The sequence below is a fragment of the Acomys russatus genome, chromosome 17, assembly GCF_903995435.1.
Source record: "Acomys russatus chromosome 17, mAcoRus1.1, whole genome shotgun sequence".
NCBI classification, from domain to species: Eukaryota; Metazoa; Chordata; class Mammalia; order Rodentia; family Muridae; genus Acomys; species Acomys russatus.
Window position 1 is genome coordinate 59,753,935 of NC_067153.1, and position 69,874 is coordinate 59,823,808.

The 69,874-nt window shown below is 52.9% G+C and overlaps 3 protein-coding genes across 3 annotated transcripts; 1 reads left to right on the forward strand and 2 right to left on the reverse strand.

The window, feature by feature from the left end:
* The first annotated feature begins 1,121 nt into the window (after positions 1 to 1,121).
* Slc48a1 (solute carrier family 48 member 1) lies at positions 1,122 to 8,610 on the forward strand. The gene is made up of 3 exons (XM_051160288.1): positions 1,122 to 1,376; positions 7,366 to 7,533; positions 8,317 to 8,610. The coding sequence occupies exons 1-3, from the start codon at positions 1,241 to 1,243 to the stop codon at positions 8,451 to 8,453; spliced, it is 441 nt and encodes a 146-aa protein (XP_051016245.1). The 5' UTR covers positions 1,122 to 1,240; the 3' UTR covers positions 8,454 to 8,610.
* A 3,052-nt stretch (positions 8,611 to 11,662) lies between these two features.
* Positions 11,663 to 28,164, reverse strand: LOC127201025 (histone deacetylase 7-like). The gene is given in 26 exon segments (XM_051159382.1): positions 11,663 to 11,813; positions 13,453 to 13,537; positions 13,757 to 13,890; positions 14,532 to 14,656; positions 16,222 to 16,313; positions 16,513 to 16,632; positions 17,830 to 17,917; positions 18,034 to 18,089; positions 19,377 to 19,484; positions 20,741 to 20,790; positions 21,046 to 21,166; positions 21,320 to 21,453; positions 23,931 to 24,132; positions 24,982 to 25,031; positions 25,034 to 25,175; positions 25,366 to 25,450; positions 25,452 to 25,560; positions 25,780 to 25,920; positions 25,923 to 25,959; positions 26,092 to 26,202; positions 26,402 to 26,493; positions 26,848 to 26,973; positions 27,291 to 27,341; positions 27,344 to 27,405; positions 27,882 to 28,078; positions 28,159 to 28,164. Coding segments are annotated over 26 exon segments (2,664 nt in total). The 3' UTR covers positions 11,663 to 11,673.
* A 12-nt stretch (positions 28,165 to 28,176) lies between these two features.
* On the reverse strand, positions 28,177 to 48,869 carry LOC127201026 (histone deacetylase 7-like). The gene is made up of 3 exons (XM_051159383.1): positions 48,668 to 48,869; positions 28,451 to 28,641; positions 28,177 to 28,347 (listed from the first exon to the last, which is right to left on the reverse strand). Exons 1-3 carry the CDS (start codon positions 48,684 to 48,686, stop codon positions 28,177 to 28,179), a joined length of 381 nt encoding a protein of 126 aa, XP_051015340.1. The 5' UTR covers positions 48,687 to 48,869.
* Positions 48,870 to 69,874: the final 21,005 nt, after the last annotated feature.

Here is a 69,874-nt window from a genome sequence, read left to right on the forward strand (position 1 = left end):
CTCTCTCAGAGATTCACCTGTCTGTGCCTAGTGATTGCTGGATCAAAGGCATGTACCACCACTGGCTGGCTGGTAGGAAAAATTTTAATATATTAATTGTATGTTGTATTATTTTTTATTTTACTTATTTAATTCTGGGGGAGTCAGGGAACCAAACCAGTTCCCCAGGTTTTGCTTTTGTGTGTGTGTATGTTTTTTTTTTCCTCAAAACAGTCTCCCTATGCCATCTTCCCTCGGTGGCGGCTTCTTCTTTTTCTGCTCCTTCTCCTTCTCCTCCTCCTCGTCCTTTTCCTCCTCCTCTTCCTTCTTCTTCTTCCTCCTCCTTGTCTTCTTCCTTTGGTTTTTCAAGACAGGGTTTCTCTGTGTAGCCCTGGAACTCACTCTGTAGATCAGGCTGGCCTCGAACTCACAGAGATCCACCTGCCTCTGCCTCCTAAGTGCTGGGATCAAAGGCGAGCGCCATCACTGCTTTGTACCTTGGCCACTTCCTAAGTGCCAGGATTACAGGTGGGGGCCATCATTTCTAGTTTATGTTTTTTTCCTTGTTTTTGTGACTGGGTCTCATAGTTTAGCTCTGGCTGGCCTTGAATTCCCAGAGATCAGCCTGCTTCTGCCCCTGTCTCTGCCAGTTTAAAGGCTTAAGCCACTGCACCTGGCTAGTTTCTAAAGTCTTAGCTAGAAATTTTAATCTTACACTTTATATGGGTTTGAGTTTCCCATTCAAAATTTAATCTCAGAATTCAGGAATCAGAGGCAGGAGGACCTCTATGAGTTCCAAGCCAGCCTGGTCTGCATATGGAATTCCAAGACAGCCAAGACTACATTGAGAGAATCGGTCTCTACAAATTCAAAAATATCTTAAAAATCAATAAGTAATCATTTGCATTTGGCTCAAGGTAAAGACATTTCCAGGGCTGCCAAGGACTCCCTAGACACATATATAGGGGTCTGGTGTATGGGGATGAGTCCAGAACCCTGCCCTTCCACCAGGGGTCGCCTGCCCTGGCAAAGCAGCCGTGGCTAGGTCAAGTTTGTGTCGGGAGCGGCCTCCGACCGGGGAGGGCGCTGTGCCGGCGGCACCAGGAGAGGAGGGGGGCGGGGGGGGGGGCGGGCTGGGGGCGGAGCGCCGGGAGCCAGCGGCTCTGGCTCCGGCTGGGGCTGGGGCTCCAGCTCGGGCCCTGCACCTGCGAGTCGGTGGCGCTGCTTCTCCGCTGCCCCTCCGCTACCCCTCCGCTGCCCCATGGCCCCGTCTCGGCGAAAGCTCGGCCTCCGCGCCGCCTACTCTGGCATCTGCTCGGTGTCCGGCTTCTTCATCTTCTTCGTCTGGACCATGGTCTACCAGCAGCCGGGGACTGCGGCAATGGGGGGTCTCGCAGGTATCCAGAGGGGCGATCGGGGCGCGGGAGAAGCGGGGGGGGGGCACTGTCAGCCGCTGCTCGCGGCGGCTGGGGCGGCGCTGCCCGGGGCGGGAGCGTTGTTTACTCCAAAGAGGCCAGTGGCAGCGAAGGCCGGGTTCCTGGGCATTGCCCGGGCCTCTGGGACCTGATGCCTTCAGAACGTGGCGCGACGTAGGGTGCAGACAGCTTGCCTCTGTGGTTCGCACAGTCCTGCCGCGCCGGGATTGTCGCGTCCCTCCACCCTGTCGCTATACCCTCCACCCAGTGGTCACTACTGCGTGCCCCCAGCCCCTGGCCACCCTCGCTCCTGCAAAACACACACACACACACACACACACACACACACACACACACACACACACACACTCTCTCTCTCTCTCTCTCTCTGTCTCTCTCTCTCTCTCTCTCTCTCTCTCTCTCTCTCTCTCTCTCTCTCTCTCTCTGCTTCTGAGGGATTCCCGCGTCTCTTATAAGTGGGGGTTCATGGGGAAACCCGTCAGCCAGCCCCCATAGCGAAAACCAGGACAGTGCTGTGGACCCATTACTGGACGTTTCTTTTGCACCTGGGTCTATCTGTTCTGTTTGGAACCAATGGGAATCTGCGAATCTCTGAGGGAAAAGGAGGTGGCGAAGGCTCAGTGTTCAGCAATGCTCTGCACTTGCTATGCAATTTTGGTTACGCCATTTAACCTCTCCGTGTGAACGCCAAATATATTACTTGCACTTACTAGCATGATTTAATACTCTATGCTCTGCTAAGCAATCCACTCCCCTTATTTCATTTACTCTTTATAGTAGTCCCCTGAAGTAGCCATTATTGTACCCATTTTACAGTTAGAATAATCGAGGTTTAGGGTAAATAATTTGTCCAGGCTTACAACAGCCACATGATGGGCCCCCCTAAGATGGCTCAGCCTTGAAAGCCTGGCCGACTTGATTTCCATCCCTAGAACTCAGAAGGATTCAGGTTAGTATACTAAAGGCATTAAGAGCCCTACTAAGAGCGGGGCATGGTGGCACATTCCTTTAATCCCAGCAGAGGCAGAGGCAGGTGGATCGCTGTGAGTTTGAGGCCAGCCTGGTCTACAAAGCGAGTCCAGAACAGCCAAGGCTACACAGAGAGACTGTCTCAAAAAAAGGGGGAAAAATAAAGTCCTACTAAGGAAATTAACTCAGTTGTACAGTAGCTACATGAAATAATATGTATAGGAAAAGTACATGTAAAGATAACATTTTAATATACAATGATCTTATTCCATGACCAAAATCGCCAAAAGATATATAAATGGACTAACTAAAAATAATTAATTTTTCCTGGGTGGCAGTGGTGCACGCCTTTACTCCCAGCACTTTTGGGAGGCAGAGACAGGTGGATCGCTGAGTTCGAGGCCAGCCTGATCTACAGATCAAGTTCGAGGGCAGCCAAGGCTACACAGAGACACCCTGTCTCAAAAAACTAAAACAATAGCAACGAAACTAATGCATTCATTGCCACTGAACTCACTGGTAGAAGGAGCCCTAGGTGGTGTTTCTGCCTTATCAGAGGGCATGCATGGCTTCTAAACGTAAGCCATGCCAAGCAAGGCACTGGGGCCGCTAAGACGGTTCAGTTTGATGGCTTGGCTGGGAGTTCTCATGCCTGCATGGGTGGACCACCTGTGGGCTCCTGACCCTCCTGGGACAGCCAACACTGGGTTTGGAAAGCGCTGCCAGGTCCCAAGGCTGGATTCTGAGGCTGGAGGTAAGCTCTCTGGTTGCAGGAAGGAGGAAGCACTTTCCTGGGATCAGCTTGCTGTGTTAACCCAGGCAGAGGCCTAGGCAGAGGCAGGCGGATCTCTGAGTTTGAGGCCAGCCTTGTCTACAGAGGGAGGGTTCCCGCCCCCACTCCAGGCCACCACGAGAGCTTCCTTCTGACCCATTCTCTGTTCTCCTTGCCAGCCTTGCCTGGCCTTAGGCAGGCTAGCTGTGAAGCTGCCTTCAGAAACAGACACTTAATTGGCAGCAGTTAGCTGTGCCAGGCCAGGGACACTAACCTCCCTGCTAGCCTGGGGTTTAACTACCAGAGGTGGTTGAGGAAGAGCCAAAACTGCTTGGTGGTAGTGGCTGGTGGGCAAAGAGTTATTAGACCAAGGTCACACACACACTCTTTCCCCAGCCAGCATGGGTTGCAACAAGGGGTCCATGGCCAGTTACCCGGCTTCCTCTTTTGGGGTGGAATGTCAGCAGGTTTCTGACTTGTGAGCCCTCCACTTCTGACTCAGCATTTTGCAGCCCAGAAATTGCTGAGTCACAGAGGTCCATCGGGTTTTGTCATGCTGGTCAGTTGTGGCAATGGGGGGCACGCTGGCTTTTGGAACAGGGTATGTATGAGCGTTTGGGGTGGGGACTCACTCTTATCCTGGCAGGAATCTGGGAGGAAGTGACTTTGCAAAAACCAAAGTGGCCTAAAAAAAAAAAAAAAATGGGCTCACCAGAGAGGCCTCATAGGACCCCCTACTCTGGCTCTACACTGGGAGCCCTAGCTAACACGCCTGCCCTGTGTCTAGAAAACCATGGAAAGTAGAGCACTTGCCCTCTCAGATCCAAACAACTATTTTCTTTAGAACTGAGCTTCGATCAGGAGGAACTCTGGCGCCCACCCCGGGTCTCCTTTGTCTGCAGGCCAGAGCCACTGGCCTGGGGTGTGTCCTCAAGAGTTATACCAAATGCCTGTATCTACTCCATAGGTTCCCTTGGGTGTCTCCTAGCCCCTCATCTAGCCTGGCAGCTGGAAGTGCTTCTCCTAACCAGGCCTATACCGCTCTGGAGCCAGGATGAGCCAGGAGTCTAGCTCACTCCTGTAGCCAGGTGGCGCCGGGGACTTGTCCATACTGCCCCATATTGTATAGACCAGGCATCCAGGATGCCTTGAGTATCCTAGGAACAGGATATAAGTGCTTCCTACAAGAGTATAGGAGGGGACCAGGGAGGGACACTCCCTCGCTGACCACTTGTGGATGAAGCATCACTCCAAGGAGGACCAGGGCGGGGGTAGGAGGCCTGAGTACAGGGCTGGAGCTGAGTTCAGGGGACATGTTTCTTTTTCTTTCTTTCTTTCTTTTTTTCTTTTTGGTTTTTCGAGACAGGGTTTTCTCTGTGTAGCCTTGGCTGTCCCGGACTCACTTTGTAGACCAGGCTGGCCTCGAACTCACAGAGCTCTCTGCCTCTGCCTCCCAAGTGCTGGGATTAAAGGCATGCGCTGCCGCCACCACCACCACCTGGCCCAGGGGAAGTATTTCTATCAACAGCCTGGAGCACCTTGAGCCGCCCTCTTCCTGCTCAGCAGTTGTGGGCATATGTGGGGGGGGGGGTGTGAGAGTTTGGGGGAACCCCTAGGCTGTGCTGGTCTATACACACTCCCTAATTCAGTGTTTCCTAACCCAGAAATTGCTTAGTCACAAACGAGCTGCTCTGAGCTTCTTTTTCCCTCCTGAGCTGGCGTCCTGAATCTTATGGTAGGGAAGGGTCTTAGGACTCCGGTTCTTGCACCCTCTGCATGAGAAGAGGAGAGAGGACCAGTCACAAGAAGGAACTGCACTGTCCCCAAAATACTCGGTGACCAAAGTCCCTTAAGAAACCACGTGCCAGCCGTTAGGGGTGGAGCTCACTAGTAAAGCCAGCCATGTGTGCAATGCCCTGGGCTGAATCTTCGGCACCCCCAAGAAGAGAAACCAATCTCCTTGCAGGTGAACACCCGAGGAGGGAGAGACTTTGCTGGAGGCTGCTGGGATGGAATCCAGATCATGAGGGGAAGAGTAAAGCAGGGATTATAGTATTTGGGCTTCCTCTGGCCTGCGCCGGCTTCCTGCCAAAACAGAGAGGGAGGCATGCTTGTTTTTGTCCACTCAGAGCTCAGGAGGAAGACTGAGGGCCAGCTCAGGCAGAACTGAAAGCATGGTAGTGGGGATCGGTGGGGGTCGGGAGAGCAGGGTAAAGGTAGGTGGGTTGGTGGGCTCTTGCTCACATGGAAGGAAGCCGGGGATTCCCTGCTTATCCAGACCGGCAGGACCTCAGGGCTCACTCTATTTTTTTTTTTTTTTTTTTTTTTTTTTGCATTTGGCAGCAGCAGCACTCCAGGACACAACAGTGCCTTGTCTTAACTTTTCCTGGTTTGCGTTATCTGTTTTATTTTTGCCCTAATGGTGATAATTAAGTTGGTCACCAGAGCCCCATGATAACTAGATTTCTCTGCTTGCCACCCGGACTCCATGTCTTATAATTAAAAAAAAAAAGTTTAAAACAGCCAGGTGCGGTGGCACACACCTGTTAATTCCAGCACTCTGGGAAGCCGAGTCAGGTGAATCTCTTGAGTTCGAGATGAGCCTGGTCTACAAAGAGAGGCCAGGACAGCCAAGGCTGCACAGAGAAACCCTGGCTGGGAGGAAAAACAAAAACAAAAAGCGTAAAATGTTTTAGGCATGTCAAGGGGAGAAAGAATTCAAATGATCTGTACTGTTTCCCAGTCTAAGAAATAAGGTGTCTGGTGTCTGTCAAAGGGTCTCTTTGCTTCCTTGTACCCCTGCTACAACTGCCTTCACAGACAGACAAGTGTCTGTCCCTCTGAGAGGTCACAGCACTTGTACTGCAACTGATGCTTTGAAAGGGCTCCCACCTCCTAGCTGCAGCAGCTTGAGAGGCCTGGCTGCAACCCATGGCTGTCCTGAGCTTACAGCTGGCCGCCTTTCTTCCCTTGTTTTTTGCCTGGCCCCACAGGTCCTTGCCAGCGGGATTGGTATTTGTCCCATCCTTTGAATTGTACTAGCAGGCAGTGCCTGGCACTGAGGGTTGTATTGTACTCTATTGTACTGGCTGAGAGCAGCTGGCACCCTAGGACAAGTGCCCACCAGGCCCAGAGAGCATGCCTAGAAGGGTCTGGGATTCTAGCCTGCCCTTTGCCACATACTGGATAAATGCAAATGGTAGCCGAAAGCAAGTAGTAGGCCCTGTGGGTGCCGGTGGCCCTGGGGCTCTTATGACAGGGTTTTCTTTTTCTGCAAGACCAGTGCAGAGTTGAGAAGAGCTCGGCTGCCCAAGTGTGCTAGCTGCAGGCTCCCAGACCCAGAGGACGTGGTCCCCGAGGACCAGGCAGAGGAGGAGTGTGGGAGGGGCATGCTTCTCCATCTCTGTGGCTTTAGATATAGGCACCAGGAAGTCTGTATGTAAAGTTCTCAGAGTGAAACTCCAAACAACTCCTGTTTAGGTGGATTCTATCTATGGACATGCCATATGAGAAACCGAAAAATGAGAACTTTTCAAGCATTTTAAAGAAATATTTCACATTGTTGGTTTTTGTTGTTGTTTGTTGTTTTGTTTTCAAGACAAGGGTTTCTCTGTGTAGCTCTGGCTGTCCTGGAACTTGCTCTGTAGACCAGGCTGGCCTCGAACTCACAGCGATCCTCCTGCCTCCGCCTCCCGAGTGCTGGGATTACAGGCGTGTGCCACCATTTCCAGGTTGAAAACACCATGTTAGCTAAGGGGTGGTGGCACACACTTTTAGTCCCAGCACTCGGGAGGCGGAGGCAGGAGGATCTCTGTGAGTTGGAGGCCAGCTTGGTCTACCAAAAGGAAAAAAAAAACCAAACCAAACAAACAAACAAAAAACCTTGTTTCTCTCAGAAGTAGAGGAGTAGGAGGAGAAGAGGAGAAGGAGGAAGAGAAAGAAAGATTACAATACCGGCATGGTTTTCTTTTCCACAGATCTCTTTAACGCCTGGCTTTCTGGAAGGCAGCTAGTTTCATGCTTCCTTGTTCAACTGGTGACATCCTCTCCCACATACATCACACCACTGTCACGAGGGCCAGTCTTAGTGTCACCGTGCAGGTAGATGTGGCCTCGTGGCTTTCAAGGGCCCCCGCGTATGAGGCCACTTGGCCTCATGACGTGACAGGCAGGTGCCTGGGTCCCGCTGACTGGAGTCTGTCCCCGCAGGTGTCCTGGCGCTGTGGGTCTTGGTGACGCACGTGATGTACATGCAGGATTACTGGAGGACCTGGCTCAAAGGGCTGCGTGGCTTCTTCTTCGTGGGTGTTCTCTTCTCAGTGGTGTCCATCTCCGCCTTCTGCACCTTCCTGACACTGGCCATCACGCAGCATCAGAGTGAGGACCATCCCGGGAAAGGAGGAAGGGGGAGGGCCTGGGGATAGGGAGCAGCTTGGGAGCTCATCCTCTGGGGCTCCTGTCCAGTTTCTACACGTGCTATTTTATTTTATTATTATTCTTAAAAAGATGTTTTTATTATGTATACAATGCTCTGCTGCATGTGTGCCTCCCTGCCAGAAGAGGGCACCAGATCTCATTATAGATGGCTGTGAGCCACCATGTGGTTGCTGGGAATTGAACTCAGGACCTCTGGAAGAACAGCCAGTGCTCTTAACCTCTGAGCCATCTCTCCAGCCCTACAAGTGCTGTTCTAGGGATTGATTGGGTCACTTGACCTCCCCAGTAAGGGGTTCCTGTTAAAATGGGAGAATGAGAGCCCCTACCTCCTCAGGGGTAGGATTCCAGACTGATGTGAAGTGTTGGGGTTCCTTTCATCTCTGTCTAGCTCCAGGAGGGCAGCACCCCCTGGTGGTTGTGGTAAGAAATAGCCAGAGCTGTCCTCTGATGTCAATTGGAAGTGGCCTGGTTGTGTGCCACAAATGCGGAGTGGAGGGTACAGACCTGCTAGCCAACTATGTCCTCCTTTCATGCCCCCAGCCTTGTGGCTGCGCACTGGGATACTCTAAACCTGTGCCACAAGACAGTATTTCAATAGCGTTGTTTCAGAGGCCAGGAGGCTGTAGGGACGTGGACGGGAGGGAAGAGGGTCCTAGCCTTATGGCTGGCCGCGGTGCCATGGGCAGATCTCTAGAGTTACTGTCTGGTTCCTCTTCCTCACAGGTTTCAAAGACCCGACTAGCTACTACCTCTCCTGCGTCTGGAGCTTCATCTCCTTCAAGTGGGCCTTCCTACTAAGCCTCTATGCCCACCGCTACCGCGCCGACTTTGCCGACATCAGCATCCTCAGTGACTTCTGACCTAGAGAATGAGGTCACTACAGCCTGGAGGGCCCTCGGGATCTGTCACGGCGGCATGAGCCTGTCCCAATCCCTGGGGACTCCAGAATCTTGGCAGAATATATACAGCAGGGCCAGTTCAGTTTCCTAGAAAGCTGTCTGGTCCCCTTTTGGGGGAGAACTGTTAACGAGGTACTGCCAATCTGCCCATTGGCCTGGCTAGAGGGCAGCTTAGAGCTTTCCAAATGGATCTATTTTCTTAGCACTCTGGGGGGAATATTTGTTAAGTAGGGTCACGACAATGAACTCGGGGCGCCGGTGGGTAGGATTTTGAGGTCTGCACCTATGGCTAGTGGCAGGGGCTAGGACAGGCTTCCTTGCTGCCCCAGACTTCATTGAAGCTTGGGGGGGGGCACGCACACATCTGGGAAGGTTTGGTCAAATAAGGATTTTTCTAGTAGGGATCCCCAAATCTCAGCTCCCCCATCCTGTTGCCCTCAAGGGTCAGGTAGCTGAATTCACCTGTCCCGAGGAAAGCAACAATTGTCTCTTTGCCCAGGCAGCATAGCTGAGGAGAATTCAGTGTGTCCTCCCTCCTTCCCATCCAGACTATTGTTTCCCATGAAGGTGCTAGAGCTAGCCAAGCATTCCTGTGTGTGACGCATGTACACATGACCACATACACCAGAGGCTAGACCTGAGGACCACAGGGAACACACCCCTGCACCTAGAAGGGCTTTGGGAGAGTAGGCAACCTTGTGGGGGCGAGAGGGAGCTCTACATCTATGCTCCTCGGTCTCCAGCCTTGCACTTTGCCTGCCCCTCACTGCACAAGACCACCCTGACCACGAGGACCTTCTCCCTGCACCAGACCCCGACTTTTGACTTTTCATCTCCTTTCTCTCCTGAGAGAACTCTTTTGAGTGGACATGGGCCCAAGGCCTTACCTAAGTAGAGAGGGAGGGCAGAGGTTGCTACATACAGCCTGTTATGTTAGGTTGCCAGTTTGCACGTCTACTTTTCCACCTGGGTCCTGCCTTACCAGTGTCACTGTCACTTTAGCAGAAATACAGCGGCCATTTTTTAAAATCAGCCTCAAGGTGTTTCTTTTGGGGTAGGGCGTCTTGAGAGGGGACAAGAATGGGCAAGGTGGGGGCTCTAGCTATCTGATTGTTTCCCTAGAGTAAGCTTGGTGCTACTGGGCAGCCCACCTCATCTCTGATTCTTCTTGGCATGGGGAGACCACTAGCTCAGATCTCCTTTGCTCTCTCAGCCTTGTCCCAGCCAAGGCTAGGATACCCACAGCCTCAGCATCCCCTATAGATTCCACCTCTACTCCTTAGGCCAAGGTGGATGGGAAAGGGAAGTTCTCCTGCCCCCTGCCCCTCCAGCCCCCTCAGCCAGACTGCTTGGGCTCCAAGACATATGGTGACCAGGATGGGCAGACTCAGGACCAGAAAGGCAGGAGGCGGCCCCTCCCTCTGCTTACACCTAGTCGTTCCCAGTCGTCTCACACATCATTTACAGTATATATACTTAAACACCAAGGTGCTTCCGAGCAGGAAGGGACCAGAAACTGTGCCTTACTGCTGGAGCTGTTTACCGACAGAAGCCCCTACTGACGAAGGAGACTACGACTTTACTGACCTCCCAGCTAGTGTTTAAGCTTCATGACCTTTTGAGGTATCCCGAGTCTGAGAACTTGTCCCCATATCCCATAGGACCTGGGGCCATCTCCTTTTTCACCTGGGTTGGTAAGCGTGTATTTGGAGTGGTTTCTTCCTGTTTGCAGTAGCCGTGGAGGGGCAAGGAACTGGATGGTCTGAGTGAGGCCCAAACTAGGGTGCCGGTGTATGCCCACCCCACTGATGATGTCCCATCGATACCCAGGAGGTGCTCTCACAAGGACTTTAAAGCAAATAAGACATATATTGTTCAGAAGTTTTTTTTTTTTCCATTTTTTCTTTTTTACAAAAACATGCATACATACACAAGGTATGGCAGGGTTTGGGAGAGACACACACGCACACACTCTTGCACGCACACACGCACACAAATACTCTTTCTTGGACCCAGGCTCATACCTCAAAAGCCTTGAAGACTTCTGGGGTGTCCTCCCCTTCTCTATGTCTGTCTACTCTCACACCTTACTTCCCTCTTAGTCAGGCTAGTCCTATTTGGGGCAGCAGTCAGAGCTGAGGGATGGGGGAACCCCAGACACAGAAGGCTCATACTGGGGGGTAGTGACCAGGCATCCCTGGGGTTGTGTTGTGCTTTTGAAGGGAGATGAAGGTTTGGCACCATTGGGACAGGAAGCACAGGACTCAGAGAGCATCTGTCTGCTGCACCAGGGCACTGAGATGGTCCACATAGGGTGGCCTCTGGCAGGACAGTGACCAGATGGGAGGCTTGCAGGTGACTGATTGCTCACCGGGAGGGTGCAGCTCAGAATGGCTCTCAGAGCCCATTGCTATCACAAGGAAACTCCCCTGTACTCTGGAATAGAGGACCCTTGGCTTCTTGCACCCCTTTAGCCCTTCAGAATCCAGGGAGGGGCCACCCTGGCTGAGGCCAGGTTAAGAATAGTGGTTATGGGTGGGCTCACTTGAGCCAGTCATCTGGGCAGTCCTGAGGGATGGAGGCCACAGCTAGGGGCCTGGACACCAGAGGGCTGGGTCTGTTCTGGAAGAGCCCAGTTGGGTCCCTAGTACCCAGCCTGCCTCCTCCTAGAGTCCTTCCTCCCTGGTCCCCATCCCAGACCCAGTGGCCTTCTCAAGTTCCTTGGGGTAGCTGTCAGGGTCGGCTGTGTTGTGGTCCTGACTACCTGCCCAGAGGATCTGCAGAGCTGGGACCAGGGCTGACAACAGAGGTGAGGAGAGCCACGTCTGAAGGGCAGGCGATCTGTTCTGAAACCCTAGAGATTCATAGGTTCTTCCTCTTCGACCAGCTGCTCCGAGTGCCTGGCAGGAGGACAAGGGCAGGGTGTTGGAGAGGGGCTGTGGGTGGGGCCTTAATGGAATTACCCTGACTGGGGGCAGGACAAGGGCAGGGTGTTGGAGGGGGGCTGCGGGCGGGGCCTTAGTGGAGTTACCCTGACAGCCCTGCTTTAAAGACTTGAGACAGATTGATTGCATGAAGGTCTGGGTCTTCAGGTTGGGAGGATCCAAGGGGACTAGAAGACCATGGGCCTAGGGCTGGGCCCGGGAGGTGGCTGGTGGTGGTGGGGGGAGAAAGTCTGGCATTACCTATCTTCGGCCAGGATGCCCACAGAGAGGGATGCCAATGCGGTCACAGCTTCCACTTCTGCATCAGCTCCTGGCATTCCGGGCAGCCAAGAGTCTGGACAGGAGGCCAAGTGCTGCATGCAACCCCAGTATTTCCCTAGAACAAGAGCCTGGGTCAGCTGGGGAAGACAAGCTGTTTGAGCTGTTCCCTAGACCGATATCAAGGCTGTGGCCCAGAGCCCAAGAATAGTGGTCACGTCATCAGCTTGGGTTCAGCTCCCCTTCCTGCCCTCACCTCTCAGCAAAGCACCCTCCCAACTCACCCCTTCCCTGCACCCCTGTGCAATGGATCAACGTGGCTATGAAGCCATCTCCACAGATGACCAAGCCCTTTCCCCATCCTCCTCGACTAAAATTCTGCCCTGGAGGGCTGGTGAGATGGATGCACTGACAGAGGGTTTGACTCTCAGCATCTGTATGGTAGCTTCACAGCCATCTCAAACTTTGGTTTCAGAGATCTGATGCCCCCTTCTGGCCTATAAGGGTATCACACACACACGGTGCATAACTGAAGACAAAATACTCATACACACATAAAAAAAAAAAAAAAAAAAAAAAAAGGAATAAACCAGGTATGTCGGCAAACACCTTTACTCCTAGCACTCGGGTGGCTGAGGCAGTTGGATTACTGAGTTTGAGGCCATCCTGGTCTACATAATGAGTTCCAGGACAGCCAGGGCTACACAGACCCTATCTCAAAAAACCAAAAATTAAGAATAAATGAATGAATGAATGAATAAATAAATAAATAATAAAGAGCTACTCCACAGGTATGTGGGTCCCCAAACCACCAGGAGGGTCCACTTGTCCCTATATCTGGCTTTTATGTCAAGATTTGCTCACTTAGCTTCCTAGGAGACGGGGTCCCCCTCATGTGGCCTCCATAGTGCTTGGCCAGGCATAGCAATGAGTGCCTGTAATTCCAGCAGGCTGAGGCTGAGACTGAGGCAGGATCACATGCCTGGGCTAAATAGTGGGACTGAACAAGGGACAAGCTGGGGCTATAGCTCAGCAGTAGAGCTTATGCCTGACAAGACCCTGGGTTCAGTCACTGGTACTGAAAAAAGGGAGGGGGTACAGGAGGTAAGGAAACATGGAAGACAGAAGAGGCAAGCATCCCCCCATAGCTGCTCTACACAGCCACCTCTGGTTCGTGGGTACACTCAACCTGCTATTCGGAGACCACGGTAGACGTGGACTAGCTCAGTGCAAAGCGTGGCGCATGGGAGGTTCCACAGTCAGCTGTAGCTGTGGTTTTTGGCTGTTTCCCCAGCCATACCTGCATATGGGGGTCTATTCTACTCATCATCGCATCCCAGCAGAGATCCTGGGCCTTCACAGGAAGTGCTCAGCAAACACCCAGTTGAAGCCGGATCTTAAACATGTTTTCCGTACGTGGGCTCTTTGAAATGGTTATATTCTGAGACCCATGTTGGCTCTCCCTACAGCTCTCCAGTCAGTGTGACAAGCACTGAAGAGGATAAACCAAGCCCTTTTTGTTTTTTGCAGTCAGCCTGGCCCTTGGCCCAAGACTATAGCCAGAGATGGGAAGCTAGTTCCTGCCATAAGGAAGATCCACTATTCATGGGGGCATGTCTACTTTTACTCCTGCCGTGGTTCCTGGGAACCCTGACCTGGCTGGCACTGGAATCTCTGAGACCCTTGCCCCTGGGATGGTGGTCCCCTGAGGCTCTTCCCAAGTCTGGTCCCAGCAAGTGTCACAGGGGAGAACTTACTGTGCACCCTGATCACAGCTTCCAGAGAGCGGATGGCATTGAGGTTGGGTTTCTGTTTCCAGCCTTCTTCTGAGAGGGGATCCACCTAGAGAAACATTCCATCAGGGACCCCAGACAGCCTGAACAAAGAGGCACGAGCTGCCAGCTCTGTGAGGTCAGAAGACATTGGCCTTGATCTGACCTGAGGAGGTTTCCACTATGCCCCCCCCCCCAATCCGATCTACCTGCTCTTTGACCCAGAATGTCAGAGGCCAGGCTTATCGGCCCCATTGAAGTATAGCTACCTGAGAGTTGGGGAGCTTACCTTGTTGCCCAGAAGAGCTGCCACACAGGCCTCAGAGGCATCGCAGATGGCTTTGAGGTCGTGGCCACCCTCTAAGGCCAACACCACTGCTCCTCCTGCCAAGTTCATTAGCTGCTGTGTCATGTACCCAAAACCTAGAAGGGTGAGGTGTGAGAAAGAGTAGGGGGCTGGAGGAAAGGCAGACCCATTTCCCACTTCTGTCACTTCCCTGCTTGCATCTCTCTTAAAGAGGAGAACCCCAAGCTTCTCTCTAGGCTCGGAGAAGTCAAGGGTCTTATATGCAAGGTCCCACAGCTAGTAGATAGGCATGGGAGGGCTGCTGGGACTCGGATGCCCGCATCACCCCCAGCCCGAGTCTCTCTCACTGGGCTACAACTCTCTCTTTGTCCCCAGGCCCCTTGGCATAGTGGGGTGCGCAGACTCTCATCTGTCCTGAGGCTGTCAATCTTCTAACTTCCTCCCTCTGAAGTGGCAGGCAGCCCAGTCTGGAAGGCTGGCTTTTATAACTGGGCTTCCATCTGGCAGACCTAGGCCTCCAGGGGTCTGACCTATGCAGACCTGGCCTGGTCCTGAGAAGGAGGCCTGTGCTGTGCTAGGCTGGGAGGACCCAGGGGATTCCAGGCCCTCAAGTCCTATTCCAGACCTTACACGTGGCCCTGGACCATGGCCACTGCTCCCTGCCCCTTCCATTTTGGCAGCACATTCCTGTCCCCACACAACCTGGCTCTCAGCCCCCATATCTCCCCTCCCACACACACATCTGGGCCCCCCTTACATTTGGCAGAAACATGGTAGCCACCCAGCGGGGCTGGATGACCCTCCGCAGCATCAAACCCAGCAGACACCAGGACCAGGTCTGGAGCAAACTCTCGGGCGATGGGCATCACCACTATCCTGAAGTTGTAAAGGAAAGGAGCTGTCAGCCTGGGCCTGAGACATGGCGCAGGCCAGCCCACGCTAGCTCCTCCTGCCAACCTCGCTGAGGGGACCTGCTCTTAAGACACATGAGGATGAGGAGCTGCTCTGCTCTCCTCACCCCGGGTGGCTCTAGTGCACTAGCCTCAGGACTTGGTCACACAGAGACTTTAACTAGAGGCAGAATGGAGGCGAAGATGACATTGAGGAGGTGCGTACGTGCGGTGCAAGCGTGCATGCGTGCAAGTATGGCGTGTGAGTAACCCAGCCAGCTGCGCTGGCTTGCTCTGATCACTAAGCCTCAGGGAGCGAGAACACTCAGCCCTTGGGCTGAAGTTGAGCACTGTTACGTTTAGAGCTGACCTAGGCAACTTGCCGCCTTAGAGTGAAGCAGGAGACTAGACCCACTGAGGTCCCAGGAAGCCAAGCTCTATTGTTCATCTTCTCCATGGCCCCCCCAGCCCCTGACCTCCCCCTGACCCAGTGCCATTTTAGCATTTAAGTGCGGCACAGACACCAGGAAGTCTCACTCAGGACTCCTGTGGGATTAAATCTCATGGAGAAAACCTCCAGAAGAGGACTTTCTGGGGTTCCATTTTCCTAAACAGACGTAGGGACCCGGAGTGAAGGAGACAGGGACTCCTTACAAGAGCCAAAGGTCTTCCCATAGTGGTTTCTTTCTTTTTTTTGTTTTTTTTGTTTTTTTGTTTTTTCGAGACAGGGTTTTTCTGTGTAGCCTTGACCATCCTGGACTCACTTTGTAGACCAGGCTGGCCTCGAACTCACAGCGATCTGCCTGCCTCTGCCTCCCGAGTGCTGGGATTAAAGGCGTGCGCCACCACGCCCGGCTCTTTTTTTTTTTTTTTTTTTAATATTTTATTTAATTTTAATGTATGTGCGTTGGTGTGTGGGTGTCAAATTTTGGAGTTACAGACAGTTGTGAGCTGCCATGTGGGTGCTGGGAATGAACCCGGGTCCTTTGGAAGAGCAGGCAGTGCTCTTAACCACTGAGCCATCTCCCCAGCCCCCCATAGTGGTTTCTAATGTAACCTCATTCCTCCATGTAGACAGCATTTAAGAACACCAAGTTTCTACTCTTGCCGGAGTCCCACCTCCTCCAGGCAGCCTTCTTTGACTAAATGTGTCAGGTTTGCTCTACCCAAATGTCCTCAGGATGTGCAACTTTCTCATTCTTGTACCTCTCCTCCCCCTGCCCCCTTTTCTTTCTTTCTTCTTTCTTTTTTCTGAGACAGAATTTTTCTGTATCACCCTGGCTGTCCTGGAACCTGCCTTATAGACCAGGCTGGCCTCAAGCTCACAGAGATCCTCCTGCCTCTGCCTCCTTGGGATTAAAGGTGTGCGCCACCACATCCAGCTGTGTCCCAACTTTTTTTTTTTTTTTTAAACTGGAGCTGGCCTACACCGTCTAGTAAGCAAGTGGGAACAGGCTGACAATGGATCACTTCCAACCTAGGGCTGCGGGACAGGGAGGAGGGGCACGCAGTCTCGCTGGACTGGCCTCCTTTAGAGCTAGGGAGTTCACCTGAAGGCGGGCTAGGTACTCAGGGTCCCCCATGGGTGGATCCAAGCCCCCAGCCCAAGCACGTTGATGTTGAAGCCTTCGCCCTCTGCCAGTCCCCACCTGGAAACAAGATGCAAGGAAGGCATGAGGAGAACCGAGTCCCGAGGCTCATCCACCGTCTTCAGAAGCCAAGGACCAGCAGGATAAGCACTTGCTCAGAGTCACACAAGACGTGGGCAGAGAGAGGGAGGGCGTGGGGGCGGGGCCGGCGGGGGGAGAGGAGTGGGCAGGGAGACGCTGACTCAGCGAGAGCAGTTACCCTCATCACAGCCCCACTGCCTGGGAAGAATTTGCCATCGTCATGGCGATGCAGGGAGATGTACAGCACACTGGGGTCCTGGTAGAAAGTTTGCTGCGTGCCGTTGCCATGGTGAACATCCTGTACAATGTAACGGCAGTGATTAGGGAAAATCCGGAAGCAGAAAGATTAGAGCAAAGGATCCACCTCAAAGTCAGGAACCATTGTGAGCACCGGATCCTAGGAGAACTGCAGTTTCTAGGATCGCATGACGAGTTAGCACAAGGAACCTACTGTTGGCAGAGATCTCCCAGTTCCACAATGGACAGACTCTTCCTGTCTGTGGCAGGGTCTCATTATGTAGGCTTGGCTAGCCTGGACTCACTGTGTAGACCAGGCTGCCCCTGCATTCACAGAGACCCACCTGCTCTGCCTCCCAAGTACTGAGATTAAAGGCTTGGGCCACCATACCTAGGAAAGAATCTCTCTATATAAAAGTACGTGTGTGTGTGTGTGTGTGTGTGTATAAATAAACTTTTCCCACTGCACCTTACACAAGGTCATGAGTATGTGGTTAGTGATTAAGCTTAACCTGACCCAGACCCAGTCCTCTATGAAGTGCTGGGCTCTGCCCTCCCCTCACAAGACCACACACGTGTAGGGTTCAAATGCAAAAAGCTCCCTCACTGTTCTCAATGTCTGCTTAGAAATGTCCCCTTTACATCTGTCCCTGCAGACGAGACACGGCCTGGTAGTTAGACTCGTGCACGTCAGAGCTAAGTGGCCCAGGGCTCCTGTCTTGGTCTCATGTCTCATGAGGTAAGTGACTAGTCAAGATAGTAATCTCCGTAGGTGCTTTCCTCATCTGTGGAATGGGCTTCGTTCAGGACAGAGAGGAAAGCCGCTACTGTCCAAGATGTGACTGAGGACACCGATGCTAGCAGACATTACTGTTATGGCTACAGGGTGGAATTGGCTTGCTCTGCGCAAAAAGCAGCAACAAAGGTTAAAGAATCCCCACTCCCTGCACACCTGACTACGCACCCTGCAGCTTCCCACACACCACCTTTTCTTGGCCTCCTGGCACTTCTATTATGTGGGTACCACTTTCACTCAAATATTCATAAGGTAGAGGCTAATGCCAAACTCAGACACGAAGCATCATCTCTGATGACAGGCTCAGGGTTCTGCCTGCAGCCCTGGGTCTGATGACTCTAGGTGCCAGGACCTGCTCAGGGTTCTGCCTGCAGCCCTGGGTCTGATGACTCTAGGTGCCAGGACCTGCTCAGGGTTCTGCCTGCAGCCCTGGGTCTGATGACTCTAGGTACCAGGACCTACCCAGTCAACAATGAGGATCTTGCTGGCCTTGCCTTGTTGTTGTAGCTGTCGGCAGGCGATGGCCACGGAGTTGAAGAAGCAGAAGCCCCTAGAGGAAGAAGAGAGGGTCCTGCCAGCCCATCCCCGTACTCCTCTGCCAACAGGAGGGCTCTGGCAGCCTGGCCCCACCTCGTACCACACAGGCCCACCTCCCCAACACCTTACATGGCTGTAGAATGATCCGCATGGTGTCCTGGGGGCCGCACCACAGCAAAACCGTTCTGAAACGGGGGGTGGGGGGTGGGGGGGAAGCACCTGTCAGTCAAGTAGCCATCCCTCAGTCCACATCTGCCTGAGCCTGCTTCTCATCCCAGCCCCTTCTTCCTTCCTCTAAGGAGTGAAAGGCGTGAATGCCAGCATGCCAAGACCTCGTCCTCAAGGCTGTTGCCATGGCTTTTAGGCTGCACTTGAACAGGGTACCCGTCCCTGGTAGGCCCTGGCTGTAATCACACTGAAAACTATTGACTATTAGATGAGACCACGTGCCTGGCCCTGTGCTGGCTTACTTTATACATGTTGCATCTTCTCCTCACAGCATCCCTAGAGCACAAACATTATCATCAACCTCAGTGCAGAGATGAGAGAGCAAACCTAGGTGAATCAACAAGCCCCAGTTACGTGGCTGCAAATGGTAGAGCTTGGGTTTTAAAATTGGGGTGGAGTGGTTATCAGCTGCCAAGCCCTTGTGATACCAAGGGCATAGTTCCTGCCTTGGGCTACAAGCTCTCAGACAATGGGGCTGTGTGTTTCAGGAATATCACCACAAGGCCTCTGTCCTAGAGGATGAACACAGCCCTAATTTAACAGGCAGGATCCCATCCCTAAAAGGAGCCAGTGGACCTATGGTATCAAAAAAATGGCCACGATTGCCAGGCACGGTGGGGCATGCGGTAATCCCAGCACTCTGGAGGCAGAGGCAGGAGGATTTCTGTGAGTACAAAGCCAGTCAAAGGGAGTCCAGGACAGCCAAGGCTACACAGAAAAACCCTGTCTTAAAAAAAAAAAAAAAAAAAAAAAAGGCCATGATGGGGCTGGAGAAATGGCTCAGCAGTTAAGAACCTGTGTTCAATTCTCAGAACCTACATGGCAGCTCACAAACTCTCTATAACTCCAGTTCTAGGAAATCTGACACCCTCACTCAGATATACATGCAGGCAAAACCACATAAAATAAAAATAGATAAAGAAAAAATTAAATATAAATAAATAAATAAAATACAACGGCATTTGAGGATGTTGAGGCCACAATGCACCCACAAAACAGGTCTTGAGTGATCTGGGACCACCAGGACTGTCTAAAACACCAACACTCCTGTGCCCAGTGCTTGACTACTTAAGAGACATGAGCCTAGGGGTCAAACGTCACCTTGGTTCCAGCCCTGATTTCCCTTTCAAAGTATGACAGTAATAGTCACAAGGAATGAGATGTCTTACGTTTGGCATCTGGGCCCACTTCCACCACCCTGGCACCAACTTTGTAGCTTACCAGCCTTGATCTAAACTTCCTACCTTTAGCTCTCGGGATGCTACTTTGAAGGCAAGGTCAGTGACACTGCCCGCGGCCCAGCGGGCTGCATTGGAGGAATGCAACTCGTTCCAGATGGTGTCAGTATCCACCTGTGGGGCCAGGGTCAGGGACCCGCATCATCCTAGGCTGTCCACGGGAGTCAGGGCCCAGTGAGGCAGTACCCACCCCATGGCCAGGACCCCAGGGGTAGGGAGCTGGGCAGACAAAGCTGCCTCCCCAGTGCCCCACCGCCCAAAGGCAAGGCCTCCTGTGTCCCCAGTCCCAGCAGCACTTCTTCCCAGTAAGTCCCAACACCAGCTCGTGTGTGGCCAGCACTCTGCCTCCCCAGTCAGGGGAGGGGGCATGGCGTTACCTGGGCGGGATGGGGTTTGGGCCGGGAGGGGGTTTTAAGCCCCAGCTGACTCTGCTCAGGCCCTGCGGGATGGTCGGAGCTGGAGGGGCCGTCTGCACCACTGTCTTCCACTCAGGGCCCCTAGCCCAGGCTGGGAGGCCCCCCAAACCCAGTCCCTGGGCCTCAAGGCTAGGGAGGGGCCGGGGGGCATGATGGGGAGATGGGAAGAGCGAGGCGGACCGAGAGAGACGAGCAAGGCAGAAAGAGTCGCAAGAGGCTGGAGAGAGAGAGAGAGAAAGGACAGAGAGGGAGAGGAGGGAGGAGAAAACAGAAGCAACAACAGTTGGAAAAACCAGAAAGTGGCAAGAAATGGGAGTTGTGAACAGGGCAGTGAGTGGCTCCCCAACAGCCCCCTTGACAGCTCCCGCTTGCCCTCCTGCACTCAGTCTCCATCTCATCTCCACACGCCTTGCCTGGCACCATGACAGGGACCTTTTGAGGCAAGGAGGGCCATGCCAGAGGGCAGCAGAGAGAACAGGTGAGGGAGTCAGTAAAGCTGAAGGAAGACTGCGTCCTAGGTAGGAAGTCCTAAACCTCTAAGTGCGTGGGCGGTACAGCCACAGTCCTCCACTAGGCAGCCCAAGGTCTGGATGTCAGGAGGGTACAATCTCGAGTGGCCTAAGAGAGGCTAACTCCTCGGAGCCTGTGTGGAATGGCCAAGCCTTGACCACTGGGGGTCTTACAAGGGGCCACAGTCTCAAGCCCTCCTGTGACCCTGCCTTGAGCCTCAATTCACCTCTACTAAATACCTTCTAAGCATGAGGCACATTAGCAGGACTCGGTCCGGCTACCTCAAGGAGCTTCCAGCTATAAGAGCATAAAGGCCCTGCCCTAACCCAGAGTTGCTGAACCACATGGTACAAGTGGCAAGAGGGGTGGGAATGGGCCAAGAGAACCCGGACGGAAGGCTGAAGCCCTTGGCAATGCCCACTTGAGATCTCTGGGCATACTTACCCCAACCCCACCGCAGGGGAGCATCACAAACGTCCGCTGTGCCAGGAGTCCTGTGGGGGAGAGGCCCAGGTCATGTGAGTGAGGAACACGGAAGCCCTAAGAGGAGTTAAGTACGGAGGAAGAGGCAAGAAAGGGAAAGATGGGTTGTGGCGGTTGGGGTAGGAGTGGGGACCAGGGTTGCAAACTGGCATGGGGAGATCTAGGATGCTGGAGGAACTTCAGCTGGCTAAGAGCACAGAAGTAGGTGAGATGGGCAACCTGAGGGTGATTCAGGGCCAGACACCACCATGTGTCTCCCTCTTTACCTGTCAGCTTCCCGTTATCCAGTTTGAGCCGGCTGAGTGGGTTGGTGCCATAGAGGAGCACGTGCCTTTCACAGTGGACCGACTGCAGCTCCTCTAGAGAAGCCTTCCGGCCTCGGAGACACTGAGGAATGACCCACATGGCTCCTAAACCTTGCTCCTCACCCCTGCCCCTCCGGCCACCACCAGACCACCCACTCTCTCATGCCTTGCTGACCCTAAGACCTCTCGCCCCTCCCCTTCCGTTGCACATCCCGCCCCCCCCCAACCTCCTCACCTCACACTGGCTGCGGAGACCCCGCTCCTGCAGCCGGGACCAGATGCTCTGGATGCGACCCGCGTGCTCCGGGTGTTTACTGTTGTCTCCACAGGAACACTGGTGCTTCAGCATCACGGAGTCATAGACCAGGCCTGCAGGAAGCGAAGGTCAGCAGGGCTCGAACGCCAGGGAGACTGCCACCATGGCTACAGATGGAGAACAGCCCACACCCACAGAGCCGGGCATGCACCCGCGTCGCTTGCTGCGCCACGCATGACTGAATTCCCTTTCCAGCCTCTCTGTGGAAAGCTAGCCCTGTTTCCCTATGGACATGCCCAAATGCCTCAGATTGCCCGATGTACACACCAGGGCAGTGCCCACAACATTGCTGTGCATGGCCTCCTGGGTGCCCTTGCTCCTCACAAGGTCCAACACATCTCCTATGCCCTTGAGAGTTCATGTTGTAAATTCAAAGCGATCTAACACTGGACACCTGCCTCTGGGTGTCACAAGCTCCCAGCACACAGAAAAACAATTCCAGGGAAACCTAAAGACTCGATGAGGGATAGACAGACACCCACTGTCACTGGTCATGTGGTCAGTCCCCCAACTGCACATGGAAGCCACTCAGAAAACTATTTTACCTTGAAAACAATATGCAAATATATGGAGACTGTTTACATAACACCTACATTGTATTAGTATTAAAAGCAAAATAGGGGTGATTTAAATATGTGGAATATATGCATAGGTTAAACATAAACACATTGCTGTTTTACATGAACAACTTGAGCATCTGTGGTTTTGATATGTTTATAAGGTGAAGCTGGGGTCCCAGAATCAACCCCCTGGGGTACTAAAGAACTGTATTTCAGCCTGCCCCGAGAGAAGTCACCAGAAGCAGGCCTTATACATACACACCATTGGTGGGAGGGTCACTGTCTACACATCTCAGCTCACCAGGGACTTTCAAAATGCTCACACTGTCTGACCCAGGAATGCGACTCCTTACAAGGGACCCTGGAGAGATCATCCCAAATGGAAGACTTACACATAAGAAAATGAAAGACCAGGTGTGGTGTGCACACCTTTAATTCCAGGACTTGGAAGGCAGAGGATCTTTCTGAGTCCCAGACCACCCAGGACTTCATAGTGAAAGTCTATCTCAAAAACTAACAAAGACAAGCCTGGTGGTGGTGGCTCTGATCCCAGCACTGGGGAGGCAGAGGCAGACAGATCTCTGTGAGTTCAAGACCAGCCTGGTCTACAGAGGGAGTTCCAGGAAAGCCAGGGCTATAGAGAGAGACCTTGTCTTAAAAATAAAGCAGAACAAGGCGGGGGGGCGGGTAGAAATGAAAATTACAACTAAAACTGATTAGACGGCCGACTAATAAGAATTAAAATGAGACCTGAGCTGGGCATGGAGATTTTCACCTGTAGTCTCAGCACTTGGGAATCTAAGAGAAAAACTGCTATAAGCCCAAAGGTAGCCTGGGAGGGACAGACTGTCTCAAAAAGTTACAAGTAAAAAACTATGATAAAATATGAGAGTCTCGGTTTCAAGGATTCACATACACATATGTAGGTATGTGTATGTGTGTATGTACATATATATACACATATATATGTATATGTATATATGTGTGTGTGTGTGTATACATATGCTGGCTAACAAAGCAGAACGCAGAGCTAGAAGTAGTAGCTTAGAGACAAGACAGTTGCCCAGCATAAGCAGGAATCTAAGTTCAATTACTAGCACTGTCAAAAAAATTAACAAGGACTCAATCAAGCAGGGTGCAAAGTACAGCTGACGTGTTTGTGACTTTAGACAACGGGTAACTAAAACCTAGAATGCAGCACAGCAGAGTTTAGGGCAATAAGATACTTGGTGGGCTTTTTGTTTGTTTGTTTTTCGGTGTTCGAGACAGGGTTTTTCCTTATAGCCTTGGCTGTCCTGGTCTCACTTCGTACGTAGATCAGACTGGCCTCGAAATCCCAGCAATTCTGCCTCTGCCTCCCGAGTGCTGGAGTTACAGGTGTGTGGGCACCATCACGCCGGGCTTGTGATTCTTTTTTTTTTTTTTTTTAAGATTTATTTATTATGTATACAGTGTTCTGCCTGCATGTACACCTGCAGGCCAGAAGAGGGCACCAGATTCCATTATAGATGGTTGTACGCCACCATGTGGTTTCTGGGAATCGAACTCAGGACCTTTAGGTGATTTTTAAAAATTTTTTTTATTTTTCTGTATTTCTGACAATGCTTGAAATGCTCTTGAGGTTTTTGTTTGTTTGTTTGTTTGTTTTTAAACAAGCACAGCAATCCTACGTAATGTTTTTGGCTTTAAAATTTTTTGTTTTAAAAGGGTTGATCATGGTAGGAGATTGAAATTCCTGTCTTGGTCCGAGTGCCAGTTTTGTCATTTAACCATAAGCTAGTCACTGTTAATTTAGGTTTCCTGAATCGTGACATCCTCAGCTGCTTCGTGGGTACCACGGAGCTCAAAACAAAATTAAGGTAATGCTCTGTGGCCTCTGGAAGTGTCCTGAAAGGCAGCTCACAGACACAGATTCATGCCCCAGCCACTCCCTGCTGCATCCCCGACAGACAGTCCCTCTGTGGTCTTACCTGTGGCGGGCCTCTCTGAGCTGTTGAGGGCTTGGGTCTGACAGGTAGGCTCTGGGCTCAGCAGGGAGACAGGTGCCGCTGGGGAAGACTGGGTTCTGGACAGGGGCCGGTGTCCGACCTGGGCCAGAGGTAGCAGCGCGGACTCCCTGGGCCTTCCCTGAGAGAGCTGTCCAGCTAGGTGCTGCTGCTCCCAGAGTGGCACCTGAGGGAAGACACGGCCACAGTCTCCAGTCTCTCAATCTGGCTACCTGCTCTTACCCTCCCGATAGGCTCCTCTGAGCTCCCTGAGGACCTGCACCCAGACTGATGGCCCAATTTCACAGGAATAACCTTGGGCTCTGAGTCTACCCTGAGTGGGATCATATCTCTCAGGACTGTGCTAACCAGAGGAGGACCTCCCTGAGACACTACATGTGTATGGACTGTCAGCGTGCTGGTGGAATCCTGTTTCCCAATTCGTAACGTCCTAAGCTCCCCTGCCTTTGGAGAAAGGGTCTTTACAGTTAAGCCTTCATTGAAAACGTTTGCTGTCCTTGTAAAAAGGACCCACGAGTGGAGGCCTACAGATGCTCCTTCCTTCACAGCTCTCAGAACACACCCCTCTCGTCCCCACCCGACACACACACACCTTGACTTGGCCCTTTCAGCCTTCAGTGCTTCATGGTGTTCAATACCTGCTTTTCAAGGCACCTGTGTGTGTGGTTCCTGCTGTAGTAGTCCTGGCAAATGACCACTGCCTTGACCCCCCCCCCCCGTGCTATTCATCTAAAGCCCAGTGGTCTGCGGCTGTCCCAGTTTTTGTGTAAAGGTGGGAGTGTGATGGGTGGCTCTGTGATAGGCCAGACAAAGGGAACAGGTTCTTCTTGAGGGAGAGGGAGCAAGTGCTTGCGCGCGCGCGCACCACACACACACACACACACACACCACACACACGCAAAGGGGCATGTGTGCATCTGCACCTTGGTGTGGGTCTTCGTATCTCCTTCCCTTCCCCATTCTGTGCCAAGCCCCAAGCTTTCTGACTGAACTGTCTTCAGTGCCCTATACCTACCTGTTGGTGCTGCTGCAGAGAACCGGGGCCTCTGCTCTCAGGAGGCCGAGGCCTGACTCCCTGTGCTCCAGGCTGCCGTTCACCACAGGTCCCATTCCTCCACCATCTGTCTCTAGGTCCTCAGCTGAGGGTATCTGCCGCAGTCGGGGCTTCTCACTGGGCTTGGCAGGCCTCTGGGGAGTGGAGATGGCTGGCTGAAGAGCAGGACAGAGAGGAGGGTGGGTGGCAGGCAGCAGGTTGGGTCAGGCTCCACTCAGCTTGCTGGGTCTCCAACAGCCATATCTTCTCGCCCTCCAGGCCTTTTCTTCCTCCTAAGTGCCCTTCTTTCCGTCCACAGGGGCTCAGTGAGGCCCTTAGCACCTCCCCTACCCTGGCTCCCCTCACCTTGATCAGTTGGACATGAGGTTTGAGCCGATCCTGGCGGGGCTGCAGGGGGCCCAGGAGAGGGGAGGCAGTGGCGCTGGGGGCAGGGGTTCGAGCGGGTCCGGTTAAGTGGCCGGTGGAGGCCTGACCCAGAGAGCCGCTCGGTGGTCAGTAAGGGCTGGGCAAAGTGGAAGGGCAGGGGTCCAAGCCCAGGCACTAGAAAGAATGGGATGAATGTGAGGAACCAACCCTGGCGGGGGGCGGGGGAGGAAGAGACGCACAGAAAGAGACAGGGACTCGGAGGCAGCATGGAGGCAGGGCTTGGCAAGGAGATAGAGACAGTGAGGTACTGGAAGGTGGGGCTTCCCCAGAGCTTGGCCCGTTGGCAGGGACACAAATCCTGGGCATTCTGGGAGAGGTAGTAGCAAGACTCACCATTCCACAGTGGGGCATGAGAGACGGAGGGGTCGAGCAGGAGAATGGGCTGCAGGCGAGAGGGTAAGGTGCCTGTAGCCTCTGGCTCCAGACCATGGTGCAGGAAGAGAGGAGCATGGGGGTTCCCCAGGACAGGACCCGAGGGCCCAAAGTCGAATGGGTCCTGCGGTCACCATCAGCCTGAAAGAAAGGTAACGAGTCAGAGTTTGAGAGGATCCCAGGAGAGGAAGGAAAAGGTGAGGCATTAGGACACAGAACAGACACAGAGGCCGGAGAAGCACGGAGTGGGGGCAGGGTGCCCCAGCCACTCACCCTGGCAGGGGCAGGCAGCCCCAGTGTGATTGCGGGCAGCAAGGACACTGTCGGCAAAGCGAACGGGGCCAGAGAAGTCTCCTGCAGCCGCAGCCGCTGGCCCAAGAGCGCCTGCCATGGGAGCAGGGTGACGGGTCACCAGCCCTGGAACTCTACCCCTGGTAACGCAGTCCCGCAGTCCCCCCAGAACACCCGACAAGCCCTGCTAAGGACTGCCCAGGCCCTGAAAGCCTCAGGCCAGGCTACGTGCTGGAAAAAGGCCAAGACTCAGAACAGCCCCAGGAGAGGCCATTTCCCAACAAGGACTTACCTCTGAGCCCAGGGCAGGGTTGGGGCCGTGCTCGCTGTCATTGGGGGAGCTGCACCCCGAGGCAGGTGTACTGCTACTACTGGGGGAGGAATCTGAGGGAGAGGGAAGCAAGAAGGCACAGTCAGGGGTCAGGAGTGACTGAGCCTGCGCAGGACTCCCAGCCACAGCTCCTCCCTTTCTGGGATGTATTTCTGCTTTCTCCCTAGAGAACAGAAAGCTACTGGACCACCACTGGCCGGCAGCGGCTCCGAGCAGTCGTTTTCACGAAGCCCCCACCCCCATCCCGCAGGGTTATGTTTTAGCCTCAATGGGCCCTTTCGCAGGCAGGTGTGTGGGATGCACCACGTAGCAGACCCACAAGGGAACTTCCCTCTGGGGAACATGGCCCAAAGAAGGGACAACACACGGATTAGAAAAGCAACTCCACGGGTCTCGCTGGCTCTTACCTCCAAGCGTCTCTGCGGGCCTCCTCCGAAGGCTGGGCGGGGCACTCTCCTTTCTGAGCAGCGGATTCTTCCGCCTCTCCAGGGATTTCTTAGGCTTATAGCGTAGCTTCAGGTTGGGCTCAGACACTGAGGAGGAACTAGTGTCACTCCACCGCTACTAGTGTCACTACTACTAATGTCACTACGCCGGCTAACCTTCTCTTTTCTCTACTTTTTGCGTTTTTTTGAGACAGGGTCTCACTACGTAGACCAAGGTGGCCTCAAACTCACAGAGCTCCACCTGCCTGCGCCACCCTGCCCTGCCTCTTCTGTGCGCGTTAACTTCCCTCCCAGCCACTTCTAGCTTAAAGAGAGAAAAGGCAAACACAAACAAACAAACCCCCTAAAAACCAGTGTGCCAACTATCTCTACTCCCCTCAGGGGTCTCGATTTGCCCAGCTCACCCGTTTTACGCAGGGGAAAGTGTTCCGGGGGTTCAGTGGGCAGGCTGGGACAGGAGGCAGGAAGCTGCTAAGCACAGAGCGGGCAGCACCTTCGGTGTCCAAGGGTTCAAGAGTTCTGCGGGGTGAGTGCCAAGGCTACTTCAGAGGCCTGGGATGCCCAAAGGCCCTGAAATCTCACTTTGCACAGGTGCCTTCCCCAGGACACCTGCCAGGGAAGCATCCACCAAGAGGGCTGGGCAGTAGGGAACCAGCAGGACAGGAGTCGTCTCCAGGTGGCAGTAGTGGGTTACCCACGCTAATGACGGTGTCCTGCCCCAAGTATAAAGCCCACGCCTTGGAGCTTAGGGTCCCTGGGAGACAGTGCAGGAGCCTTTTCTAGGAACCAGGGATTCTGTGCGTGTGAAGGGGTGAGGTGCAGGGAGAAAACTAAAGGGGAGAGGAGGGCAGGTACTGGTTGAGGGGACTTGGGAGACTATGTTTCGGTATATAGTAAGAAATAGGTGATAGGTGTTGGGGAGCAGAGGGGCCATATCACAGGTGAGTATGTAGGGAAGAGGGGGCTCTGAGAGGACCTGAAGGACAGCAAGTTACCTGTAGGGGATACTGGGGCTGCTGGGATGGACCGTTCTCTCAAGGGCTGCCTGCTGTTTCTTCAGGATCACCTCAGCCAGCTTTTGCTTGACCACACTGCTGGCTACGGCACCTGCAGAGGCAGGGAAATGGGAAGGCTGGCAATGGGTGGCTAAGCAGCCTCCTGGGTATGTTCTCTGCCCACTGCTTAGGCCACACTTTCAGTACATGGTGTCTCAGAGACTCCTCAGGCGAGAGAGCTAGCTACACCTGAGGCCCCAGCCCTCCTGTGAGTCACCCTCATATCCACCTCTGCTCACAGGCAGAACCAGGTAAACAGAGGGCATCTCAGGAAATGGTGACCCTCCCACTCCTCCCTCCCAGATCCACCCTTACTTCGTTTGCTCTTGTCTTTATTGAGAAGTTGTCGGAGTTCTTGTTCCTGCGGTCCTCCCTGCAGCTCAGGCATTGGCGAGTCCATTGAGAGCTGTGGACAGAGCTGGCAGCTCAGGACGGGCAGGAGTAAAGAGCAGAGCTAGGGTCTGGGGGGGGGAGGGGGAAGGAGGGAGTCTAGGGAGCTCTGTCTTTACCCTCATGGGCTCAGCTGAGCGCTGTTGCTGTTGCAGGCTTGCTAGGAAGAGATGGCGGTGCAGGCGCTGAGGGCGCTGCAGGGCCAGCAGTGCAGGCTCTGGTGGGGGCTCCGCTGTGGGGCCGCTGTCCCACTCGCAGGTCCATGGGCTGGGCTGAAAGCCTGGCGTGTCTGGCTGGAGGGCAGGGCAGCCTGGGGACACACAGAGGAGTCAGACTAGTCTGCAGGAACTTGGTCACAGACTACTGAACCCCCTTGGCTGATTGAAGATCAGTCAAAATATCCTCAGGGGGTCTTTTCCTCATGTAAACCAATCGGTGAGCTACAGGTGGATATTGGGTTCCATTCTACCTGTGAGAAAGGAGGTCTACAGACTACAGACTGCTGATGGCTAGAACGAGTCATCTGACAGTAAGCACGGTCTCTTCCCGCTAGAATGCTTCTCCGTTGGCTTGGGGCTAAGTGACGGGTTTAATGACAGCGATGCAGTTCTAGGCTCTATACCTTGCTTGCCTTAGGAATGAGGTCAGCCTGTCTCAGTGTGGGAGAGATCAGGCAGGGAAACAGGCTCAGTTGGCTCAGCCCCTAATCTCACGGGCCTCACAGACCCTCAGCTGCCACTCTCTTGTTCGCATGCTCTGTGCCATTCTGAGATACAGAAATGGTGCCTAGAACTCACAGTCAGCCATGGCTAGCCACCTAGGGCCCATTGAATCCTGTTCTCAGGGCAGGCTCCTCAGCTCCCAAGGCCCATGAACTTGTGATACAGGCTCCTGCTTCCCATTCGAGCCAGCTGTGGGCCTGGTCTGGCAGGGACAGCAGGCTCAGCTGCCTCTTCTCCAGTGTCCTCTGTACCCACGCCAGGAGCACCTTGCCAAGGCCGTGGGTGCAGGAGCTATTTATAGCACACCAGCAGACCAGGGGCTGTGCAGCAGAGCCAGCTGGCCAGGATGGGCTAAGCAGTAAGGGACTGAGATGCTGGGAGGTGGAGTTGCTGCAGAGTGTGTGTGTGTGTGTGTGCGTGTTATGTGTGTGCGTGTGTGTGCGCTGTGTGTGTATGTGTGTCTGCGTGTGTGTATGCATCTGTGTGTATGTGCTATGTGTGTGCATGTGTGTATGCATGTTGTTATGTGTGTATGTGTGTGCGTGTGTATGCATGTATGGTGTCTGCATGTGTGTATGTGTGTGTGTGTGCGCGCGCGCGTGTGTGTGTATGCACATGTTGTGTGTATGTGTGTGTATGGTGGTGGGGTGTGTGTGTGGTCAGGAGAGCGGTCCTAGAAAGGGAAGGGATAAAATACAAGAGAGGTGAAAACTCCCCACAGAGGCCTTCTTCAGGCTTTCCCCTCACAGAGCAGCCGCACCTATCCTTGGGTCTGGCACTGATGGGAAATGGGAAGATCCCAGGCAAAGTACCACCAATGGGAACATCTGGAAAAGCAGCCTGTGGCCTGATGCCACCATAAGAATCATAACCTTAGCATCCGTGGTGCACGCATGCAACAAAACCCATGCAACTCCCAAGCCCACCTGCCCTGGCTGCTAATTATTTCTGTCCTTTATCACGGATGAGGTGAGTGAGCTCCCAGTGTAAGGCAGAACTGCCTAGAGCCACCCAGCAAGGTGAGGACAGTGTCCAGTCCCGTGAGGCTAAGGCTCCACTTCCCCACCAACACTGAGGAAATCGCCTCCCCCTGAAGGGTTTCCCACGGGCAAGGAAAGAGCTTGCAGGAGGTTGTCACTCCAACACTGGCTTTAAAACGGACACGAGAGAGGAGTCCAGCCCGGCCTGCTGTGGCCCTCCAGTTACTAAGCAATCTGAGAGAGCGACTGTGCATCTGAATGCAATTCACAGTAAACGGGGCCCAGACTTCATGCTCTCAACCCTGTTCACATGGCTACCCAAGAAATCATTCTGAGTACGGGCTTCCAATGGCAACATATAATTCACCCATGGAAGCCTCAGTCTTCCCTAGCCCTGGTCTACCGGCTTCCTGAGGTCTCTCCCTGGACGTTGCAGGGCTTAGGAAACCCAGACTGGAGGCCCCATACCTCGGGGCGTGCAGCCTCATTCACAGCAAGCTGGGAGAGCTGCCTAACAGCCCACCATCCTTCAGTCTCAGCATCACCACCGTCAGCGCAAAAGGATGCCGGGAGCAGAGAAGGGACTCTGTTCAGAACTTGGGAATGCTTGTCTGAGTGACTTAGCATTTGGTGGGGGGTTCTACAGGGTAGCCCCATGACAGGGTACAGGGGTGGGAAGAGTCCCCTGGAGTGGCCTCCTTCAGGCATTTCCCCATGAACACCACCCACCTCAACTTGGTCTCCTCCATCCAAACAAAGATCCACTCAGACAGTGCCTTTATCCCACAACAAACTGGGCACACTTTGCCCATCTAGTTTTTGGCTCACAATGTCCCCTGCCCAATGCTGTCCTCATCCATACATTTCCAAACCCCACCTACTGCTCAAAGCCCAGCTGGATGCAGACCCCCGTGCAGCACCCCTTCCTCCTGGACTCCATGCCGGCTGCCCACAGCATAGTAAGCAGTCCACTGATAGCAAGGCCTGGGTTGAGCGCCACCGCTTGGGCTTTGCTCATCATCCCAGGACTTAGGATACTACCTGCACGCCTTTAATCCCAGCACTCGGGAGGCAGAGGCAGGCAGATCGATCACTGTGAGTTCGAGGCCAGCCTGGTCTACAAAGTGAGTCCAGGACAGGCAAGGCTACACAGAGAAACCCTGTCTCGTTAAAAACCAAAACAACAACAACAAAAAGAGTAAGATAGGCACTCAATAAACACAGGACCATAGGGGAAATACTGCTCTTTCTCCTCAGTGGCTTCATGGGGATACGTTCATTAGCATTTTGGGGGTGATATGGTCAACTCATGAGTCAGGATTCTCTCGTTTAGCAGAGGTCACATGTTGGTACGTTTTCCCCCTCGTGGGTGTCCTGTCTTCCCAAGCTTTGGGACGGCTGAGCTAAGACAAGGATTCCCTGGCCTTGCGGTTCTCCCTGCTACATGGAATCACCACATACTTGCCGCCTCTGACCTCCATTCTAGACCCAGCTCCATGGGCACATTCTAAATCTGGGCAGCAACAGGAAGTGAGCGCACTGCAACCCAGTCTCCCCGGAAGAGTAAGTGGCAGCAGACAAGGTCACCTTACCAACGAGAAATATCCTTCCTCCCTGTGGGGCCCATATGAGGACGGAATGACTTGAAAACGAGGACACATCTCACCTGGTGCCTGACTCGGGCAGGGGCCTGGGTAATAAACATTAAATCCTCCTTTTCTTTTGCACTGTACTGTACCCACCCAGGCCAAGCACGGCATCCGGCTTCCCTTTTCCTGATGGGATCCAAAGAAGCCTCTCCTGTTCTTATTCTTCTGGAGACCCAACTTTGTCCGTCCCCTGGAACCCCCAGCTTCCAACTCGCAGGTCCAGCTAACCCGCCCCCCCCCCCCGCCCCACTTCGTCAAACCCTCAGGTCTCTTGCCTCTCACCTTTCCCAGGTGTTTCCACCCCTCATCCCCACCAGCCAGTCTCTCCCAAGCCTGACTTTTACCTGTGCCAGGAAGACTGGGGGCAGCAGGCAACCAGGTTTACTGGGTTCCATCTGTAGGAAGCAGAGGGTAAGGGTTGTGTCTGTGGGCCCGAGGGAGGAGGGCTACCGGTCCTGAGGGAGGCAAGCTCCCTGCCACTCCAGGCCGGTAGAGTAGGATCTGCAGCCAGCTCCTAAGTGACTCAGCTACTTGGGCACGGTGCGTAACAAGAACTTAAGGAGGCCCCAGCTCACCCACCAGTGCCCTCAGCCCTCCCTGATGGGGACAGATACCATCTTCCCTGGGCAGCCAAAGCACGCTCCCAACAACCCAAGGGGGAAAATCAGGTTAGGAAGTGCAGTGGGGCCAGAAGTGGGAGTCTGTGGCCGGGGAGGTCAGGAGAGAGCTGGGGAGAGCAGGCCTGGAGAAGCCTACAGGAAATGTCACAGAGCAGGAATGAGTCTTCACAGTGGCTCCTGGGCTGTTGGCTCCTGGAGATCTGGAAGGAGCTGTGAAATGGTGGGAAACATATCCCAAGGACCCCAGCGTAGGGCCTCCCCTCAACTGCCCCTCATTCTGTGTCTTGACACCTGGACTGCTCAAGAAAAGAGACCCACTAAGCCTTACGCCTCTTTCCGAGACCACCTGAGCTAGAAAGGTGTGTCCATTGAAAGAGCCACCTCTCCCAGGCTTCTAAGCCCACAGAGAACCCGCAAACCTCAAGGGGACCTCAGGCTGGTTGGCAACAGAAAGATGAAAGCAGCCCTGGGAGGGGAAGTACACCACTTGTCCACACCTTCCCACCATCCCAGCTTAGGACAAGGGACTGCAGGGCCTCCCTAGAAGGCAAGGACACGGGGGATTTTCTACAGGCGGCATTTAGTGGGCATGCTCCTTGGACCAAGTGCAGAAGGCCGCTTTCTGGACCTGTACATAGCAGGCAGCTATAGGTGGAAGACACTCAAACTAATGGCCTGTCATGGATTAGCACCTGTGCCTCGGTACACAGTTCCATATGGACATGTGGCCCTACTCATTAATTCGACCACCTTTGGAAGTCTGCCCAAGCCCATGTCGGTGTGGGGCTCATCTTGCCCTGCTCTCCTCACCTCTCGTGTACTTAGCGTCCCACACCTCAGCATAACATTAGTTACGGTATTGGCGGCAGTGTTATCAGCCAGTGTCATCTGCAGCGACACCTTCTACGCATATATGGTGGGCCCTATTGATAATTGAAGAACCACACACGCAATGATCCTCTCATGACTCCTGCCTAAAATGCAAATAAATATTTCTCAAAGTTTGTGATTCCCTAGGGAGCACCTATTCCAGAAGCAACCTTGCATTCTGGGTTGTTGTTTTTAAAGATGGCACCTCAGCTAAAGAATCACCTCCATCAGACTGGCCCATGGGCATGTCTGTGAGGCTTTTCTTCTCTCTTTTTCTTTATTGCTAATTGATGGAGGAGAGCTGGGCTATTCCCAGGCAGGTGTTCTTGGGTTCGGAGAGAGAAGCCGGAAAGCAGCACTGCTCCGTGGTTCCTGCTTGACTTACTTCCCTGACTTCCCTCACCGTGGATGCACTATGACGTGGAAGAGGGTTAGCCACGTAAATCCTTTCCTCTCCCCAAGTTGCTTTTGGTCATGGTGTTTATCACAGCAACAGAAACCAAACTTGAATACTCTTGTCAGGCCCAGAGTGCCCAGCATCCTGGGAATCCACTCGCATGCCCCCTCTGACCTTGCCTTCAGGGTAAGGCCTTCCACGCCTCATACCCCTGCTAATCACGGTTCTGGGCACTATGCACTGTAGATGGGAGAAAAACTAATAACCTTGGGCCTTGTGGTTTGTTGCGACGTCTGGAAGGGAGTTTGTGGCGGTGACCTATGACATAAACTCTGTTCAGAGAGCCACATGGATGTGTGCGCATGCACACTGGCAAAGAGGCTGAGTCCAAAAGCACTTTATAGAATAGTAATCTTTACTCCCTAGCTCCCTGTTAAGTGCTCTGGGGTTCAAAACACCTGGGACTAGCTCTCTGCGTGAAGAGGGGAGGCACCTCGTGGTGCCTTGATGAGGGTTGAGCTGAAAAGAGAAAAGGAAATGTCCTGCACCCCAGTTCTTAAGCTCACTCCCTTTCTCAGAGGGTGGCTATCACTTGCTCAAGGTCAGACCTCAGGAAAAACAAGGAGAGAATTGATCCAAGGGACCAATAAGAACAGTGTCCAGGGCTGAGTCCTTCACATGGCTCTTGGTTGGGTCTGGGGGCTCTCTTTAGGAGCCTGGCTTACCCTCCCCCCCATTTCTACCCTTTTTGGAGGCATCTGCAATCAGGCTTTAAGCACTTCACCCAGTGTGGGGAACCTTGGATGTACCAAGTTCCCTTCCTCAGCCAGATAGGCACATCCCAGTGGGCACATCGCAGCCCTCAGCAATCTCCAGACTAGACACGAACGTTGTGGGGTTCCACCCTGGGGCTCCTGGAGAAGCCGAGTTTCTGGGCCTCACATCCACTGCCTCAGGCCCTAGCTTTGACCTCATCTGTCCCACAAGGGGGCAAGAAGCCCAGGCCCAGGCTACTTTCAGCTCCTTGGTCCCTGGATATTAGCTAGGAAGGAAGCTGTGGGAAGGCCCAGGCCTCAGCTGTGAGGGGAAAGCAGACAAAGGCAGGAGGCCAAGGTCTGGGTCCCCACACCCCAGGTTGCAGCCTCAGAGTCTGTAGCCTGACAGGAGAAGAAAACAAAGGCTGACTCCTTGTGAGGACTGGGAGAGGAGGTAAGCGGGCGGGGGGCAGGAGGGGGGGTGATGGGGGACGCCTCAGAGTAAAACAAGGAGAAGGAATGTCATGGTTGTCAGGCCCCTGAGGCCTGTGAGAGCTATGGAAAGAGGGTTCTTCTTCCAGGCATCTGACTGAACCTAGGGACCCTAGAAGCCTCTGGAGCATCAGAGGTTGCTCAGGCCAGTGCTCTCATGGCAGAGGGAGGTGTGAGGAGGGCGGCAGTTCATAACCAGCAGGGTCTAAGCAGACGAGTGCGAGTGCGAGCAGTGATTCCAAACAAAGGTGCTGACCCTCCAGAGGCTGCTGGCTGAAGAGCCAGCCAGTCAGAGCCCAGTTTCCTGTTTCAAACAGCCCTCCAAGCAACCTGAAGCTAAAGCAGGGGGAATCAATCCTTGGAGGTCTGACTGGGCCCCTAGCTAGCCTCAAACTAAAAGAACGTACCTGGCTTTATAACATCTTTCAGTGGCTCGGCACTAGCTTGGTTGGTAAAGTGTTTGTGCTGTGAAGCAGGATGCTCCAAGTTGAATCTCCAGCATCCACATACAATGCTGGGTGAACGGGCTGATGGGATGGCTCCATGGATAAGAGCACTGGCTGCACTTCCAGAGGACCTGGGTTCAATTCCCACCAGTCAGAAGGGGCTTTCAATCTACTGGCAATTGTAATTGTTTAAGGGGCTCAGACACCCTCTTCTGACCTCTGGAGACATTTTACATGCTTGGTACACATGCACATAAAATAAAAACAAAAATCACACATGGTACACAGACATTCAAACCAAACATTCATACACACATTAAAAAAAAAAAAAAAAAGCCAACTGGGTATAGTGGCATAAATTTACAATTCAGCACCAGGGAGGGTAGAGAGAGAGAGGCACCTGGGATTCACTGGGCAGACAGTTTTGCACTAAGTGGCTCCAAGCCCTAGTGACAGACCATGTCTCTAACAACAAGATGAATGTCTTTCGAGAAATGACACCTGAGGTTGGCCCCTGGCCTCTACATGCATGTGCACCCCACGCACATGAACACACAAACACTCATATACCCACATGTGTACACACACACACCTGCATGTGTACACACATATCAACACACATACATACACCTGCATATGTATACACACAGGAATATACACACAAGCACACACACACCTGCATGTACACGTAATTTTAAAAAATGTATTTCTACCCTTTATATTATAATCTAAGAAATAAATAATTTTTATAAACATATACTACTTACAGTTACTTTAAAAAGTTCAATGCGAGCTGGAGAGATGGCTCTGTTGTTAAGAGCCCTGGCTGCTCCTCTAAGAGACCCGGGTTCAAGTCCCACCATCCACACGGCAGCTCCCACCTGCCTGCAACTCTAGCCTCAGGAGATATGCATATGCATGCATGCTACATACTCATAAGCACTCCTTAAAATTTTCCTCAAATCAGACCTTTTTAACAGCTTCTTGTATCCTCCCACCCCTCCCCACCCCACCCCCCAAAAAACCCTTCATGTTTTTAGCTTCAAACTGTTTCACGCTCAGATTTACTTCAAGCCCAGGGGACAGACAGTGGCTCTCAAGGAAGCCTATACCGGGAGTGAGGGTCTGTAGCATTAAAGACTTTGGCTAGGAGGCCAGGTGGGGAGAGACAGACACATGATGACACCTAGCCGAGCTTCAACTGAAGAGAGGCCAGCTGCCACGGGCCATGCACCGTCATGGCTGCCCATTATTCCTGTAAGCCCTGACTGAGGAGGAGCCCTCGTTCCGACACTAGAAACTCAGCATCAGGTCCTGGTGCACCGTCCCTCCTCAACCACAGGCATTTGTCTTCTCTATAACCCCAGCTCCATCAGTTCTCCCTACGCTTCCCAACAACAGTGACTTCCTGTTCCTTCCCACCCAAACTACTGTGCGCTAGTACTAGTTAGTTGCTCCAAGTGCCTTTCATCTGCTAATGTACCCGATACTTGTAACAAGCCCATGGGGTTACTGTCTTTAATCTCTACTATGTAGAATAAGACCCAGTAGTACTTAATAACCTGCGGTTAGGGGCTGAAGAGATGGCTCAACAGTTAAGAGCACATTTTGCTCTTGCAGAGGGCCCAGGTTCGGTTCCTAGCACCCACATGGCAGCTCACCACTGTCTATAATACCAGTGCCAGGGGATCCCATGTGTCCTCTGACATCCATGAGTTCCTGTACACTCACTGTGCACATACACACACTTGGGCACATGTAGCATAAAATTAATAAAAACAAAAACAACAACAAAAACAGGGCTGGAGAGATGGCTCAGAGGTTAAGAGCACTGACTACTCTTCCAGAGGTCCTGAGTTCAATTCCCAGCAACCACATGGTGGCTCACAACCATCTATGATGAGATCTGGTGCCCTCTTGTGGTGTGCAGGATTACACACAGGCAGAACACTGTATATATAATAAATAAAGCTTACAACAACAACAACAACAACACAACCTGAGGTCACATAGCATGATGGCTCTTGACTCCTGCTCTCAACTAGTACACACCTCGAGGCTGGCAAACACAAGGCAAAGGAAGCTCTTCAGAGTGTACCAGAGGCTATCCCAGCCCTATACAGGCCAGAGGCTATCCCAGCCCTATACAGGCCAGAGGCTATCCCAGCCTATACAGGCCAGAGGCTATCCCAGCCCTATACAGGCCAGAGGCTATCCCAGCCCTATACAGGCCAGAGGCTATCCCAGCCCTATACAGGCCAGAGGCTATCCCAGCCCTATACAGGCCAGAGGCTATCCCAGCCCTATACAGGCCAGAGACTATCCCAGCCCTATACAGGCCAGAGGCTATCCCAGCCCTATACAGGCCAGAGGCTATCCCAGCCTATACAGGCCAGAGGCTATCCCAGCCCTATACAGGCCAGAGGCTATCCCAGCCCTATACAGGCCAGAGGCTATCCCAGCCCTATACAGGCCCGAGGCTATCCCAGTCCTATACAGGCCAGAGGCTATCCCAGCCTATACAGGCCAGAGGCTATCCCAGCCCTATACAGGCCAGAGGCTATCCCAGCCTATACAGGCCAGAGGCTATCCCAGCCCTATACAGGCCAGAGGCTATCCCAGCCCTATACAGGCCAGAGGCTATCCCAGCCCTATACAGACCAGAGGCTATCCCAGCCCTATACAGGCCAGAGGCTATCCCAGCCCTATACAGGCCAGAGGCCAGAGGCTGCTCATTTACCTGTGGGTACCCATGAAGGCAGCCCCAAAGAGTCACCTGAAGTAACAGGACTGCTGGTCACAGGTTTAGGGGCTCAGAGGGGCATCTGCTCCATTTTTCTGCTCAGTGGCAGTCTCCTGCATCTTCTCTCTAGAACAAAGGTTCTCAACCTTTCTAACGCTGTGGCCCTTTAACACAGTCCCTCATGTGGTGACCCCCAAGCATAAAATTATTTTCATTGCTAATTTATAACTGTAAATCCTGCTACTGCTATGAATCGTAATGTAGATATCTGTGTTTTGCGATGCTCTTAAGCGACCTCTGGCGGGGGGGGGGGGGGGGGTCAAGACCCACAGGTTGAGAAGCGCTGCTCTAGACGCTACCAAGCCCTTCTATAACCTCTCTGGCGCGGGAGGCCCCGACAAGCTGCACAGGTTCTTTGTAGACCCAGGTTCAGCTGGCAGGTGGGCAGCTTGGATGTGCGCCTACACAGTCTGGGGTCAGCTGCGAGGGGATGGGAGAGGGAGATTGCTGGCACGGCACCCAGAGATCCTCTGAGGGCTGTTTAGTGCAGGCTTCAGGCTGCCTCCTGCCCACCCCAGCACAGTGGACAGGCCCTTTCCCCTCCACCTCTGGGTGGCTGGAGCGCTAGGGCAGTTATTTTTAGCTCTTGACACCTGGGTATTTTGCAGCCACAGGATGTCCGGTTTGGAGTCTCTTTCTGGGAATCCCACATGCGGCTGTTGTAAACAGCCCCACACAGCGGTAGCCTGAGCCAGCTTGCCTCACCCCCGCCCGCCCCCCCTATTTGAAATTAATCAAACAGGAAGTAGATATAACCATGGCAAAAGCAGCTCTAGCTTCCCAGGAGTGGCAAAGTGTCCCCTCTGACTCTCTGTGACCTACCCAGCTCTTTATCCCACCTCTGGTGGCCTCTCTCATCTTGTGACAGGGGTCCCAGGCCATTCATCTACAAACATGGCACTCTCAGGAGCCTTGCCGCTCCCTGCTAGAGAACAGCGAGACCCTGTGGCCCCTATAACCTCCTGGGGCCTCTCGGACCACTCCTGAACTCTTCTCTGTGGAACAAGGACACAGTTACCTCCTCGGGGTGGCTCTCTGGCCTGCCACCACTTCCTAGCTCCAGGAACTCGCCTTGCAGCCTGGCCTGCTCTGCACTGCCCTGTCCACCTAAAGAATTCCTGAGAAGACAGGCTTCCTAGTCATTCCAAACGGCCCTGGTATTTCTAAACATGGAAGCCCTAAGGCACGTAAGTTCTATCATCACCCACAACTCCCTGCTCCAGTGGCTCCAATCTTATTGGAAGTCCACTACAAAGTCTAGCCACTATCTTTTTCTATCACAAGGAAAACATCCTCAGCAGGCAAGATTTGAGGCCCTATCTGGAATGTGGGAGGCTGCCCGCTTAGGGCTTGTCAGCCTCTGCTTGTTTCTCTTCTCCCTGGTGGGTGCTTCACCCAGCAGCCAATCCCAGGCAGCCTTTCTCAACTGCTTGCCCAAACAGGAAGTGCAGTCACCACCCCTTTGAGGGGGTATTGGGTTGGGCATACCTGCGTACCCCTCTCTTGCTTGCTCCTAAGTTCTGCCTCTCCCTGCGGCTTGCTTGTGCGCACTTGGAGAAGCCCCTCCCTTTGCACCTTCCATCTGATCCACCCAAAGGTCTCCCAGCCTGTTCCTGAGATGGCAGAGAAAAAAAAATCCCGGCTATTTAGCATACTATTGTAACCATTAGTTAATAACACCAATGATGACCGACAGGCATATGATAGTGCTGGCAATGGATTCCTACCACAGCCTTACGGAGTCGGTGCTGCCACAAAGGAAACTGGGGCTTGAAGTGGTTAAGAAACAAAGGGCAGTGTGGCTTAGCCATAGACAGTTTGTCTAACATGAGACAGGTCCCGGACTTATGCCCAGTGCCACAGAAGACAGAGAAGAGAAGGAGAAAGGAGAGAGTGCAAAAGAGAAAGGAGAGGAGCCTGGGAGAGGGAGGGAGAAAAGAAACTTCCTTGGGTTTCCAGGACCTAAGCTCATGTCCACTGGCACGGACGCCACCTCCTAATAGACGGCAAAGCAAGGCCACCAAGCGACGCACAGTAGAGTAACCTGAGTGTTGGCATGTTTCCACAAAGCATGAGATACTCTATCCAAAACATACCACATAACAAAACAGGCCGTCTCTGCCTGAGTCCCTCGCATGCCTTTGTCTCCAGGAGGCTGGGCTCCACTTCCTTATTCATCTTATATTTCCCCAGTTTCTTGAATGTGCATTTTACCATTTTATTGGCTTCCTGTAAGCTCCCTCCAGCAGGGTATAACTAAACAAGCAGACCTCCCAGGGCTGCCTTGGAGGGTCACGTGCCATCAGAGCACTCTGGAAATTGTCAAGTCTTGTAGAGAATGCCAGTTGCATAACCAGAGGCAAGTCACCCTAAGACTGGTACTCAGAATAAATTCCCCTGGAAGGACATGGCCGACTTCGGGCAGGTGGAAGAGTGGAGGCACCCACGAGTGCAGAGAGGAGGAACGCCACATTCGGAGCAGGCAAAGTAGCCCTAGGTTTGGGGAAGGTGGAGGGCATTGGCCACAGACCTCGTCTGCCCACTGGCCTAGGGGTGGGCACTTAGTACAAACCAAGCAAATGGGAGGCATCTGGAGTCTGTGAATAGCAACACGCTATGAATGCTGGCACTCACTGAGATGCCACATTAATATTAATGACAGCAAATACCCCAGACATCCCCAAATCCAGTCATGCCGCAGCCTCCGCCTCCTCCTCCTCCTCCTCCTCCTCCTCCTCCTCCTTTTGCCAGTTATTTCTGGAAAACAGCAGAAGTCTATCGCACAGATTCTCCGGGTGCTCCCATTTCCTTCTGCAGCCAGGACTGGCCTTGACACCTACCAAAGACGGTCTCCAGACCAGAAATCCAGCTAAGGTGCTTACTTAGCCTTCAGGGAATTCAACAGCCGGATGTATGGTCCCCGAGCAACTAGTTTGAACAAGCGACATCAAGGACAATTTCTAGCCAAATGAGAACTAGAGGAGATGAGGGTGCAGGAAGGTAGAGATCGCGGGACTGAGTTAGTGCAGTCTCATTTTTAGCAAAAACAAACAAAAAAACCAGCCCTTTAAAGGGGCACGTTGGAAAGCACATGGGAAGGCATGTGCCGAGGCCCCAGGGTCCCTCTCACGGTAGGGGCTCTGCAGTATGAATTTCTGTTTTCCACTGACACTGCTGCCCTGCCTTGTCTGTTTCTGCAGAAGCGCTTTGCAAGTAACAGCTCATCGTACACACAACATGCACGTGTGCATCCCAGGAGCAAAGTGAACACACATGACCAAGGGTCTCAGGAGAACTAGGGTATAGGGCTTTCAAGGACTCCCCCATATTCTTGGACCCCCACCCACACACCCAGAGGGAACCCATGCTATCTGCATGCCGGGGGGGGGGGGGCAGGGAGCTTCTGGCTCTCTTGACTCACGCTAAGAGCCTAGCCCAGGCTAGGCAAGGCCAGGCCTTACTTACGGAATGCCTGTCAGCTGAATAATGATATTTCCTGAAAGCCATGTCTCATGGCTCTTCCAGGGCCAGCCACGCTGGGAATACTGCTGATGTCACTGACCTGCGCACCCTTCGTCTGCTTCACCACCCCCCCTCTAAGGGCTGCCAGGGAGGAGCTAAGAGAAAGGTCACCAACAGCAGATGTTGGCAAGGTGTTCCACATAGGAAGGCATCAGGGGCTGTCTGCCCAGGATGGCATAGCAATCCCTTTGACCAGCCAGCTGGCTGTGAAGCCTGGGGGTACCCCACCCCCACCCTGCTTCTCTGGGAAGAGGAGTGAACAAGGGGCCCACCCTGTGACTGCTGTTCCAGGCTCACAGGGGTGGAGGAATCGAGAGCAGGCAATTTGGCCTGGTTTTTCTGTGAACTGGGGCTGGGCCCCGGTTCTGTCATGTCTCCAACATTCTCTGTTCCTGACCTTCAAAAATATGAACAATAATATCAATAATAAAGATGAGTATTCAGCGTTGCACTGGTTTCCTGCCAGACATGGCATAAGTCACTTACACCATCTCCTTTAATCTCTATAGCAACCCTGTGAGATTGCAAACATTATGATTTTCACATTAGTGATAAGGAAACAGTCCCAGGGAAGAAGGTGCCCAAAATTTAGTTTGCTGCTGGAGAAAGAGTCAGCCCAGACCTCCCTACTTGGCTGAGTTTTGCCACTGGCACTGGAAGTGAACTAACTAACATTTTGGGGATGCTTTACACTCCCAGATGAGAATAGCCAGCCTCAGTATCCTCACACAAGCACCCACAGCTACTCCACTAGCGTCAAACCCAGGTCCACCCCATTTTCCACAACCCTTCTGGCCCAGAGTCATGTCTCTCTGAGCCTCGGGTTCCCTGCGTGCTGCCCTAGCAGAGCAGGCAGCAGCGGCGGCAGAGTGAGGGTGCTGCCTCACCAACGCTCCACGGTGACTCACTCCGGGACCCAGGGAAGCACAGCCCCGCTTGCCGCTCCTCCAGCTCCCCGCCTCCACATTTGCTAACCGAAACCCGACTGCTGCTATTTTTAACCCTCCAGCTCCCCCTTGCCTGGGGCTCCCCCCTTCACCCCCACCCCCACCTTGCCCCAACCCGGTGGCACCAGTCTGTCATTCTGAGAGCGCTTCTACAACCTGAAGGCCCCGGAGGGCGCAGCGGATGCCCCGGACGTGCAGGTTTGTGGGGCAAGCAAAACAAGTCGGTTACAGCCCAAAGTCTCCGAATTCCCCCACCCCGACTCTTTCCGAACCTGTACCTCCCAGCCCCGCTCCTCTCTGCCATCCCGAAGGCTGCAGAAGAGGAACCAGTCTTCTGGGCTACTTGTAGGAAAGAGGAGTGGGCTCCTTGAATCCAGCTCGGAGGAGAGCTATACTGAAGGCAAGGGCAATGGCAGTTTCCTGGTTATTCCCAGCTTATGAAGCTGAGGGTTTCCGGACCACCAGAGTTTCCCCATTCCAGCATGGCAATATGAGGAGAAGGGAAGTGGCCTGGAGATAGGGTGGGGGACACTAAGTCTGAACTGCCCCCTCCACTTTCTGACTCCCAATAGGAACCTGCAGCTGGGGCAGGAAAAGACTGGGAGGCAGGGCCAAGGGATGAAGGCACTGGAAGGGCCTGACAAGAGGAGGAAACAAACAAACAAACAAACAAAAAAAGATGGTAGTGGCAAAGGGGAGGGAAGCAGACCTCCTCTCTTCCTTAGAGGCTCCTCCAATCCCTCAGGGGCCACACTGTCTTGTGCCAGTGGAAAGCTCTGGGTCTTCCAGAAAAAAAAAAACAAAAAAACCTCTACTGAGGAGAGGGAGGAGAAGAGATCTGAAGGCCCAAACTGCTGCTGTTAAGATTAACCTCCTGAAAGACCCGGTGTAGGGGCAGGCCTGCAGGTGGACCCAAGGGGGAACTTCCTTTCGGCGGAAGTAGAGCAGGTGGCTTGAACCAGACCCCTCTCTGCCCCTCTGGTCTGAGAGGCATCCAGCTTGGGGGAGCAGACTTAAGGGCACAGAGAGAGAGAGCCTTCTAAGCTCAGGCCTTCCCCACACACCTCTTCTCCACTGGGCCATGCTGGGCAGCTTCTTATGAGTTCTGCCCCCTCGGGCCCCTGCCCTTATTTCTGGTTCTATTATCTCCCATGACCCAGGTCTTCTCTGAGCCTTGACCCACCCCCTCCCCCCTCCCCCTTCCCTGGTGACCCTGAGCTAAATAAATAGATCCCAGTGGCCACGGAGGCAGCCAGCTACGCCCAGAGGGGAGGGACCTGGCACAGTGGTTCTCCAAGTTGGGAAGGTAGAAGGGGACTGAGGTAAGAGGGAAGTAGAACAGGAGGGTCAGGAATGGGCGGTGCTTAGGAGAACCCCAACAGTCTGCCATGTTCTTAACCTTAATCTCAGCCCTATTTGGCTGTTCCCTGCAACTCTGTCCCTCTCAACCTGCGGTGACAGCAGCAGTGGGGGACTGCATGAGGACACAAGATTCTGCAGTTCACCAGGCTGGCAGGTCCAGCTTCAGCCCTCAGCTAGAGCTCCGTCCAGATCCCTCACCTGGGTCCAGGGAGCTTCCAAGCCTAGCTGCTTTGCAAGCTCCGGGACTTCTAGTCTGGCAGTGAGAAAAGGTGTCAGTGTCACGCAGCCCTCCCATGGCCACCCTGTCTAAGGAAGTCCCACCTTGCTGTGTCTTGCTGCACCCAGTTCATTTCCTTCGTTAGAGCTAATCACCGTGTATGAAAAGTATTCGTCTCATCCCCTGCCCATGCTTTCTTGTTCTCCAGGAGAGTGGTAGCACACCGAGGTCAGACGTGTACCTCTGTGCTCACCGCACCTCTGCGTCCAGGGCATGCCACAGAGCTCTGCAAGTCTGCAACAACGGGATGAACTGCTCAGCGAGCAGCTTGGTAAATGGGGCTCCCTGGCTGCAGTGTGGTTCTCGAGGATTCCAAGGAGGATGGATAGCAAGAACAAGGCCAGAAAGGTTGGAGCCTCAAAAGAAAAGTCGATGCCAGTCTGAGGCAGCATCTACACCAGCTGGCCCTACCTGGTCCCCTTCACCATGCCAGGCCTGAATGTACACACAGGTACCCACACTGAATCTTGAACCAGTCTTCAAGGCAATGCATTGTGTTTGAATCAGTTCTCTCAATAGCCCTCCGGGACCTCAGACACACCATACACCTTCTGCAAGTCTGTCTCCCTCCACAGAAATAAACAAAAAGGTTGGCCCAGGCTTGGGCACCAAAATCACCCACCATGCAAGTGAAAATTCAGGGTTCCTCTCCCCACGGCTGCAAACTCTGACAGATGATGAGAATAGGGCCTGGTAATATTTTTAACATGTTCATCACAGGATCCTGAAGCAACTGGTCTGGTAACTGGTATTTAAAGTCCAGGACAGGATACCAGACATGGTGGCGCATGCCTTTAACTCCAGCACTAGGGAGGCAGAGGCAGGTGGATCTCTGAATTGGAGACCAGCCTGGTCTACACATTGTGAGCTCCTGGACGGCCAGGACTACACAGAGAAACCCTGTCTCAAACAAACAAACAAGCAAGCAAACAAACAAACAAACAGGCAAATAAATAAAGGGGCTGGACATGGTGGCACACACCTTTAATCCCAGCACTTGGGAGGCAGAGGCAGGTGGGTCTCTGTGAGTTCAAGGCCAGCCTGGTCTACAGAGTGAGTCCAGGACAGCCAGGACTACAAGAGAAACCCTGTCTCGAAAAACCAAAACCAAACCAAACAAACAAAAAAAAAAAAAAAACAAAAAAAAAAAAAAAAAAAAAAAAAAAAAGGAAAAGAAAACCACGGACAGTGCTCTACAGGCCAATATCTGGACACCTATGGAAAAGGCAACTCCTACATAGGTACCCATCCCCTAAAACCTGTCTGTAGGCTTTGTACACCTCACACAGAGCCATAACTTACAGAGGTGCACATGACACAGAAGACACACATCTGTGCCACATGTGTACAGACCCCCAAACACCCAACCGAGCCAGCACATGGATCACAGATTGCCACAGAACCACCACATCGACATACACAGCCCTGGGCAAACACAGACACCCGCCACACACCCAGTGCATACACACATATCACATTGGAGGCTCACACTAAACAGATGCTAGCCGGGATTAGTTTGCCTCTGGGAGCAAGTCCAGAACCAAAGGAGCTATGCTCTACTGATGAAAACATCCCTCCTGCCTCTGCCACCCCAACCCCTCGGTGTCCACCCCCACCTGAATGACTGGAGGAGGGCAGCAGAGAGAAAGAGCAGAGAGGAGGAGGCAGAGGCCAAGGGTGGTGTCTTAATCTGCTTGGAGCCTTCACCAAATCCAGCCGACTTCTCTCCCCTTGTCCCTTGCCCCTTACCCGCCAAGAGATACTATGGGGCTTCTATTCAGTGCTCTCCCCCCAAGACAGTGCTTGAGTCAAGCCACTTGTCTGGATTCCCAGGCCCTGGTCCTACAGAGCCAAAAGGTAGAGTAGCTAGATATGGGGGCTCCCAGTATGTGGGCCACTAAGGAAAGCGCTGTCTGGAGCACCTTCCTGCAGCCCCAAGGCCCCCACGGAACGTTACCACAGAAACAGGGAAAATATTATAAGGCACACAATACCCGGCAGGGTCACCTGCTCCCCAAGCTTCCTGCTGTGTTACTGCCCCCACCCCTCACCCCCATCTCATGGCACTCACAGCCTTCTCCAGCCTCAGCCTGGGCCTCCCAGCCAGCACTCTCCTTCCTGCCTCCCCTGGGTTAGGGAAGCAGCCTGGAGTGAAAGCTCTGCCTGTCTGTGATTCCAAACAACATCAGGGATGGCCCAGTGGGCCCCCCACTCCTAGTCCCTACCCGCACACCCGCACACCCGCCACCCCCCAGCACAGGAAATCAAGGCTTCCTGCCCCAGAGGAAGTGCCCCATCTAGTGAACAAATCCAACATATACAAATGCACAATCCTGGCGCTGGCGCCTCTAGGGGGACATGCCTTTAAGGCCTGCTGCACCCTGCACTTCTCTGGAGACTTCCAGACTCCATCTGACTAAGGAAGAGCTTGGGCAAGAAGAGCTACCAGCAGAGGCCTGGGTGGTGCCATTCCCTGGCTGGGTGACCCAGGGCCTCGCACTAGTAGGTGATCTTTCTCTTAGGCTTCGATGAACTTTAAAACTACCAGCTCTTTAAAAAGGCCAGTGGCAGGGGAGAAGGCAAAGAAGAGAAGATGGCTTTCAAAGGTTCCCGTCTTCCCAGTCCCGGGAAGCGAGTGTGCCTACAGCTGTAAAAGTGTCTTTCCCCGTCCGTCCCATCACCAACTGAGCCACCGGACATTATCCCCAAGGCAAGGATGCAGGATTCTCTCTACCTGTCCCCGTACTTCCTAACCTTCTGAACACTGGTGATTTGTGGTTAGCCACTCAGCTTCTGAGCTCTGGAAAGTGGACCCAGACTCCCTCGATCCCATGTCTTGTGATGTTAATTGTGGGAAAAGTGAGGCCTCAGGTCAAAGAGAAGAACCCTTTTCTACTTTGGAGCTCAGCCTATGCCACTGGCTGATACCAAGAGAGCTATCCAGCCAAGGGGTAGCTGAGCGACAGAGGGGTTCGGGTGCACACACCATCTCCAACCTTCCCAAAGCACAGCTCTGAGCTCCCAGCTCGGGAGGGACACATCAGAGGACTAAAGACAGGGGACATGCATCAGCCCCGGTGGGTTCAGGACCCAGTCCAATCTGAGTTCTCTGGATACCACACAGTGGAATTGCTCTATGTCTCAGTTTCCCTCAGGAGTGACTATAAAGAAGAAAATGACTTAGTTACTGAGGGGAGATGTCAGGAGGATAGAGAGCAGTGAAGGGATGGTTGGCAGCACCATGAGAGGGTTTGCACAGAGGAAATGCATGGACGGCAGTCGTGGGTCACCTGAGTACCAGTCAGAGGGGGAGAAACCAGCCCAAGTCATGGTCTCCAATGGCTGGGCAAGGAATTTGAGTGAAGTCTCATAAAACTAGGTAAGTCTGGAGGACTGGTTCCTGTCTCCAGATGTTGGGCTCCCATCAGGGCTGCCGAGGGCCAATGTCCTATTATCACCCTAAAAATTTGGCAGGCAGAGCTGGGCCTCAGGCAGACGCTGAGTTGGGATGTGGGAAGGGATAGTTCGCAGCAAGCCAACCAGCACCAGATGCAGGAGGCTTTTGCGAATGCTGGACAGCCAGCAAAGACAGTTAAGGGCCCAATGGCCAGGCCCAGGTCGGCCCCAAACCGGCAGCCAGCGGGAAGGAAGTGAGGGCACATTAGGTGACCTGTAGGTCCCAGGTTTTTCCTCCAACTTAGCTGGCGGAGAAATTGTAGTGGAAAGACAGCTCAGCTGCCAGATTTGCCCGAGCTCTCATACTTCTCAGCACTAACAGACCTGGGGCTGGGGGGGGGGGGGGGGGGGGCGGTGTGTGGAGAGCACACATTTAGCTCCCTACGCTCAGTACTCAGCCTGGGACCCCCACTTTCCCACACCTTTAAGGGCACTGCTCTCACAGCTCTGTTGGGCACAGGTGTCTGTCTCTTCATTCCAATGAGTGATGCTCTGAGAAATCTCCCAGTCCGATATACCTCCCGGGGACGTTTTCTACCCCCGGCCACGGGATCTGAGTAGGGCCCTGCCCGGTTCCACGAGATGGGGGCGCTGATGTCCAGCCCCACAAGTACGGCCCCAGTGCAGTGGGTCCTACCCTTTGACCTCCCGCTTCCAAACCTTCCGCCCCGGAGCACCGCCCCCTCCCCGGGCCTCGGCGGCCAGCCGTGCCTCCGGGATCCCGGGGAGGAGGGTGACGGGATGCCCTGCCCATGCACAGGCGGCCCGGGGCCTCCCACTGTCTCCCCGGGGCCTGTCGCTGCCCTGCAGCGGGCGGATGTGGGCGCCCGGCTAGAGGCCGGAGCCCTCCAGCCCCGGAACCAGACCCGGCGGCGAGCGGGCTAGAGCCCGGCCGAGCGGGCGAGGTCCGGGACGCACGGAGGACCCGGCGAGCCGGACCCGCCGGAGAAGTAGCCGCAGCCAGAGCCGGGGCGGACGGCGCAGGGTGCCGCGCGCAGGGTGGGGCGGGCGGGGCGGGGGTGGCCGCCCGGTACTCACCCGCGCCGGGGCTGTGCATCCAGGGGCCGGGGCCCTCAGAGCCGGGGGCTCATGGCGGGCGGGGGGCCGGGGCGCCGGCCTCACATCCCCCCGGGTCGCCGGAGGCTGCAGAGCGACTGTGAGACGGCGAGAGGAAGGGAGGGGGCCGGGAGGGGGAGGGCCCTGGCAGCCTGGCCGGCCGGGTAGGATGACAATGGAAGGAAATGCTTTATCTGAGTCTGAGAGCGGGCCAAGGGGGAGGGGAGGGAGGGGGCCGGCGCTCGCGGCCCTGGGACACACCACCCCGGCAGGCTTTGCTTAGCGGCACACAGGCTGGCGGTAGACACCGATCGTGGCGGGGCGCGCCACACCGCCCGGGAGGCAGCGCCGAACCCGGAACGCGGGACGCGGCCGGACCGGCGCGCGGCCGCCGAGCCCCAGCCGCCGCGCGGCGCTGCGCCCCGCGCACAATTCCCGGAAACCCAGATACCTGAGTGCACGCACCCGTGCATACACAGCGTACACGAACGTGCATCCATGTTTACACAGGCCAGGATGATTTACACTTCGGAGAAGGACTCCTGTGCACAGATCTACACACCTAAGAAGTCCACGAAGAGAGAACTTTACACACAGGGAGAGCAGGACACGCTTGGAGTCCCGAGCAAGGAATCTCATACGAACACCCCCGCCCCATTCTAACACACACACACACACACACACACACACACACACACACACACACACGCAGGGCTCCTGATTTGAATCACTGCCCAGTCCAACTTCAGTGGCACCCCCCTCTACCCCACCCCCAGTGTCTGCTGAAGGGAGCAGAAGGGTCCCGCCTGTTCCTATTAAAAGAAAAAAAAAAGGGGGTAGGGGTGGTGCAGTTTTTGAAACTTTTCTTTTTAAAAAGAAATTTCTCCAGGGATTCCCTTGCGTCCTCTCCTCTTCCACTCCTCTCTCTCCACAATGACCCTCCTTTGCACCCCCCCCCCCCGCTGGTCCCTATGAGTCAAACTTGAGCAATGTGCCCAGTGTCCCCCAGTGCATTACAGTGGATCACAGAAATGTTCCAGTCTGTGAGTCGGAATGCAGCCGCCTCCAGCCCTCCCTCAGCTAATAAACTCAGCCGGGGACTGGCTTTGCATCGTAGCCCTCCCTGCCTCTCCCCCAATCTCCTCTTAGACCGAGGTCAGATTCAAGGGTCCAGGAGCGGAGGATCTTCCCACTGCTTCCTGGCCTGGCCTATCAGCCCCGTTGCCTCCAGCAATCTGCTAGGTCAGAAAACTAGGATGGGAAGAGGTCATCCACCACGACCACTGGGCTCCACTGCTTGTGGGGGTCCCAGCCACAGAAAAGTAGTCACCTTCTGACCCCATTCTACTCACTGGGTCCTAGGAACACCAAGAGTCTTTAGAAGGGGAAACTGAGGCAGAGCTAGAGCTGTGTTATCTTGGAAGCCTGAGCCTTGAGTGGCCTAGCGGGGACGTTCACCACGCTGCTGGTGAACAGCCTCAGTCACATGGTCTCCCGGTCCCTCGGTGTTCAGCTGCTGAGTTTGGCCCCAGTGTACCTGTTAATGTGTACACGTTCCTTTGGCAGCATCATGACCTCTTACAATGGGTACCACACACATCCTGGTCCGTTGCTTCCTGGGGCTTTGCTCAGCGGTAGCTACTACCATTACTGCTTCAGCCTTCTCTGCCTGCTAGCCGCCCGCCCCCGCCCCCCAACCCCCTCATGCCCTTTTCGCTGCCTGCTGAGGTCCCTTTACTTCTCGATTCCACCTCCTTTGAAGTGTTTCGTGATTCCCGTGGCCGGAAGGACTTTGCCTTTTCCGTGAAGGACTCCATTCCAGGACTGTTGCTTCTTCTCCACTCGCTGACCTTCACCCATCTAATGTAGTAGTAGCCATCTCTTCCCCCCCCCCCCCCACCGCCCCCCACAAGCACTACCTCAGCCATGGGTGCATTTCCCAGAGTGCTTTGCACAGGACTCAGACAGATACTCATGGCCTTCAAGGATCACCCTCCAGCTGAGCGGCTCCAACAACCCTCTGCCCAGTGATTTACCCTCTCTGCAAGACATTTTTACTCATCGATGGAACCTTCCCTTGAGGCCTGTAGCTTCAGAAGACCCACTGTTTACAGAAGACCCCCCCTCCCCCAGTCTCTCGTTATTTCCCTCCTCCCGAAATCACACGTTGCCCCCCCCACACACACATTCCTGTTTTCCTTTCCTATAGCTGTTTCCGTGCTGGATTTGAGCCTCTGTTCATTTCTTCGGTGCAGTATTCTTGTGTTTGTTTGTGAATCTGCCTTTTCTCTTTAGTGTAATCACCGATTGATTGGCCTTGCACTGTAGCCCTCCCCGCCTCGCCCTAAAACTCCTCTCAGATGGGGGGCAGGTGGGTGGGAGGGCAGAGGTCAGATGCAAGGGTCAGGGGCTGACTTCTGAACGCCTGGGATAAAGATGTGCTGCTGGCTGGCTGTGGGCACAGTCCCTAACACAACAGGACTCACTGCCGGCAAAGTGTAGGCAGAGAGGAAAGCGGCATGCGCAGTATGTGTCTGGGATGCCGAACTGGGTCCCTCCTTCTGCCTGTCAGATAGACGTATGACTCCAACAGCCCCGACTCCACCCACAGTGGATTCCCAAGCCCAGTTTCTAAGTCCCATGGTCCCTAGTGGCATACGTTAGCCTCCAGGAACCCTAGGGATATAAGACAGAAAAATGCAGGCTGCCTCCTTCTTGCTGTGGTGGTTACCATGGGAGGTTTCTAGAGAGTTCTTGAGTTCAGACTTCTCAGGGCCTGCTCAGCTGAACACTAGGTATAAGAGCCCAGCCCTGAGCCTGGTGGTGGTGGCGCACGCCTTCAATCCCAGGGACAGAGGCAGGCAGATCTCTGTGAGTTCAAGGCCAGGCTGGCCTACAAAGGGAGTCCAGGACAGTCAGGGCCACACAGAGAAATCCTGTTCCAAACAAAACAAAACAAAACATAAAAAGGGGGTGGGGAGACTGGTTCCATACATTCTGCCTTGGGTTTTTCAAAGCTCCCCGGAGCCTTTGGACAACAAGTAGCCTGCAGATAGCCTTTTTGCTTTCCTTTGACTCAGGGCCTACATGTCTCTCTTTCCTTTTACCAAGCAGTTATGAAATAGCTCGATTCTAGACTTTGGACAAATTATCATAATTCTTTTGTAAAAAATTTTTGCTTATTTTATATTATGCATATGGGTGTTTGGTCTGCGTGCATACTACATGAATGTACGGTGTTTAGAGAGGACTGTAGAGTGTGTCTTTTCCTAGAACCAGGAGAGTTTGTCAGATGTGATGGATCTACCAATGGTTGTGAGCCGTCACGTGGGTGTTAGGGACTGAACCCAGGTCCTCAGCAAGAACAGCAAGCTCTCTCAACCATTGGGCCATCTCTCTAGCCTCCAGATCTCTTATTCTTTTTTCTTTTTTTAATTTTTAAAATTTTTTGGTTTTTCGAGACAGGGTTTCTCTGTGTTGCCTTGACTATCCTAGACTCACTTTGTAGACCAGGCTGGCCTCGAACTCACAGCGATCCGCCTGCCTCTGCCTCCTGAGTGCTGGGATTAAAGGCGTGCGCCACCACGCCCAGCTCCAGATCTCTTATTCTTAATAATCCTTGTTCGGCTCATAAACAGAGTATGATCCATAAAGAAGAAGAAACCTGACCGAAATTGCTTAACAATTCACAGGCCATTTGCTCATTCAACAAATACTACTGGGAGCCTACTTAAGGTCAGGCTTCAAAGTTGCAGAAAGGTATTGAGTGAGTGTGTCAGGGCACTTGGGACCACACCCAAGCCAGCCTGCCCCACATGCTGGCAGCAGCTACAAGTCTTCCCCTAACCAGCACTTACTCTCACACGTGCCTCACAAAGCCAATCAGAGTGCGCTCATTCTCCAAGTCCCCCAGGAGACCTCAGGGGACAGCTCCGCGTGGAATTAGGTTGAGCCTAAAATCAAATGCCAACTATGTTTGGACTTTCAGAGTAACAAGGGAGGTTAAGTCCTCAGCTCCAAAGAAAGCGTTTCCTGGGAGTAGAACTAAGAAGTAGAAGGAACAGGCCTGGGAGATGATGGGATGGTTCAGTACAGGCGTGAGGAGGACCACAGTTCGAATCCCCACTATCTGTGTAAATGCTGGCAGGTGTGGTAGCTGTCTGTAATCCTGGCACTCTGGAAGCAGAGACAGGCTTCCTGGGGGGAGGGGCTTCGTGAAGCTGGCTAGCTCTGTGTTCAACAAGAGACCCTGCCTCAATAAATAAAAGTGAAATGGAGAAGCAAGTAAGGGAGACATTTCATGGCCACTTTAGACCTCCATATGCACCTGTATACCTGTGCTCCCACACATCCCCAAACACCAAACACACACACACACACACACACACACACACACACACACACACACACACGTACTCACGCACACACACACCCAAATAAAATAAAAGTAATAAGGGTCCAGAGAGAGAGAGAGAGAGAGAGAGAGAGAGAGAGAGAGAGAGTTCAGCAGTTAAGAGTGCTCAGTATCCTTGCAGAGAACTGAGTTCAGTCCCCAGAACCATTCAGAGGGCTCACAACTACCTGTAAGTCCAGGCCGAGGGGCTCAGACACCCTCTTTTGTCCTCTGTGAGTACTCTAGACAAATACACACGCACACACACATATACACATAAAATTTAAAAAAAAATCTCAAAGAGAATAAATAAATAAAAATCTATTAAAAATGTATTTAAATAAATAAATAAATCTCAAAGGGAAGAAGCCAGGCAGTGGTGGTTCACGCCTTTGATCCCAGCACTCAGGAGGCAGAGGCAGGTGGAGCTCTGTGAGTTCAAGGCTGGCCTGATCTACAGGACAGGCTTGTCTTAAAAACAAACAAATGAGAGGAGGGGGGAGAGAGAGAGAGAGGGAAAGGGAGGGAGGGAGAGAGAGAGAGAAAGAGAGAGAGAGAGAGCACAAAGGAGGGAGGAAGGAGAGTAACAGGTTTTATTAAGTACTTTCTGTGTATTCTGTGCTGTTCCGGGGCCTTTTCGCTTCTATGTCACTATTACACCATTGTCTTAGCAAACTAGAGTTCAGAAAAGAGGAATCCATTTGACCAATGCCACAGAGCCAGCGAGTGGCTTGACCCCAGTGCGTCTGACTTAGGGCCTATGTAATTTCTCTAGCAGGTCAGCAGGTCCAAATGGCCAAGAAGTTATGCCAGGCTCTCATGCACTGGTGTAGCCTGGTTACTTGAGGTTTCTGTTGATCTCTTTATGTTACTACAGATAACCAGTTTCCCGCCTCACTGAAGCCAGCCGCGTGGACTCATCTTTGTCCTCCATCTTTCTCTGTTACACTGCACAGGCAGGACCGACAGGCTGTGTGAACACTTTGGGTAGGGTTGGGGGTGTGGCTTTGGGGTGCAAGCACACAGGCAGCCCCCGTTCTATGAGTTCAAGGTCTGAGACAAGATAGAGTTGTGTGTGTGTGTTGGGGGGTGGGTGGGATTACAAAGACACTGCAGCCATGGTTACCAGTCCGGATAGTTCAGGCTGGGAAAGCCAAGGTGGGGAATAGGACAGGCTGGGAACTACCCCGCTCTCTTTCCTCGTCCCTTCACCCCCCCCCTCCAGAGTCAACAAAGGTGATGTGGTTTCTCCTGTGGTCTGTTGCCCTAGACACCTGCAGTTTTGAATATACATGTGTGTTTGTGTGCCTGCAGCGTGGTGGGGAGACACAGGGAGAAAGCGCTGGCACAGGATGGGGAGGGGCAGGAAGCTAGGGACAGTCTCTTCAACCCCCGAGGAAAAGATGAAATCAATGCAAACTTCGGCAGAGGTCATGCTTTGACAAGGAGCAGAAGAGCCGGGAGAGAAGCAGTGTGGGAATTAGGATCCCAGGCTGAGAGCAGGGACGTTTAAGTTCAAGGTCGGCTCAGGCAGGAACTTCTTGGGTGCTGCCCAAGTCTCAGTTTCCTGCTCTGTAAAATGGCAAGATCTCGGCTACCTACTTCACACGGCTTGTCAGAAATCGCATGAGTAATATGTGCAAACGTTCATACCACCGTCCTGTGATTTGTGTCCTTGGGTGGCTTGAACAGTGTCAGCGTTAGCCTTAGAACCTTTGTCACCAAAGTGTAAGAGCTATTATACTTGTTTACTGTAGTTCCTGGACACACACACACACACACACACACACACACACACACACACACACACACACAAACACACACACTGGAATGTGGAGATGAAGAACATTAAATACAAAAACAAAACACAATGGGCTGAGGAAGCCAAGCAAACACAGCATACTTGAAAACCTCTCGCAAAGCCAGCTATTTGAAATATCTCTTGGTCCACATGATCTGGGCTCAGGCACGGCCTCTTTGGCCTCAGTTTCCTCTCTACCGCATGAGCGCGTTGCTTTGGGTCATTGCTCCTTTTCTCTGGGTCTAAAGTCACTTCGCCATCCTGTTATCCCGAGTGTGGATGGGGGGGGAGGGGGGCGGGGGGTATACGTAGGTGGCAGAGAGGAGAGAGGCTTTCAACTTGAAGAGATCAGAGCTGGAAGAAGCCTGGATGGAGGAAAGTCCTGAGCTGAGCTGGGTTTTGACGGAGCCCAGAAGTGTGAATCAGTGCAGGAGAGCAAAGCGGGGCAGCTGGGGGGGGGGGGGTGTAGGCGGAGGGGGGGGGGGGGGGGGGGGTGGCATTCCAGGTAGGGAGAATGGCATGTGCAAGGGCGAGGCTAGGAAACTGAGGGGTGGCAAACAGATTAGCGAGGCTCAAGAACGAGGTTGGCAAGGGCTGGAGGGAGCCTGCGCAGGAAGTCAGGAAGGGGCAGTCCCCAGGCTGAGCAGCTAAGCTGGGAAAGTGAGGGAGGAAGGTGGGTGGGGGAAGAGACTCTCAGCCCAGAAACTGGTGCCAAAGCTCATCTAGCCAAACTCCAGTCACCCCTGCCAAGAGGACCCACCCACCAGAGAAGGTCCTTCCCACCCCTCCCTCCCTCCTCTGCTCTCCCAGCCCCACCCCTGTCCCCCCATCCCACCCCCACCCCCTGAGGTGAGCCAGGACCCCAGAGGCCAGGATCTCCTTCACCAAGAAGCAGATGGGGCACCACCCCATCCTCAGGGCAAAAAATGCAGCAATAAAATAATAACAATCTCGGGTAAGGATGATGACAAAATAAATTATCTCCTACCCGCCCTCTGATAAAGCAAGCCCCAGAACAACAAAACTTGGTAGTGTGACTATTCTATTTACTAAAATCTGCTTCTTTGAGCTACAGGAGAGTTACAAGGTCATCTAGTGTACAAAGCCCCCTGACTGGACATGACCTTAAAGCTACGAAACACTCCTAGTCTCCCTTGTATGCTCCGAAACTCTCGGGTTATTGGAAGCTATGGTTCTATTTGGGGGCTCCCTGATCTAATCCACACCACTCCTTGCAGGAGAGGAAACTGAGGCACGATGGGAGTTGGCTGGCCAGCAGTGACATGGTTAAAAATGAGTGGTGGGGCAAGCAGAGGACTCCTGCACCTTCTGCTTTCTAGGTCAGTACTCCTTCCCCAGGCCAGCGCAGCCCAGCCCCGGCCACCAGTGCCAACAGCGATTACTGTCAGCGAGGCAGCCACTCACTGGGCCATACTCTAATCAGGAGAAGAAATTCATCTGAGTTGCAAAATGCCTTTCTGCATCCAGTTCGCAATTACTCGCTCCAGTGGACCCCTACAGGACACCGTGGTCCACCTACTGGCCTGCTTGACATTGGACTTGTCATAGCTCTCAGAGTGACCCTCTGTTTTCTAGTGGTTGCATTGGTTGGAGAAGGAGCGCATTCTGTACTGATCTCCTCTTTGTGGGTTATGGCCTCAGAATGTCAGGGGAGAGAAGAGAAATGGGGCTAGTGGGGGTGCACTCTCTTCCCCCACCTCTAGAAGTTTCTTCTAAAATGAATTTGATTTATGTTTGTATGATGCAGCAAGGAGATCGTGGGGTTTGTTTGTTTATTTGTTGTTTTTTTTTTTTTTTTTCAGGTCTCTCTGTGTAGCCCTGGCTGTCTTGGAACTCACTCTGTAGACCAGGCTGGCCTCAAACTCAGAGAGATCTGCCTGCCTCTGCCTCCAGAGAGCTGGGACTAAAGATGTGCACTCCCCTGCCCCCCACTGCAGCTCATGGAGTTTAAAGGTCAGGGGGGAATGATGACCAAACTGGGATGAAAATAAGGGTGTCCATATTAAGCTCATCAGACACCTCACCCAAGTAGACACTCCTCTTCAGCTGCTCACAGGAAAATGACTGTTGCATACTTCAGGGTAGCCTCACAGAGGCAGGATAAGCAGCCATCATCCCCAGGGAAAACACAGTACAATCTAGGAAGAGACCTGGATCTCGGACGAGTGCCCAACAAGGGACACCAACATCATGGGCTAGAGAGGAGGTCATGAGGTACAGAAACCCCAGCGCTCCCAGCTGGAAAGGGCTCCACCAAGTCATCAGGCTCCCGCGGGCTGGAGCAGAGAAGGGATTCTGTTTTCACTTGCCCCTTGGGTCCTGGCTATTGGAGGGAGGCTTAATAGTGAGTCTAGCCTTCTCTGCTCTGCCAGATCCCCTTCTCCTGCTGGGCCCAAGGGTCAAGGAAGAGGACAGGGGAGGCTTCATATAGACAACACCTCTGCCCTTTGGGAGCCCTGTGGTCAGGGGCCTTGAAGACACGTGGAATGGAATGGAAAGACCTAGAGGTATTTCACTGTGGCTAAGAGTGAAGGTTTGGAGGCCTGGGCTTGACTTGGTCTCTTCCCCGGTATGTAAGGCATATTGTTTAACCTGGAGGAGGCTGGGCTCCCCCACTGCAGACAAGGGCCAACAGTGCTGCCATATTAGGGCTGCGGGGAGGCTGAGGAGCTCAGGACATGCAGTGCTGAGCACAATGCCTGACGCATGCTGTGTGTTGTTAGGGCTGGAGTGTGGAGCCAATGTCAGGAACAGAAGAATGCCTCTTGTCTCATCTGTCTCCCTCGGTCTGTGTCTTCCTCACAGACACTCAGTCTCTGATGAGGACTGACCCAATTTTTGCAAGTGAATCAAGTTGGGCGTGTAGGGTCTTTACTCCAATACCCTTCTGGGGTACACAAGGTAGCCTAGCAGGGTTAGGGAAACAGAAACACTAGCTCAACATTTCTGATCCTCCTGAGATCCTCAGGGATTTTCTTGGCCTTGAGGGGAGCCAGATTCATGGGACACCATTTGAGACGCAGAAGGGACCTGGCCCCTTCTCCAAAATGTGGCATTGCACATCTGGAGTGATCTGTGCATCTGGTTGCATCCCTGGGGCAATGGCCACAGCTGCTGACATTTGAGGAAGGAGAAGGCCAGCTCCTCGGCAGGGCCTAGGGGGCTATAAATAACCAGCTAAGAGGGCCAAGGGAGCCAGGTTGACCTTTGGGGCGCAGGAGCTACAGGCAATGTCCCCCCCTCCTCCCACTTGGGTCTAGAGCCAGAGTTTTAGCAAAACAGGAAGAGGCAGTGGCAGTTGCTGGGAAAGTAGGAGTGGCTCCCCTTCCCCCACTTGCCTGGAGCCTTAGGATCCTAGCCAGGACCTGGGAGAGGTGGAGTCAGCTAGGCTGGAGGGAGGGGCAGGGCGCGCACAGGCAGATGGGCCTGGTCTCTGCCCTCCCGTGGCTCAGCTGGGCACAGGAATGAGAACTGACAGAAAAAGGCAGCCTGATGGAGTGTGCTTGTGCCCCACCTCACCTCCTTCTCTTCCCTTTCTAGTCCTCCATCAGTAGATGAGAAGGTTAGGCATGGAGCACAAAACGTGCATAAAATGGAAGGAGGCCCAGGCTTAGGGTGAGTCCACCTACATCTTCATGCCCAGCCAGCTTGTAGGTGGGCTGAGACTAAACTCAGTTGGGTGGGAAGGGGTACTCCAGACAAGAGGAAAGGCACCTCCAGCCTCCTGGAAAGGAACCTAATGTGGGCCAGGACCTGGTTCAAGAGGAGTGGTGCAGAACTGACCTGTGAGCTGGGAGGAAATAGAAAGCTAGGGTAGTCCTTGGAGTTATATGCAGGACCAACTCCAGGAAGCTAAGCTCCTACTCAGAAGCAAGTCAGGCTTGAAGGAATTTTTCCAGTAAATGTGTTGCTCTGCTTTATGTCGGAGAGGCTGGCGCTGGATGAGTCTTCAGGCATCCAGTGGGTACTTTGCCTGACCCACATCCCCAGGAGCTTGGTACTCACACCCACCGGGTCATCACTGGCTCCTTTGCTGGACAGTCTCGACCAGAACCATCCGGTACAAGCAGAGTAAGGGCAGCCTGCGCAACTCTGCAAATTCCAGTTGCCATGCCAACACATTCAGAAGTAGATGATTATTAATTAAATAGTATATTTACTTAACGTATTGAAAATATCATATCATATAATCAAAATAGGAGATTATTGTCTTCTTTTTTTCATACCAAGTCCTTGAAATCCAGGGTGTATGTCTCACTTGCAGCATATTTCAGCACGACAGCTAATAAACACCAGTAACTCCAGGTCCAGGGGACCCAATGTCCTCTTCTTAACCTCACAAGCACTAGTAACATGCATGGTGCATATATATATATACACACACTAATAATTTTTTTTAAAGAATACCAGCTTCTACTTTCTCTTTCCTGTCTCCAAACAACCCCAAACCAAAGGCACTCAGGGGGAATTGGGGAATTTGGGGTTGAGGAGACAAAATTACAGGGAAATGCAGAATCAAGCTATGGACAAGTTTGAGGTGCTGGGAAGGCAGCTAGAAAGATATGGAGGGGACAGTTGTTCTGTGGAGCTCAGGAGGGGAGACTAACAGGTCGAAAAATGGAAGTTGGGGGAGGTGAGAGGCAGGCAGAAACTCACATAAAGCAAGTAGTGCCGGGTCAGCATCCGGAGAGGGGGCAGAATGCACCAGAGATGTTTGCAGTCGCTCAGCTGACAGCTTTTAAAACCTTTCCCACAGAGAGAGCACATAAATTGATAGGCAGCCCGAAAGAGTTAGTAGACTGAAGTTCAAAGCACAGAAAAAGGCTCTTCAGGGAAAGAGGAAACACACAGAGTTAGGGGGGATGCTCAGCCCGAAGGTGCTCAAAATAATGCCAAGTGAACAAAGAGAAGACGGGTGCCATTTCAAACGCCAGTGAGAACGTTGGCACGAGTATGCTGTTAGCAGTGGCAGAGCGCTTTTGAAGTCAGCTTGGCAGTGTATGGTGAGAGCTATGTGATGTTTTTACCCGTTGCCCAGTTACCCCACCCAAGTGTACTCTCTAAACCAAGTGCCTACAGTCAAAAGTTAGGGATGGAGGTAGAATATGTACACAGTGGTGTTCACTGTCTAGCTATTCGTAATATGGAAAATTAGAAATAATTTGAATACACAATTGGAAAATTATGAAGTGTGGTATTTCCACTTAGTAGAAAATTATAAAGCTGTTAAAAAGATGTTTATGAATGTGATATAGCATCATGGGAGAATATAGAGTTGTGCGTGCCCTGTGACAGAAACGGTATTAAAAACATAGGAACATGGCTGGGCGTGGCGGCCCACGCCCTTAATCCCAGCACTTGGGAGGCAGAGGCAGGTGGATCTCTGTGAGTTCGAGGCCAGCCTGGTCTACAAAGTGAGTCTAGGACAGCCAAGGATACACAGAGAAACCCTGTCTTGAAAAACAAAAAACAAACAACAACAAAAAACAAAAAACCATAGGAATAGAGGGGAGGGTGAAGAGAAAACATTCAGAGCTGGACATGGTTGGTGCACACCTGAGTCAGAACAGCTCCGAGTTCAAGGCCAGCCTTGGCAACATGGAGAGACCCTGTCTGAAATAGAAAAAGGAAAATGAATAAATAAAAATATAGAAAGAGGAAACATGCACAGTAGTTAGTGGGGCTGTGGGGCAACGTGAGTGTGCATGTTTTTCTTATCAGCTGATAACCGAAGGCCTGTGGAAGACACAACAAAGCCTGAACAAGAGGTTCGGGGTTTACCAAGAAGAGACTTGATACCCTATGAGCATATACAGGGGGAGGTAATCCCCCTCAGGGACAGTCATAGGGGAGGGGAATAAGGAGAAAAGGGGAGGGAGGGAAGAATGGGAGGATACAAGGGATGGGATAACCATTGAGATGTAACAAGAATAAATTAATAAAAAAAAAAAAAAAGAGGTGTGGGGTTCATTCATCCCTGTTTCTTCAGTGGAATCCTCGTGTCGTAGCTCTGTGGTCATGCCCTTCACTCTCTTGATGGCGGAAAGCCCACGGCAAGGGGCGATGGCTCAGGACTCGCCCAGACTCCCTGCCTAGTCTTAGGGTGCTCTGACCATAGGCAGAAAACAGAACTTCACCGTCCCCTCTGCTGCTCCTGAGGACAAGGCCACGTCCTGAGCTGAGAGACTCAGGCAGAGGCCCCTCCTGAGCAGGTAGCAAGATCAGGGAAGGGTGGGTGGGGGTTCACCGAGGAGGAGCCCGCTGAGGGCATGAGAGGGCTCCGGAGCTCTGGGGGAAGGGCTGCTTGTGGTTGACCACCTGCTGTTTCACATTACATCGAAGGTGACAGGAGATGTGTGTGTGAGCCATCACCTCGCTGTTCCCCACAGGAACTCTACCTGGGCCCCCACCTACAGACACCATCCGGCCTGAGGAGTCTTGAGTTCCTCCCTGCTCACCCGCCGCCTTCTTACGACAGACACACACTGGGGCCTTGAAATAACATCATCTTTATTTTCACCATCCTTTCCACATAATTTGCCTATGATTCATCTGTTGTCAAGAGGCATCAAACCTCCAACCCGAGCTCCCAGGCACTCACCAGCCCCTGTCCCCTGTCCTACGTTCCCATGTCCTCTCCCGACAATGCCTTGCAATTGCCAATACGTCCCGTGGAAGGCCCTCTTTCTACATACAGCTGGAGGAGGAGGAGGCTGGACTGAAGGGTCAAGGCTGCTTCAGGGTACCTTCCCCCACTTTCCTGCCTAAGACTCTGGCTGGCCTCAACCCCTAGCCTGAGGTACCTCGGAAGGGAAGACCTCTCTAGCCTTTCAGTTTGAGAGGACCCCATGAACGCAAGGAACCCTGGGAAAGGGACAAGACATCACTTTACTTAGAAGATGTAGAAACCTGCTCCCCGTGCCCCCTCAGCCTCCCCCCCCCCCCAGCTGCAGAGTCTGTGCTTTTCTGAGAGTCCCCACCCCCTCACTTTATCTGGCTGGTTTTTCTTCATACTTTAAGGCCTGGTCTGGAGTCCCTTCCTCATCACTGTTTCCAATGGGCAGAGTGTACATCCCCGTCTTATTAGTGCCATGTGCCCGTGCTGAGCCCCGTTAACTCTATCACACCATCTCTTCCCACTAGGGCTTTGAGTCTCTTGGACCCTCTCTCTAGGCCCATCTAGGTACATCAGAAGCTAGAAGGTAGAAAAGTCAGGGGAGGAAGAGGTGAGGGGTGACGGGAGGGTGGGAGCAGGTCGGGTGAGGGGAGCTACTGTGGTTGGGTTATCTGATGTGGGAGCCAGGTGTGCAGCTGCAAGGCTCCAGGGTGGAGGAAGAGCCCCAGGAAGGAGACACTGCAGAAGCCACAGTAGAGTAAAGGAGGAGACAACTCTTGGATAGCTCCTGTCAGAGGCCCCTACCATCCTGGTCCCTGGTCTCCCAGACCCTGGGATGTGCCCTTTCCTCCCCAGCTGCTTCCTTCCCAGAGAGACAATCATCTGTTCTTAATAAATGTGTCAGAGGGAGGGGTGGCCATTAAGTTGCAGTGGGGACAGAGTCTAGCCTTATCCTGAATCAGAGCAGTTGGAGACAGTTGCTGGGCTGTCATCTCGGTTGGGGGTTATGGGTGGAGAGGGCTTTGTGGGAGGAGATAATGGCACTGAGATAATAGTGCCCAGGGCCAGACATCCCTCAACAAGTTCTCCCCCACCAGGACCTCTGGCCTCTGCAGAGGCTGCCCCTGCCCTGCCCTGATTCTGAAGGCACATGGCAAGGCACTGGTTGTGCCCGGCTTCCAGATCTGTTAGAGTATCCACTTAGCATCTTACAGGGTGGGACTTCTGAGTTTCTGCTCCTGCCTCCTCCAAGCAGGTTTAGGGGAGGTGGGTAGAGGACAGCATCCCTGAAGGACGAGGAAAGCATCACAATAAAGGCTGACATTTCTCAAGCACTTATTGACAGACTAGGTGCGATTCTAAGCGCGCTCCACATTTAGTCATCACAGTACCTTTCCTCAGAGAACAATGAGTCTCTTTACAGAAGAGACAGAGAACATGCCCGGAGTCCAGGTGGGGCTGGGTCCCATCCTGCTCCCGTGTGCTGTTTCTGCTGCCTTAGACAAAGCCCTACCAGGCATCATGCCACAATTCTTCTTTATATTATCTTTATAAAGACTCTGTGCTGCCATTCACAGCCGAGGAAACTCCAGCCCAGACAGCCCAAGCCATTGTCCCCAAGGTTACTTAAGTGCTACCAAGCTGACCACTTGTTTTATTTATTTATTTTTAACTGTCATTGTTATTGGTTTGGTTTGGTTGAGACGGGGCCTCGGTGTAGCGTTAGCCCCTAGTTCTAGAGAGGTTGGCCTGGAACTCACAGTGATCCACCTGTCTCTGCCTCTCAAGTACTGGGATTTATTTGTGTTGGGGTGGAAGAGAGTGGCGGGTGGGTGGGTGGGAGTGGGTCAGGGTGGGGGATGGGGAAGACGGCAGGCATGCATGCTTATAGAGCAAGTGTGGTAGCTGCACAAGTTATGAGAGTCGGCTCTCTCCTCCTGCCATGTAGGTCCTAGGGACTCACCTCAGGCCATCACTTCATGGCCAAAACGCTGGCCCAGGAAGACCAACTCTTGAAGCCCGTGCCCTTATTCACTAACTGGCTTATCTGACCAATACTGGGAAGATAGATGGAAAAGGAAATGATAAGACCACAGAGCTCACCTGCCTAAGTGGTCTTCATGGGCCAGTGTACCATGCCAATCAATCTACTGTAGGAAGAGCTGTAGTGGGCATTTACCAAGTAAACCAGCAAACAAGCAAACAATGGCCAGCCATCTTCCAGGGCAAAGGAGGCTGATAGCCTCCTCCAAGATGAAAACATTTCATCCTACAGGGGAGCTCCTTAAGCAGGGAGGTAAACAATAGCAACAGCAACACAATAGGTTCAGGAAGTCCCTGAAACTGACTAAATTCACTAGGCTCGTCCCTGCCAGGGTGCAAAAACGACTCTCAGACGTCTAAGAAAGGGTACCAGGAAGAGGCAGTAACCAGCAAAGCTGTTTTAAAAAAGATCTAGACCAACTGAGGCATCTGTAAAGGATACTCTTCAGCCTGTTGGGCTGCCTGTGGGCTGTACAGTGTGCTCCAGATCCCCAGTTTTGTGAGCTGTCACCCACGTCAGGATGGGCTTCGGTGATGCAGTTCTCTTTGCATCAATTTCGGTCCTGCAAGTAACCCCTTGCCTGTATTCCTGTGAGTAACTCCAATAAAACTCATTGGTTCACCAAATCGAACTTTGGTGGTATCTGGACTTTGGTCTGTCATGGGTTCCCTGTCTGGGGGTGAGTAAAGGTGTGTGTGTGTGTGTGTGTGTGTGTGTGTGTGTGTGTGTGTGTGTGTGAGAGAGAGAGAGAGAGAGAGAGAGAGAGAGAGAGAGAGAGAGAGAGAGAGAGAGAGATCTCCCCAGGAAAAGTTTTGTGACACAACAGTAGGAGTCACCAATACCCTGCCTGCCACCCTCTTCGGTCTTTGCTCCAGCACCTCAAGCCCTTCTCTGTAAACACAACAGAAAGCAGGGAGTCCCTCAGGGCGGGGTTCCTATCAGGGAGGAAGCGGAGCTGCCATCTCTCCATCTATCCCTCCCTTCTCCCCCTCTTATTATCACTTCCCCCCAACCCCTTTTTATCACCCAGAGCTGATTCAGAATCCACCCCCTTGTGCCTATGGGCCTCCTGGGTGGACAAGGGCACTTGCACTAAAGTCAGAAGGACTGGGGTGGCAGCAAACACAAAGGGCACCAGCCTCCCATGCCTGGCCCGTTTGCTCTTGGCTCCCAGACCTTGCCAGGGCAGGCTTTGGGGTCCCCTAAAAGGATCTCTTGATCTGTATGGCCATGCTAGAAGGCAGTGGGAGAAATGGGTGGGCAGGTGCTGACCAAGGTGGAGCACCTGCTGTTCCTCTGCCCAGTTGCCACAGGCCTTCACAGAAGACTGCAGGGATTTCAGTTAAATGGGTTTGGGTGAGGGCAACGTGAGGGGCTCTTTGGGAGCAGTGTGCAGGAGGTATACACCGTGGCTCCCCAAGCGGAGCCTCGGGCCCCTGTGGGTCTTGGAGACTCTGCTGGCCTTGAACTCACAGAGATCTACCTGCCTCTGCCTCCTGAGTGCTGGGATTAAAGACGTGCGCCACCGTGCCCAGCTAGCTCTTTTCGTAATAACACTACCAAGACACTACTTACTTTTTAAAATTCTGATTCCTACATATACGATGCCTCCCCTCATGCAAAGAGGCTTTCATGTGACATGGGATATCACACCAGGCTGAATGCAGAAACTGATATTGAATACAGTTGGCTTCTGTTAAGCCCAGCATTAAAGAGCTTTGGAAACAGTATTCTTCCGTCACTAAACTAGTGGTACTCCAAAGAATGGTCATTTTAATAACAATTTCTTAGTATTAGTGTCTAATAGATTCATTTTATTATACTTAGAAAGTTAATAATATGTACTTTAATTTTCTCACTTTTTATTTCTAATATAAATATGGCTAGATTTTTTTTTTTTAATTTTCTGAGATAGCATCTCACATAGCTCAGGTTGATCTGAGACCCTCAATGTAGCTTAGGCTGGCCCTGAACTCTTGATCTTTTTGCTTCCATCTTCTAAGTGCTGTGATTACAGCCATCACACCTAGCAGGTAGATATAATTTACATAAATAAAAGTTCTTAGGGCTCCTTCCCCTTATGAGGCAAGGAAGTCCTCTGGCTGGACGCCTGAGAACTGCTGGGCTGGCAAGCTCCGGCTCCGACAGGCACATGTAGAAAGTTGGAACCTTTTTGGACAAAGTGGTGGCTCAAGTTTCAACCTCTAGCTCAGGCACGCAAGGACCCTGGAGCTGGAGGTGGGATTTACACTGCATGCTGGGACATGTGAGTGTGAAAAAGTGGCACAACCAAAGCTTACAGGCCAGATCTGATTCCCGAACCATGTGCACAGTCCCCTCGCACTGAGTATGTTCCACTGTTCACCTCGTTTATGGAGCAATCCACACGTCATGAACCTGGGAGGTAGGGAGTGCTTGTTTTGTTTTTCTTTGTTGTTTTGGGGGGAGGGATGAAGTTGGAAAAGAAAGGACATAACGGGAAGAAGTTGGGGGCGGCAGTTAACCATAGTCTTGTATCTCAATCCAGAGTCCACCTTTAGGCCCCAGCAGCCTGGTTCGGTTGGGTCCAACTTGGCTCATTAAGTGGCTCACCTGCCCTCTGGTGGCCAGATGGTGCAATGACATCTTCTTTAGATGCTGATAATTAGGGGACAGAAGGTCCTAAGAGGCTGAAATCTGAAGAGGTCAAGGTCATCCATATGGGGACAGTCAAATGACCAAGAAAGAATCAGTGGTCAGAGTGTGGGAGCGATGTAACCTCCTTAGAACACGTTTATTTGACCACCCTGCACCCCAACAATGACACTGGCAGGCCTTTATGGTTGATGGCTACGTGCCAGGTGTTGAGATGAAGTCTTTACGCAGGTTGCAGTGTAGCAACAGTAACTCATCAAGGTGTCTCTGTTACTGTTGCCATTTCATAGAGGAAGAAACCAAGGTTCAAAAACTTGATGTAACAATCTCAGGACTGGGTGTAGTTTCCGCCCTTAACTGTTGCTCTGTGGCTTCCAGGCTTCCACTGCTACTGTCTTTAATGGTCTGCTTGTGGGTCTGTGCTTAAAAACGTTGGAAAGAACACAGTCAGCCTTAGGGGCAGCCCGAGGCTTCTTTCACAAGTGGGCTCAGATCTTGACTTTGGGAGGCGCCGGTTTGAGGTGTCCAGTGTATTGGGGTAAGTGGAGGGGAACACCACCCGGTGCCTTCAGCAGCAGGACTGGGGCCTTGGTGTAGGGTAGTATCGCCCTCTAGTGGTGGAGCTCAGGATAAGTCTCTAGCAGAGATTTCTCTGCTGAGAGAGAACCCGGGTGGAGGCAGATGTCTCCCCCCCTTCCTGCCCTCCGCCCCTCCCCCGCCCACCCCCACCAAGCCACTCGAATACTTCTACCTTCTCCCCAAACCTGAGCAGGCCTCAGAAAACTCCCCTGCCTGGGTTAGATAAAACAAAAAATAAATATGTTTTATTGCTACCAGCCGTTGGCCTATCTCAAGGTCATGTTAAGGCCACCCCCTTGATTCAAGGGGCAGCCTGCACCTAATGGCTCTTTGATGTAAAAGTTGAAAATTCATCTTTCTCAACTGAGGCCATCCAAAGGCCAGCAGAACTCCAGGCTCCCCTCGAGAAGCATTGGGACTTTGACTGCGATGTTTCTCAGCTCAGCTCCTCCCTTAGTCTCCTGTTACTTCACAAGATCTCTCTCCAGTATAGGGAAGACCTCTCTGGCTTTCAAACTGCATGCTAGGGTCTGCTTTCCTTGAGCCCCACTCACAGCGCTACCCAGTATGTGACGTGTGTGTACACAGAGACTCCAAGCAGTTGTCTGGAATAGGGACCCCGGTTGATATCCTCTCTCTCTCCCACTACCAGGAACATTGAGTTTGAGATTAGTCTGTGCTATATAGTAAGTTCCAGGTCAGCATGGACTAGATAAGACTCTGTCTCCAAAAATAGGGCACTAGGGCTTGGGGTAGACTATCCATGCCAATGGGACACTGTCCCTAATGGTAGCTCTGAGGCTACTGAGCACTGGAAACTCTGGGATCTGTAGCTATCAAGTTGGAGAGTGGAATGTTTTGGTTTGATTTTTTTTCCCCAGAGTTTTTTGGTTTTGTTTTTGAAATATCTAAAAGAAACGCTTTTGTTTATCTGTTTTTCTTTTTCTTTTTTCTTTTTTTGAGACAAGGTCCTACTTTATAGACCAGGCTGGCCGTGAACCCATAGAGATTCACCTGCCTTTGCCTCTCCAAGAGCTGGGATTAAAGGCGTGCGCCTACCACACAGAGCTTCTTGCTTTTTTAATTAAACTTTTTATTTATTTTTATTTTTATTAAGACAGGGTTTCTCCGTGTATCCTTGGCTGTCCTGGAGCTTGCTCTGTAGACCAAACTGGCTTTGAATACACAGGGATCTGCCTGCATCTTCCTCCTGAGTGCTGGCATTAAAGGCGTGTGCTGCCATCGCCCAGTTTAGTTTACTTTTTACTGATTCTGTATGAATTTCACACACTCCAATTCCATCCATCTTCTTATCCCTTCATATCCACCCTCCACCCTTGTAAGCTCCTCCTCAAAAGAAAACAAAAAATAGAACAAACAAACACACAAAAAGATCTCTCCCTGTGGAAGGTGTGGTGTGCGTCCCACAGTATATACTCTTTTGTCTAAACAGCTTTACTTGCAAATGTTCATTGCAATGAGTCATTGGTTTGGTTCGAGGCCTCTGCCTTCTGCTACACCATCAACACTGGGTCCTCACTGGAACTCCTCTTGGATAGTCTGTTGTTGCCCCGTGTCAGAGAGGTCCTGAAGCTTTGGGTCTGCAGAAGCAGCCCCTTCATGCCTTTGCGCATTTCGTATGTGGGGCGTATGTTGGATCTGGGCCTGGGTGGAAGGTGTGTTGATCAATCCTGCCAGTTATCCTGCACCTGCCCTACCAGGGCCAGTTCTCCCACTCTGTCTAGGCAAGGGGTGGGGACAGCTCTCTCATTCTCAAAATGGGGTGGGGGAGGGCCTTCACCTGTGCACACACACATGTGCGCATGCACGCATGCACACACACACACACACACACACACACACACACACACACACACACCCTGTCACCAGGGCGGGCTCTACTGTACTGCCCAGGTAAGGTGTAGGGCCCAGATATCTTGAGCTGGTGAGGGGCAGGGCCAGCTCTCTGGATGCCACAGGCAGAGGGGAGGGGCCACTTCCTATGAATGTGGTGCCAGGCAAATGGAAGGGCTAGTTCAGCACAGTGCTTAAATATCGACATGACGTCAGGTGGCAGCCCAGACTATAGACATCTGTATGGCCTTTGGGGGTAACAAGGACCTCAGACATCAACACTGACCCTAGCTGAGACAGGACTACAGCCCCAGGCATGGCCTCCAGAGGCAGCATGGGCCTAGATGTCACCATGGGTTCGGGTGGCGGTGTAGAACACTCAGATCAGTATGTCCCCTGGTGTCAGTACGGCTCCGGCCCTCAACGTGTTTTCAGGCGGCAGCCCAGATCACTGACACCCACGTAGCTTTCAGTGGCAGCACAGGCAACAGACTTCAGTACAAACCCCAGCTGCCGTGGCAGGGCCATGGACCGAGACATGGCCGTTGGTAGCGGCAGGGACGTGGACCTCACCATGGCTTCTGGTGGTTGCATAGGCTCCTCATCTCCGCCTGTACCACCATCGCATCTCCAGTTCCCCCTCTTTCCACAGTGCACGAACCGCTCAGCTTCGCTTCCTCTCTCATCTCTCTACCACGTATCTCATCTTTTCCCTCTCTCCATCACGTAGTCACTCATAGTGGTGGCGCCCATGTGGGGCCAGGGCAGGTGCTTCGGTGTCATTCTTCCTTTACTTTGATTTTAATGAATTTTAAGCTGAAGTGATTCAGCTGGGCATTGAGACACATGCCTTTAATCCCAGCACTTGGGAGGCAGAGGCAGGTGGGCCTCGGAGTTTGAGTCCGGCTTGATCTACAGAGTGAGTTCTAGGACAGCCAGGTCTACACAGAGAAACCCAGTCTTGAAAAACCAAAACAACAACAAAATCATGTGGTTCAACAGTGTGTGTAAAGAACACACACACACACAAAAAGTTTGGAGTGTGAAAACTCGAGCTCGCTTTGGTCTGGTTTGAATATGCTCTCCTGCGTCATCCGTGAGAACACTAAGGATTGTGGAGTTTCTTCTCGCTTTCACACAGAGACAGGCCTGACGGGGCAGCTACGGGGTTTCTGTCTCTAAGTCAACTTGTTTTCCATGACAAAGCCCTCAAGCCATGTCTCCAGTGTCTCTACTCCCATCTCACT

Bases quoted from the DNA above. Each gene is read 5' to 3' on its own strand.
- Slc48a1 (XM_051160288.1), top strand. From the start codon at position 1,241: ATGGCCCCGTCTCGGCGAAAGCTCGGCCTCCGCGCCGCCTACTCTGGC. The intron at 1,377-7,365 runs GTATCCAGAGGG...CTGTCCCCGCAG, and splicing joins GGCAATGGGGGGTCTCGCAG to GTGTCCTGGCGCTGTGGGTC. The intron at 7,534-8,316 runs GTGAGGACCATC...TCTTCCTCACAG, and splicing joins GGCCATCACGCAGCATCAGA to GTTTCAAAGACCCGACTAGC.
- LOC127201026 (XM_051159383.1), bottom strand. The intron at 28,348-28,450 runs GTAAAGACAGAG...CTCTGTCCACAG, and splicing joins GCTCAGCTGAGCCCATGAGG to CTCTCAATGGACTCGCCAAT.